Source organism: Helianthus annuus, chromosome 17 (assembly GCF_002127325.2).
Source record: "Helianthus annuus cultivar XRQ/B chromosome 17, HanXRQr2.0-SUNRISE, whole genome shotgun sequence".
NCBI lineage: Eukaryota > Viridiplantae > Streptophyta > Magnoliopsida > Asterales > Asteraceae > Helianthus > Helianthus annuus.
Window position 1 is genome coordinate 175,722,358 of NC_035449.2, and position 72,089 is coordinate 175,794,446.

Sequence of the window (72,089 nt, forward strand, 5' to 3'; positions counted from 1 at the left end):
TAGGTCATGTAATATCGGAAAGGGGTATGGAGGTGGATAAGGTAAAAATAAGGGTAATATCATCTTTGCTACCACCAAAAAATGTTAAGGGTGTAAGGTCATTTTTGGGACACGCGGGTTTTTATAGATGTTTCATTAAAGGCTTTAGTGTTATCACTAAACCTTTATGTAATTTGTTGTTAAAAGATGTTCCATTTGACTTTACTGACTAATGTTTTCAAGCATTTACTGTTTTGAAGGAACATTTGTGTTGGACCGTCGTGTGACCCTAAACAGTCAGTATGAGTAGTTCATCATCATGTACAAAGGCGGAATCAATGTAAAAGATGTCAACACAGCTTGTTCCTTTCTAATCTTTATCTATTAGTGATTTCCTGAGCTTTTACAGATCTGGTTACAATTCGGTAGCACCTCGGCTCTCAAACACACACTGCTAATTCCGCTCCAAATGACACCTAACATCAGGTATTTATAGAATACCTGATTCCGCTTGAAACATATTCAAGCGAAACCTGATTTCGCTCCAAATGAGTTCAAGCGAAATCATCATGTAAGCTTCAAGCGGAATTAAAACATTTGATTTCGCTTGAAATGACCTAGTGGCATTTCAAGCGGAATTACCTCTAATTCACACTTTCTTGATTTCCGAACCATGATCTATCTAGTTCTAGGCATAAGACTCGATAAAGACGAAGTTAACAGACACTAGATGCACCAACAGACTCCGCCTTGGATGTTGACGAAGTCTTCGGCGTCGAGTCTTTAGTCTTTGTCTCTCTCCAATTTGATTTGGCATTGTAAAAGCTTCCTTCAATCTTCTAATTTCAATCTCCCCTTTGACTATTGATCCAGAATTCTGACTCCCCCTTTTGCAGACTCCCCCTCTCGATATGCTGGGACTCGAATTTCTGGTTCAAGCTTTAACATTTTGTTGCCATGAGGATGTTGAATCCTGTTTCCTGTTTCTCAAACATATAACATTAAAATCTATACAAACTTGAAAAATTTTCAACTGTTCATCATTTTTAGAAATCCACATAAGTATTCAGCTCCAAATTAATGACACTAATTACTTAATTTATCTACCAAGTCCAACTTAATGACCTGGTTGATCTGTGACAAAACAAACTGATTTTTGTTCAAGTATTTTCAAACATTTTATGAAAATTACAAGCTTCAAGTTAATGAACTTGTTTTGACTTTCCAATTTCTCAAGTTTAAAATATGAAGCTCCCAACTCATCATCCAGCTAGAATCTTTCTGCATCTGCTCCGGACTGTGAATCCGTAGATCAGCTTTCCCCTTTGGTTTGTCGGAAAATAAAGCTGAAAAGAAAAATCTTTTGGATTTTTTATAAAGATTCTAAACTAGAAAGCGATAAAATCTTTTTGAGCTTTTTGACTTTAAGAAACAGAAATAAAAAAGTAGTAAAAGTAAACTATTTACAAACATATTTTTGGTGAGCGTGTTAGGAAATACTATCAGCTATCAGACAAGTTACGAGTACCGTTAAGCTTTAATTACATACTGAGATTTAAACAATTCACTTAGATTGTCGATATACTGATCCATTTTAAATTTTCACACAAATTTCAATCTATTCAGGATACGATTTAGGTGTATTAAGAACTTAAACTCATTAATTGTCACACCCCGATTTCCACGTGTTTCACCGGTGGGCCCGGTGGGGGATTACCGTGACGTAGTTGGCAACAATAAAGTCAAACCACATAATATATATAAATGCACAGCGGAAGCATAAAGATAAATATATTTCAACATTTGAATGTAATATCAAAATATCACAATTGTCGAAATATAATCCACAGAGGATCATATAAAATATAAGTATTGTTCAACAGACGTACGCATCTTAAGCTTGCGAGACTCTTTATTGATGCTAAGGAGAAATATCCAGCCAATTACGCTTAGAACCTGCATTTAATCTTTTTGGGGAAAATACGTCTGTTTACACTGGTAAATACATTCAACCGACACTTTTGTAAAATGTTTAATAAAATTGATTTGAATGCACAAGGCACAAACTCTTTATAACTTGGATAATTTATAATTAAATCTTGTAAAAGAATTACATGCTTGCTATGCGTTCGGTCGCCCGGGTCGTGCCGGGTTAAAGGTTAATAGACACGCCACAAAGCATAAAAGCCGTGCCGGGAAACCAACGGTTATACTTTTAATATTTATAGGCACAATACGGGTGTACGCCTACACCCGTGTGTCAGGGTCGTGGCCATTTCGTAAAATGATGCCAAGGATATACGGGACATGGTCATTAAGCTCCCAAAGGCGTAAAGCCAAAAAACAAGTTTTTAAACGCGTCACATTGATAATACCCAACTACTAATGAGTTGGGGTCAATTGCCCGACCAAGCGGTATTTTAAATACCGTAACCCAAGCCCGTATAACGGAAAATAAGTTAAAAGTATTTACTTGAGCAAGTATTAGCCTTAATAAATAAATGCAAGTTTCTTTTACTGGGCTCCTATTCTGGAACGAAGGTTTAAACAACCTATTAGAATCCTAATGGGTCTTTTATTTAGCTTTAGCTTAGACCGGTCAGTTTCAAAGGATAATTACGGTTTAATCGCGTGAAGGGCGAAAACCGGGAATGGAATGTGGTTTGGGCCCAACAAGTATGAAGACTTGTTCTATATGGGCAATATAACCGCACTCTGGATTTTGAGATCAAAACAACAAGGTTTGACCCGTTTCGGCTAGTTTATTTAAACTAGTTACATAAACCCAACCAAGCGCGCAAAAGGCGTAATGGGGTAACCGTAAGAGTCCTACACAGGTTTCCTAAGTCAATATGCTTTTAAGGAGGTTGTGGTATCAGCAGGATACATTCCATAATGCCCGTAACAAGTTTAAAGCCAATAAATGCCCCGTAGGGGTATTTCGGTTATTTTAAAGTTTATAAAAGAGGTTTCTGAGCTCTTCAGGAAATTTAAGTTTTCCAAACAGTTTATGAAGTTCAAAATACTCTATTTATTATTTAAAATCAGTAGCAACTGGAATCGGGTCAAAATACCTTGTAGAACTCAAGTTATGCTCGAAAAGGGTATATTAGGTATTTACGGAACCGATGCCATAACCGCAGGTTATGAGCAGGTTAAAAATAATTAAAAATCTTTAAAAATCCCAAAATATTATTTTACATCTGTGTGTAAAAGGTTTGGTGTCGAAATTTGGGTTTAGATAGGCTTTATGCTAAATGCGCCATTTAATTACTAAAGTTACCGTAGTTGCGCTATTTAGCATAACTCATATTCTAGACCTCGGATTGACGTGAAATTTTAGGGACATGCTTAGAAATTAGTAACTAAGGTTATTGTCCTTTCACATGTCCAAAATTCTCGTTTTAAAGTGAAAAGGGCGTTACGTTCAACTTTTAAGCATTTAACGGAAAGGTGTAAAAGACTCGGACAAACAACGAACCGGTCACAGAGGGTTATACCATCATGTAACCTGGTGCTAAGAGAGTCCTAAGGCATATCTAAATTATACTAAACCGGCTCAGAACTGGAGTCAAAGCGAAAGTCAAAGTTTTGCGACTTTCGGTTCCGAACCGGGTTAATATAGCAAATGGTCGGATCAAACAAGCTTAGACTAGCTAATATACTTATTATCATGTTATGTGAGTGTTAAAACAGATTACACGCCATCTACATTACTGATTATGCTTAAAATCGCAAAATAGCATTCTGTTGACTTTTTCTAAGCAAGTTTGACTCGACATTCGGACTAGTTAGAGTGGGAATCAGAGGGTGCCCTTTTAGGGGTTTAATGCCCACATGATTACCAACACATAACTACCATTGATTCGACAAACCACTGGACCATTTGTGATTTATCATAAAGTCAATCGTTAATTACGACGGATTGACTGTTAAGCTAATACTAAGCAAAAACTAAACCGCAAAGGGTTGAACATACTTACTGAAGTCCTATGCAAGATTAGGAAGGCTTAGGAATGGCACTTGTGCTCCAGAAAAGCTCCAAGGATGCAGAGGTGATGAGTGAATCACAATGTGCATTCATTGGCCTTTTATAGCAAGTTTGATCCATTGAGATCATGACAACTAGGTCTAAGAGATGATCCAGATCATTTACAAGTGTTTCCTAGTGTCTAGGAAGAGTTAGGAGTCGCCCATGTCTCCAAAAATATCTTTACCATAATGTTTTACCGTTTACAACAGCCAACAGCCAAGATGCTGTCGCTGGGCGTCCCTTACGGACCGTAAGGCATGGCCCTTGCGGTCCGTAAGCGTTTTTTAGGGAACACGTTTTACCCCTTCGCACCTTACGGTCCGTAAGGCAGGACCCTTAGGGTCCGTAAGCGCTTAACAGAGGCAAAAAAATTTAACCTTTCAAGGTTTGAACGGACAACTTACAATACATGATTTTTAGTCTGGGAAATGTCAATATGAGGCCCTTTTAACCCATACATGATCGGATGTGCTAACCCATCATGAAGATTATTAGCTTGAATAATTATGAGGCTCATGAATAATTATTTGAATTGTATTATTTTCTTAGGATCCAAATTGGTAAACTTGGGCATCCATTATTATTAGAAATTACCGGATTAAGATATATTAGATGCTTACTAATTATGCTTAGGGTCTTGGGATTTATAATGACGAAGTCGCTCAGAGGTATAAAATTAACATGTCGACATGTTCAAAAATCCTACCGTATATCTTTAATTAAATCCGGGTTTACAATACTTTTGTCGTATGCGACACGTGTCATTTATTTATTGGACACAAATTTTCGAGGTGTTACATCCTCACCCCCTTAAAGGAAATCTCGACCTCGAGATTTATTGAAATAGATAAGGGTACTTCTCTTTCATCGTGGATTCTGCCTCCCACATATATTCGGGACCTCTACGGGCATCCCATTTTACCTTCACAATTGGTATATACTTCCTGCGAAGTTTCTTCACCTGTCGATCCTCGATCGACAAAGTTTCTCAACGAACTTTAAGCTCTCGTCGATGTGTACCTCTGTATGCGGTATAAGCAGTGATTCGTCAGCGAAACACTTCTTCAGGTTACAGATGTGGAACAAATTGTGGATACCACTGAGCTCCTCTGGTAAGTTTAGTTTGTAGGCAACCGATCCGACACGTTCGATTACTTCGAATGGTCCAATATATCTCGGGCTTAGCTTGCCTTTCTTACCGAATTGCATCACCCCCTTCCAGGGCGATACCTTTAACAATACCTTGTCGCCTACCTCGAAATTGAAAGGCTTACGCTTCAAATCCGCGTAGCTCTTCTGCCTATCCCGGGCAGCTTTCAACCGATCGCAGATTTGGACAATCTTGTCCGTTGTTTCAAATATTATATCAGGTCCTGTCATCTGGACATCTCCAACTTCTGCCCAACAAACGGGCGTTCTACACTTTCTACCATACAGAGCTTCAAAAGGTGCAGCCTTAATGCTCGTATGGTAGCTGTTGTTATAGGAGAATTCGACCAATGGTAGGTGGCTATCCCAACTGCCACCCAAGTCGATCGTACATGCACGAAGCATGTCTTCTAATGTCTGAATTATACGCTCACTCTGCCCATCTGTTTGTGGGTGGTAAGCCGTACTGAAGTTTAGCTGAGTGCCTAAAGATTGCTGGAAACTTTTCCAAAAGTGCGACGTGTACCTGGTATCTCTATCAGAGATAATAGACACTTGCACGCCATGAAGGGCTACAATCTTGTCTACAAACAACTGGGCTAGTACATCGGAGCTATAAGTCTCCTTTATGGGTAGGAAATGTGCTGACTTAGTCAGTCTATCAACTATTACCCATATTGTATCGTTTCCCTTCTTTGTTTTTGGCAACTTGGTGATAAAATCCATCATTACCATCTCCCACTTCCACTCAGGAAATTTAGGCTGTTGTAGCAAGCCTGACGGCTTTTGATGTTCAGTTTTCACTTGCGCCCAAGTCAAGCACTTTGCTACATAGGTGGCTATAAACTTCTTCAAGCCTATCCACCAGAAATTTGCCTTCAAGTCTTGGTACATTTTATCAGCACCAGGATGAACGGAATATCGGGAACTGTGGGCTTCCCGAAGGATAACGTCTTGTAGACCTCCATAAATAGGAACCCATATCCTTCCATTCAATCTCAGAATTTCGTCTTTGCCACAAGATAACTGCTCCTCAGTTACCCCCAACCTTTTCATTTGGATAGTTAGCTTCTAACACAGCTTCTTTCTGTGCATCTAACAATCGCTCATTCAGACTGTTCTTAATTTCAATGCTCTTGGCATTGATTCTTATCGGTTTTACTCTCTCATTTCTGCTCATGGCATCTGCGACTACATTGGCCTTGCCTGGATGGTATCTTATTTCACAGTCATAATCGTTTAGAGTTTCCATCCAACGTTGCTGCCTCATATTCAGATCTTTCTGATTGAACAGATGCTGAAGGCTTTTGTGATCTATTTAGATCACAAATTTAATGCCATAAAGGTAATGCCTCCAAAGTTTTAGTGCAAATACAACGACACCCAACTCCAAGTCATGGGTGGGGTAGTTCTTTTCATGCACTTTCAATTGTCGCGAAGCATAGGCAATCACCTTGCCCCTCTGCATAAGCACACAACCTATACCGGTGTGTGATGCATCACAATACACGACAAATTCTTCTATTCCGTCTTGCAATGTCAACACTGGAGCATTGCTCAGCTTTTGTTTGAGGATATCAAAAGCTTCTTGCTGTTTAGGTCCCCAGTCGAACTTAATCTTCTTCCTAGTTAGGGAAGTTAGGGGTGCAGCAATTCTTGAAAAATTTTCATTGAAGCGTCTGTAATATCCTGCTAGACCTAGGAAACTGCGAATCTCCGTAGGTGTCTTCGGTTCCTGCCAATTCATGACGGCTTCAACCTTGGCGGGATCCACCTGGATACCACGCTCACTGACTACATGTCCAAGGACCTGGATCTCTCGTAGCCAAAAGTCATATTTAGAGAACTTGGCATAAAGCTTTTCTTGATGAAGTAGCTTGAGGATACATCAGAGATGCTTCTCATGGTCAGCTTGACTTTTGGAGTAAATGAGGATGTCATCGATGAAGACAATGACAAATTTATCCAAGTAAGGTTTGCAAACGCGATTCATGAGATCCATGAATGCGGCAGGTGCATTTGTGAGCCCGAAAGGCATCACTAGGAACTCGAAGTGACCATATCGAGTCCTAAATGCAGTTTTATGCACGTCTTCGTCCTTGACCTTCAATTGATGGTACCCTGACCTTAGGTCAATTTTGGAGAAATAGCTCACTCCTTGCAATTGATCGAACAAATCGTCGATCCTGGGCAAAGGATACCTATTCTTGATTGTAACCTTATTCAGCTCTCGGTAATCGATGCATAGACGCATCGAACCATCTTTCTTCTTGACGAACAAGATTGGTGCTCCCCAAGGAGATGAACTTGGTCTAATAAAACCCTTGGCCAGCAGATCATCTAGTTGCGTCCTTAATTCTTTCATTTCCGTGGGTGCCAATCTGTAAGGCGCTCTCGCGATAGGTGCGGCTCCTGGAATGATATCAATACTGAACTCCACTTGCCTATTTGGTGGCAAACCAGGCAGTTCTTCTGGAAAAACTTCAGGATAGTCGGAGATGACTGGAATGTCTTCAATTCTGGGTTTCTCTTCACCAATAGTCACCTGTGCCATATAAATGACACATCCTTTCTTCAAACACCTGGATGCCTTTAGCATAGATACATGTACAAGCAATCCATGTTGAGTATCTCCTTGGATGATAAGTGGTTTTTCAGACGGAATTTTAATCACCACTTGTTTCTGGTTGCACACGATTTGGGCTTGGTTATGCGATAACCAATCCATACCCAATACTACGTCGAAACCAGCGAGTTGAAAGGGTAACAGGGACAAAGGAAATGAGTGATTCCTAATGGATATAACACATCCATCTAAAACAGTTGAAACTGTTCCCATAGTCCCATCAGCTAGTTCTACTTCGTATTTTACATTCAAGGTTTTAACAGGCAATTTTAATAATTCGCAGAACTTATCATCCACAAAGAATTTATCTGCTCCAGAATCAAATAAGACTCTTGCAAAAACATCATTGATAAGGAACGTACCGGTTATGACATTGTCGTCTTGGATAGCCTCTTTAACGTCCATCTTAGAGACCCTCACATTGGTCATCTTCCCATCTTCAGCCCTTTTTTACATTCTTCGGGCAGTTCGTCTTGATATGCCCCTTCTCATTGCAACTGTAACAAGTTGCATCCTTGATTTTCTTGCACTCAAGGGTCCTATGCTCCGAGGACTTGCATATCCCACACGGCTTCGGTGGGGATTTCTTCTCAAACCTGCACCTTCCAAAGTGGTGCTTCTGACAAACTTTACACAAGGGTTTGTCGCCTGATTGTCGGTCATTTCTCTTGTTCTCTGACCCCCTCTCGTGGTCACGATTGCCTCGATGCTTCTTGTTGGATTTACGCGAATCATCATCTTCGCGCTTCCTCTTCTCACTGTCCGCATTCCTCAACGATCTCTGCCTCACCGCATCCAAGGTGAGAGACAGAGATATGTCTGCCACGGATCTGAAGGTAGCAGGCCTAGAAGCCTTTACGCTAGCTTTTTTTCCAGGGCCAAACCCCCAATGAAGCGCGCAATCCGTTTGGGTTCCGGTGTTACTAGATACGGAACCAATCTTGACAGAGTATTGAAAGTTGTGAGGTATGCCTGGCAGTCCAGGTTCTTCATGACTAACGACAAGAAGTCAGACTCAATTTTCACAACCTCGTGCTGAGGGCAGTAGTTCTCTTTGATGAGAGCCACAAATTCCTCCCACGACATGCTATACAAAACAGCCTTCCCAGAGGCTTGAACTAGAGATCTCCACCATGCCAAGGCTTCACCCTTGAACGACTGTGAAACAAACTTCACCACATCTTTTTCAGCACAACCACTGATGTCCACTACGGTATCCATCTCGTCTAACCAGGTCATACAATCCACCGCGCCCTTCTCTCCAGTAAAATCTCTGGGTTTGCAGGAGACAAAGTATTTATACGTACAACCCCTGGCGCGATGTGTATCATCGACTACATTCTTCTTAGGGTGGACGCTATTCTCATTGGATGAGTGTTCATTGTCGTCCTTCCTAGGCTTAGACGGAGTCGAGGGTGGTTTGCTATGAGATTTAGTGTGGGTTTTTGGCTTTGAGTGTGGGTGTAGATAAGGTTCTTCTTCGAGACTCGTTGTATTCTTCGTATTGATGATCTAAGGCCGTCTTTACAGCGTTGTCTACCAAGGCTTTCAATTCAGCGCCCGTTATATGAATCTGGGCATTATCATTGTCATCCTCCTTCGAATGACTATTCACTCCACTTGGTTCAACCATTGTAACTTGAATCTGTTACAAATGATAATGACAAAGTTTACAATAGGAGTTTTATTATGGAATTGTCTTTTATGGCAATTCATTAGCCATTGTAAACATAGACCATATCTGGTTAATTTGTTACTCACTCTTATTTAGGATTTGAACATAACTTATCCTTATTACAAATAATATTGTTAGTGGCACAAAAGCCTAGACACATGGACGTTTTATAATATAAGCCGAGATTACAGAGAATCAAGGCATCTAGGTTTAAACCGTAGTTCTTTTACCTTTCCTGACAGGGAGTCATAGACTACAACTGTCTTTTGTCTTATTTGACAATAGGTATGGCCCGTAGGCACTTCATCACAAATGGATGTTTGATAATTGGTCATCTTTATTGATGACTTAACCCTTGATTTACTAATCATTAATTTAGGCTTTGAAATCCTTAGAAGGATCCTTATTTAAGAATGACGCGTGCGATTTTAACGAATCACACCTGTCAACAGCGTTAACATGTTTACAGAGCTTAACAGGAATCTGAAACTTTTAATCAGGTCTTACCATCTTGGTCGGGTCTTATAATGACACCAGGCTAGGTTTCACCATTAAGATTCTTTATTCAGTAGGCAGATCAACTTTAAAAGGAATAATTTCTGATTTACTTCATATCATAAGGTATATAATGACAATAACGAAATTTATAACTAACATTTCATTAATCATAATAATGGTTACATACTGCCCTAAACGGGACTTTTTAAAAAACAAATACTTGCGCTGAGGTTTACAGAAAGCAAGTCCACGCAGGGATCAAGTACAAGGATAGATGTCCGCGCAGGGACAAAAGATAAGTCCACGCAGGGACTGAAATGAAATTGTCCACGCAGGGACTAAACATAATAAATGTCCACACAGGGACTTGATTTAAAAATGGAAATTACATTAGAACATATAAAGACTAATGATCCCGTTTCTTCTTCTTGCCCTTCAACAGGTTCGTCAAACGTTTGAGGAATCCTCAGTTGTTCTTACGTTCCTCCCCGAAATCTCGTTCCACACGATTCAAACGGTGGAGGATTTCTTCCTGCTCGGGTGGGGAAAAACGTGGCTGATGCGATGGTTATTGAACCAGAGGTCTAGGAGGTGATGGATACCCATGAGCTGAGTAATCTGGTCTCCAAAGGTTTCCATAAGCTCCATCGGGATGGAGGGCATTGTATCTAGCCGCTACCACGTATGGGTCAGCTTCATAATTATAGTTGTAGTGCGTGTGAGATGGCTTCTCAAACGGGTTGTACGCCGAGGGACCGGTGTACGGAGGTATTGGGTTATCATACTCAAATGGTGGCGAAGATGGTGCAACTGGTGCAGAATTCGCCTCTTGAACTGGACTTGAAGGTCCTTCTTCTTGCAGTGACGGATAGTGACTGCCACTAGAGTGTCGAGGATTGCTGAAATGGAATTCCCCTCTTCGAGTGGACATACGTGCACCGGATCTTCTACGCCTTGGCGGATCAGGAGGTGCTGGCTGAACTGGTGGCGGAGGAGGCAGTGGCGTAACTGCCACGAAAAGCGGGTCCTCGGAGGGATCCTGCTGCTGTTGCTGCTGATGAGGCGTCTGATGGGAGGGCGTAAAATACCACTCATGCTGGTTGAACAACGCTTGAAAACTATCTGGACCCTGGTAAGGTGTACCATGAAAAGAAGATCCGCCAGAGATCTCGATAGGGTGCGTGGGAGTACCGCGCGCAAGTTCTATGGGATCTGTGTCCTCGTCCATATCTTCCGCATTATCCTCAGAGAAGTGATCTTCTGGTCCCAACGGGTTAAAGCCCGCTGGTTCTTGAATGTAGTCTGCTGAGTTGAACTGACTTTGGAAGTAAGGAGTAGGGTCGCCAAAGGCACGATGCAAAACAGAACGTTGAAGGGGTATATAGGAAGGTTGAGGGTTACTGGGATCGTTCTCGGAATTTAGCCCAAACGAGTGACGGTATGAAGGTGTTGAGCTATGTGAGGTAGAATGTCTCGCAGGCTCAAAGAGGTTTCTTCTATGCCTCTGAGGCTCTTCGCTCCTTGTGTTGGAAGGAGCTCGCATGTTCGAAGGTCCGGCCTCGTGATCATTTCGAGTAGTGATCGGCCCTTTGCCTCTTCCTCTTCTAATTGCTGGCGGCATATTTCCTGCTTAACAAATCTTTAAATGACAATGAATGATAAAAGACAAACTGGAATAACAACTCAAATTTGTCCTATGTTCTTGTCTAGACTCAAGTATGTGCAATTGTGTCATTGAGATTAAACACATAGTGATAGTGTTTAATTCACTCAACGTTGGCTCTGATACCAACCTGTCACACCCTGATTTCCACGTGTTTCACCGGTGGGCCCGGTGGGGGATTACCGTGACGTAGTTGGCAACAATATAGTCAAACCACACAATATATATAAATGCACAGCGGAAGCATAAAGATAAATATATTTCAACCTTTGAATGTAATATCAAAATATCGCAATTGTCGAAATATAATCCACAGAGGATTATATAAAATATAAGTATTGTTTAACAGTCGTAGGCATCTTAAGCTTGCGAGACTCTTTATTGATGCTAAGGAGAAATATCCAGCCAATTACGCTTAGAACCTGCATTTAATCTTTTTGGGGAAAATGCGTCAGTTTACACTGGTAAATACATTCAACCGACACTTTTGTAAAATGTTTAATAAAATTCATTTGAATGCACAAGGCACAAACTCTTTATAACTTGGATAATTTATAATTAAATCTTGTAAAAGAATTACATGCTTGCTATGCGTTCGGTCGCCCGGGTCGTGCCGGGTTAAAGGTTAATAGACACGCCACAAAGCGTAAAAGTCGTGGCAAGAAAACCAACGGTTATACTTTTAATATTATAGGCACAATACCGGTGTACGCCAACACCCGTGTGTCAGGGTCGTGGCCATTTCGTAAAATGATGCCAAGGATATCCGGGACATGGTCATTAAGATCCCAAAGGCGTAAAGCCAAAAAAACAAGTTTTTAAACGAGTCACATTGATAATACCCAACTACTAATGAGTTGGGGTTAATTGCCCGACCAAGCGGTATTTTAAATACCGTAACCCAAGCCCGTATAACGGAAAATAAGTTAAAAATATTAACTTGAGCAAGTATTATCCTTAATAATTAAATGCAAGTTTCTTTTACTGGGCTCCTATTCTGGAATGAAGGTTTAAACAACCTATTAGAATCCTAACGGGTCTTTTATTTAACTTTAGCTTAGACCGGTCAGATTCAAAGGATAATTACGGTTTAATCGCGTGAAGGGCGAAAACTGGGAATGGAATGTGGTTTGGGCCCAACAAGTATGAAGACTTGTTCTATATGGGCAATATAACCACACTCTGGATTTTGAGGTCAGAACAACAAGGTTTGACCCGTTTCGGCTAGTTTATGTAAACTAGTTACATAGACCGAACCATGCACGCAAAAGGCGTAACGGGGTAACAGCAAGAGTCCTACACAGGTTTCCTAAGTCAATATGCTTTTAAGGAGGTTGTGGTATCAATAGGATACCTTCCATAATGCCCGTAACAAGTTTAAAGCCAATAAATGCCCCGTAGGGGTATTTCGGTTATTTTAAAGTTTATAAAAGAGGTTTCTGAGCTCTTCAGGAAATCGACATTCGGACTAGTTAGAGTGGGAATCAGAGGGTGCCCTTTTAGGGGTTTAATGCGCACATGATTACAAACACATAACTACCTTTCTTTCGACAAACCACTGGACCATTTGTGACTTATCGTAAAGTCAATCGTTAATTACGACAGATTGACTTTTAAGATAATACTAAGCAAAAACTAAACCACAAAGGGTTGAACATACTTAATGAAGTCCTATGCAAGATTAGGAAAGCTTAGGAATGGCACTTGTGCTCCAGAAAAGCTCCAAGGATGCAATGGTGATGAGTGGATCACAGTGTGCATTCATTGGCCTTTTATAGCAAGTTTGATCCATTGAGATCATGACAACAAGGTCTAAGAGATGATCCAGATCATTTACAAGTGTTTCCTAGTGTCTAGGAAGAGTTAGGAGTCGCCCATGTCTCCAAAAATATCTTTACCATAATGTTTTACCGTTTACAACAGCCAACAGCCATGCTGCTGTCGCTGGGCGTCCCTTACGGACCGTAAGGCATGGCCCTTGTGGTCCGTAAGCCTTTTTCAGGGAACACGTTTTACCCCTTCACACCTTACGGTCCGTAAGGCAGGACCCTTACGGTCTGTAAGCGCTAAACAGAGGCAAAAAAATTTAACCTTTCAAGGTTTGAACAGACAACTTGCAATACATGATTTTTAGTCTGGGAAATGTCAGTATGAGGCCCTTTTAACCCATACTTGATCAGGTGTGCCGACCCATCATGAAGATTATTAGCTTGAACAATTATGAGGCTCATGAATAATTATTTGAATTGTATTATTTTCTTAGGATCCAATTAAGTAAATTTGGGCATCCATTATTATTAGAAATTACCGGATTAAGATATATTAGATGCTTACTAATTATGCTTAGGGTCTTGGGATTTATAATGACGAAGTCGCTCAGAGGTATAAAATTAACATGTCGACTTGTTCAAAAATCCTACCGTATATCTTTAATTAAATCCGGGTTTACAATACTTTTGTCGTATGCGACACGTGTCATTTATTTATTGGACACAAATTTTCGAGGTGTTACATTAATGTGTCCCAGCTCTTGAATATACTCTTGTATCCAGATCCCAATATTCAGTCTTACAGGTGAGTATACCACAGATGATATCTGTAAGGGGTTAAATGCGAAACTGTGAGAGCTCAGGTCAGAACTTTCGATGACGGTTCGACTTTAGGTGTGTCCCCTTGAGAGGATCTTTTGTTTCAACAGCACATGATTAGCATTTTTCAATGTTTCATCATTTTTTATGCTGAGGGTGAGCTATGTTTCAAGCAATGCGGAAATTATTATTCGGGGACTAGGCCATTGCTTCCGGAATAATACCCCAGATATCACTGAGTATAAAGACCTAGTATTTCAGAAAGAGGGACCTTTCAAACGAGATTTCAGGGGTTACATATATATCCAAGTAGTGTTCCGCACGAAATAAGCAAGTTTGAATTTTATGTTTATATCCCGAACAAACCTACTAAATGTGTAAAAACCTATCGGCACATCATCAGCGAGACTGTTTAACGCTTTAAAACTTTACAAATCTTTAGCGTACTGTAATTGTCTAGCCGCTGTACTATCATATTCCCTTTTTACACAAGCTCTTTTTCAGTTATCTGTTGTTTTTGAATTTTAAAATTTTATCATGTTTTTGGATTTTTGAATTTTTGAATTTCTTACTGTTTTTGTATTTTCTGAAATTATACTAACTTCCCCTAAATACCAAAACAAGTAAAAAATCGACAAACCATTGTAGATTGCTTTTCAGAATCTTCAACAGTATCTCCCTCATCAACGCCAAGAATTTCCTCCAACACCGATAAAAGCTTGATACCGTTTAATTTTAAAAGATATTTAAAACGTGTTCTATCAAAAGCTTTGGTATGTAAATCAGCTTTCTGTTCGTCAGTGTGGATTTTCTCGATTTGTATCAACTTCTTCTCAATGCAATCTCGGATGAAGTGATGGCGAATTTCTATGTGTTTCGTTTTAGCGTGATGAACAGGATTTTTCGTAATATTTATAGCTGCCTCATTATCAACAAAAATTGGAGTAGTAAGAAATTGCAAACCGTAGTCGCGCATCTGTTGCTGGATCCGCAAGATCTGAGAACAGCAGCTGCTAGCACATACATATTCCGCTTCACAGGTGGATGGAGCCACAGAGGTTTGCTTCTTACACTGCCAAGTGACCAGACGAGGTCCAAAGAATTGGCATCCCGCTATTGTTGATTTTGCATTGACTTTGCAGCATCTGAAATCCGAATCGGAATACCCTTCAAGCGTAAAGCCGCCATCATGTGGATACCACAACCCCAACGATGGAGTTCCTCTCAGGTATTGTAATATCCTTTTCATGATTATCATATGCGAAGCTCTAGGGTTAGATTGAAATCTTGCTGCGAGGCACGTTGGATATATGATATCGGGTCTTGAAGCTGTCAAGTACATTAGTAAACCGATCATGGAACGATAAATTGTTTCATCTACCTTCTTTCCGGTGAGATCAGGGTTTATCCCATGGTTCGTTGCTAATGGGGTGGAAGCTGGAGTAGAACCTGACATCCTAAATTTCTCTAGAATATCATGAACGTACTTCGTCTGATGTGTGAAAATTCCTTTAGGTAGTTGTTCAACCTGAAGACCTAAAAAGAATTTCATCTCACCCATCGATGACATTTCGAATTTCTGCTTCATAACTTGTTCAAAGTCATTGCACAATTCTTCATTTGTAGACTCAAATATGATGTCTTCCACGTATATCTGAACAATCAGAAGATAACCATTGACTATCTTGGTGAAGAGAGTGGCACCCACTTTTCCACGAATGAAGCTGTTGGCTAGTAGTTGTTGAGACAATGTCTCGTACCAAGCTCTCGGGGCCTGGTGTAAACCATACAACGTTTTGTCCAGCAAATAAACCTTCTCTTTGTGGATTGGGTCGGTGAAGCCCGTTGGCTGTCCGACATATACCTCCTCTTTTATCTTCCCATATAGAAAAGCCGATTTGACACTAACTGAAAGACTTTAAAATATTTCCACGACGCAAAAGCTAAGAAGATCCTAATAGCCTCAAGTCTAGCAACAGGAGCATACATTTCAGTAAAATCTATCCCCTCCAGCTGACTAAAGCCCTGGACAACGAGTCGAGCTTTGTTTCGAACAACAACCCCTCTATCGTCTCTCTTGCATTTAAAAACCCATTTTGTGTTAATCTTCATGTGACCATCAGGCAAGTCTACTAACTTCCACACACCCAGCTTTTCAAATTGACTTAACTCTTCTTGCATATCATTGACCTAAGAATCTTCAGTTAGCGCCTATTTATAAGTTCGCGGTTCAATCTGCGAAATAAAACAACTTAGTGAAAACTCACTTTGTAAAGGTGCTACTGTAGAATAAAAACAAGTTAGCCCTTGGTCAATTTGACGTCTAGTGCGAACGCCTGATTGTAACTCTCCAATGATCAACTCCTCTGGATGGTATGAAAGAGTTCTTGGCATCACTTCGCCTGGAACATCTACTTCACCTTCCAAGATGAAAACCTTTTATATGAACACCAGTAACTAAGTCGTTATGCACCAGGTGATTCATTTTTCGTAGGTGAATGTGGCCCATCTTTCGATGCCACAATTTTGATTCTTTCTCAGTTGCTGTTGACATAAAACAGTGAGCCTGACCTGTGGTTGTAGAAGCTACGCTCATGTCTAACACGTACAGATCATTGACTCTTGGTGCTCTCATGATAATCCATTCTTCGGGAACGATAAATCCTGGTTTCAAGATCAAACATTCTTTCTCTGTAAAATGTGTTGTGTACATTCTGTCACAAATTTGAGATAAGCTCAGAAGATTATTCTCCAGCTCAGCGATGTAATTAACTCTTTCAAACGTAACAATCCCATTGGATAACATTCCTTCTCCAGTAATCCTACCACCTTGATTGCCTGCGAACCCAACATAACCTCCATTGAAATTCCTAACATCGTACAGCAAAGTTGTTTTCCCTGTCATGTGCCGAGAAACTCCACTATCCATAATCCATCTTGAAACGGATCTCGGAAGCTCCTGCACATACCACAAAAACATAGTTAGATTTGGATGCTACCCAAGCCTCTTTTGACTCAGGTAGTTCAATTCTGATGTGAGATTTTGTAGTGTAAAGTGGCGGAAAATTTTTTTCATACATTTTTAGGCTTTCTTCAGACCCACCCTCAAGCTTTTTATATAAGAAAAACTCATCTTTTTGAGGTTGACCAGATGGTTGGTCTTTCTTTTAAACATCTTTCTTTTCAGAATTTTTCATTTCTTTCTCAAGTTTCACATAGTAATCCAAAGGAACATTCATCTTTACCGGCGTGGTAGAAGATGATTGTTTTTCCATCTCAGAAATCTTTGGTTTTGGAGAAATTGTTTTCTTTTCAACAACTTTCGACTTCCATGTTTGTTGAGGTGATGCAACCCGCTTATAAAATTTGTCATTTTTAGTTACCACTTTTTTAGCATGTTTAGTTTTTACTTTGATGTTTTCATTCTTCAAAATCTTTTTCTCAATAATCAATGGAGCGTTTCCTTTCCCATCAACTTTCCTTTTCAGAATCTCAACAACTTCAGTCTTAGGCTTCAAGTTGGTACACTTTAGTGCAATATGTCCAACTTGATTGCATTTAAAGCATGTTCGGGTGTCAACTACCCGACTTGTGCCCTCAGACTGATGTTGTGAGGCTTTTTTCTCAAAGAACTCTTAGTTTGATTTTGAAAAGATATTAGACTCTTCATCAGACAATGAACTCGAACTGTTCACAAATACTTTCTTCTCAGCAAACTTTCAGTTTTGAATATTCTTTTTCTGATAAGTCTTACCACCCTGATATCCACCCGACCATTTGTTTCGATTGTTGTTATAAAAACGTGGTGGAACAACAGGCTTCTTGTAGTAATATTTATCTTTTTCAAAATTCATTTGTCTTTTTGTGTGATTTAAACTGTTCACTTCTGACAGATCAACTTCAATCAATTTGAACACGTTTGTCAGTTTAGCAACATTTACATTCTCCAGTGGAAAGTCAGAATCCGAAAACAACTTATTCGATCCCGACATCTTGTACATGATAAGAGTAGGACCTTCATTTAAGTTGTTTTTGGACTGTGGTTTCGGAATGTATTTGTCCAAGAAACATTCATCTTCCTCAGTAGTTTCACTTTCAGATTTAAAAACATTCTCAACTACACTTTTCACAACTTCAGTCTGGACACTATCCTCATCGGAAGATGAAGTGAACGTGACATCAATCGTGTCCGGAAGTTTCACTTCATTATCATCTTCAACATTAACCAGCCCTGATTGTTTCTATAAATAATTGTTTAAAACTGGTGGTGGAACTTGATGATTCCCCACCCATGTTCCATCAGAGAATACATCTTCGCCTGCTTTGTTTTTCCCTATAGGTTTGGGAAGAATGTGTTGCAAAACAAAGCTTCCGGAGTTGTAACTAGTCGATTTCAGATTGATGCGCTCATTTTCAATCTTAGCTTCTTCAAACTGAAGCTTCAACTTAGCAATCTCATCCAGTTGCTTGTTGATTTGTTCTTCTTTGTGTCTAAGAACTCCAGTTAAATGCTCATTTTCTTTTCTTGTTTTACTGTTTCGTTCATCAGAATCTTGAATCGTTTGTTTTAACTTGTTAAAATTTTCTGAGAGTCGACGATTTTCATGAATTAGTTTCTCGCTTTGTTTCCTAATTCTTTCTTCTTCAATTTTATCATTGTCAATTTTCTCAGTTAATTTTTTAACTTGATCATTTGAAAATTTGAGCATTTTATCACGATCAAGAACCTGATCTTCAACCTTTCTGACTCTTTTTATCAGATCATCAACCTTCGTACCATTGAGATAAGCGAGTGTACTACAAACTTTGCAGTTTTTCATGCAATTTTTGCAATCACTTTCATCTTTGACTTTCTTACCTGACTCACTCGTTGATGCAATTGAATTGACCTGGGTTCTAGACTCAGATTCAGACTTAGAGTCTACCTCAAGTTCCTTAGCAGCCAGCACCTTGTCAGCCATCTTCATCAAGTTTTCAGCGTTCAACTCTTGTGACTTATCAATAATCCCTCCACCGTTCTTCTTTGGCTTCAGCTCCTACTCCTTTTCTTTCTCTTTCTCATTCTCTTCACCACCTCCCCACCATTTTCTCTATTGAGACTCTTCTAGTTTAGCAAATTCCTCAACGAAAGGTTCAAGACTAAGAGTCTTTGGATCAACCAATAGACTTTCTTCCTGTAATCTCCATGAAATGCGGTGCCCGTCGAACTGCACTGGCCATACACAACCTGATATCGATCAGTTCCATCTCTTCAAGATCTATCTGATCATAGTCCTCTTTTGTCAGGTTGGTGTTTCCAATCTTGCCTGCCACGAGACTCTCGTACGATTCAAGCACAGACGCTAAGAATACCATTTTTTGTTTTGCTGACTCTTCACTGAAGTTTTGAGCGTTTTTCAGATCCACAACAATGTTACACCAAAATAAATTCTTTGACGCAGTTGGATTGAAGTTGTTGAAGAAGATCCACTATGAAAACCATTGTGAGGAGTTTCATGATTCACAGTATTTGAACTATCTGCAGAAAATGCTGTTCTTGGAGACCCAGTCTTTGGAAGATTTCCTCTGTAATACAGCTCCACATTCTGCTGATAAGCTGAGTTGTTGACTTTAGATTTCTTGATCTCCAACTCATGGCTTTCTAGTCTTTCGATTAGAAAATCCACTGTCAACTCTTCAGACTTGATTGTGTTCTTCAACATCAGGGCAAAGTATTGCCAATCTTGCTCATTTGGCAACGAATCAAACAATTTGTCGACCAACTCCTCTTGAGTGTATGTGATTTTGTGTCTTGCTAGCTCCATCTTCAGATGCAAATCTCTCAATAATTTTACAAACAGATTCATTCTTCATACAACCAAATAAATCCAACTCTTTATGCATCAGTTTCTTTTTGTTTTTCACTATTTCGGCACTTCCTACACATTTAACTTTCAATTTTTCCCAAAGATCTGTCGAATTTGTATACTCGATCAATGAAATTATATCATCTCGGACTGACTGATGAATCAACGCTATGCATTTTTGTTAAGCAACATATCTTTAAATATCATCAGTATCTGTCAAACATTCACCAACACGATCTCCCGAACTGTAACCATTCTTTAAACTTTTCCAGCTTAGGTATGCGAATGCTTTAAGCCACTCCTCAAATCTGGTAGCCCACCGGTTGTAATCTTAAATCGCCAATAGTTTAGGAGGGTTGTTATATGTACCGTAAGCACTTTCTACACTCATCGCATTGGAAAGAATCTTCTTTGGATTTGATGTTGATGTGGTGTCTTTCGTATTTGTTGTTGTATTATCTTCCAAACCACTGGTATAAGCAAACACATCATAAAATGGATTCATGAACGGATCATCCATTTCTAAGTACCTGAAACGATCAACAAACACTTAGAAAAACTTTTGAAATTTTGAAGACAGCAACTTCAAGCGGAATCAGTTGAAGCAAAATAACTTCAAGCGAAATCAGCTTTTTAAGCGAGATAGCTTTTCAAGCGGAATAAGATTTTTCAAGCGGAAACAGATTTTGAAGCGAAATCACTTATTTCACTTGAACTTGAACTTTCAAGTGGAATCTGAATTCAAGCGAAATCAGACACTATTTTCAGGCGAAATTAAACAAATATGTAATTCTGCTTGGGATTACACTGATTCTTTCAAGCGGAATAACTATGACGTCAGCATGTTCAAACTAATTTTCAAGCGGAATTAATCAATTTTGTCCGAATTAGTTTGAATTAAGGTCCAATTCTTTCAAGGATTAGTTAGAACTATGTTTCGCTTGATATGTGAGAGTTTTAAGCCATTTTGTCCGTTAAATTTTGCTCAAATCAGAAAAGAAAGGGTAGAAGTGAGAGAATCCGGTAAAATCAAGCTGAATTGGTATGAACTCCTTGTCCTGAGCTCTGATACCACTTTTTGGACCGTCATGTGACCCCAAATAGTCAGTATGAGTAGTTCATCATCAAGTACAAATGCGGAATCCATGTAAAAGATGTCAACACAGCTTGTTCCTTTCTAATCTTTATCTATTAATGATTTCCTGAGCTTTTACAGATCTGATTACAATTCGCCAGCACCTCGGCTCTCAAACACACACTGCTAACTCCGCTCCAAATGACACCTGACATCAGGTATTTATAGAATACCTGATTCCACTTGAAACATCTTCAAGCAAAACCTGATTTCACTCAAAGCGAGTTCAAGCGAAATCATCATGTAAGCTTCAAGCGTAATTAAAACATTTGATTTCGCTTGAAATGACCAAGTGTCATTTCAAGCGGAATTACATCTAATACACACTTTCTTGATTTTCGAACCCTGACCTATCTAGTTCTAGACATAAGACTCGATAACGACGAAGTTAATAGACACTAGATGCACCAACAATTTGGTCAAGGCTCCCATCTTGCAACCACCGGATTGCTCCAAGCATTCGAGATCATGTGTGACGCAAGCGACACTACAATTGGCGCAGTTTTGGGTCAACGAGTTGATAAAAAGCCGGTGGTGATTTACTATGCAAGTAAGACGTTATCCGAAGTGCAACTGAATTACCCCACAACCGAAAAGGATTTACTAGCGGTGGTGTATGCTTTGGATAAGTTTCGTTCGTATATTTGGGGGAGCAAAGTGGTGGTATATCCGGATCATAGTACGGTCTGGTATTTGATGGAGAAAAAAGACGCGAAGCCCAGTTTGATCCGGTGATTGTTGTTATTGCAAGAGTTTTATTTAGAGATCCGCGACAAAAAGGGGAGTGAGAACGTAGTGGCAAATCACTTGTCTCGGATCCCGATGGAAGTGATTGATGATTTGAGTGAAATAAATGAAGGTTTCCCGATGAGCAATTATTAGCCGTTTCCACTATTATTGCACCGTGGTATGCTCACTACGTAAATTACTTATCCACGCGTGCCATTCCAAATCATTGAAATAAATGAACGGATCTTTTCAAGATCGGGCCAGATCGAGTTATTCAGAGGTGTGTGCCCGAAACGGAGGTGTTGGAAATCTTGACTCACGCCCACTCATCTGCATGTGGAGGTCACTTTAGCGGGCATAAAACGGGTTACCGGGTTCTCTCATGTGGGTTTTATTGGCCCACAATTTTCAAGGATGCGTGTGAGTTTGCAAGGAATTGTGTGAATTGTCAAAGGATGGGAAGCATTTCAAAGAGGGATGAGATGCCATTACAACCAATTTGGTTGTGGAAATATTTGATGTATGGGGCATTGACTTTATGGGTCCCTTCCCAAATTCCAACGCGTTCTTATACATTTTGGTAGCAGTGGATTTCGTCTGGAAGTGGATTGAAGCTATTGCAACAAGAAAAAATGACCATTCGGGTTGTTTGTAATTTGTTCAATCCAATATTTTCCCGTTTTGGTATTCCACGAGTTATCATAAGTGATGGCGGTTCGCAATACAAGAACTTTAATTTTGGGAAATTGTTGAAGCGATATAGTGTGAATCATTTGATTGCCACACCTTACCATCCGCAAACGAGTGGACAAGTTGAAGTGTCCAACCATCAAATAAAATAAATTCTCATAAAGACGGTTCATACGGATAGGAAGGATTGTTCAAGCAAGTTGGATGATGCGTTGTGGGCATACCGAACGGCCTACAAAACTCCAATTGGCACAACACCTTACCGGATGGTGTATGCAAAGGGTTATCATTTGCCAATGGAGTTAGCTCATCGGGCACATTGGGCAATGAAGACGGTAAATGTGGATTATGATGAAGCGGGGAAGATGAGGAAGTTACAATTGAGTGAAATCGAAGAAATTAGAGATGAGGCGTATGAATGTGCATCGGCTTACAAAGACAAGCCTAAAAGGGTACATGATGCAAAATTGAGGAAGAAACCCCTTGAAGTGGGTCAAAAGGTATGGTTGTACAACTCAAGGCTCAATGTAACACCCCGTGTTTTCCCAAAAGTCAAAGTCAAAGTCAAGAGTTGACTGTTATTGGAATTAAAGATCAATAAAGATTAATTTCATTTTAGTTTCATTTTGATTTTCATATTATTTGGAGTAAGTGTTGTATAATCAAACTAATCGGCCGATAATCGAACTGTGAATCAACGACCGACTGTGAATGATAGGAAGTAACAATGCAATAAAGCTAGTCAATCAATAATCAAGCTAATCAAATCAATCATTGAACTCAAGTGTGGATAATTTTAATGCTTTTATACGTGTGTGTGTGCCTTACGTGTTACTTGTGCATGTTACTTTTATGTTAAAAGGTGTGGTGAATCAATCAAAATCAATCAAGAATCGAAGGATAATCAAACTCAATCGAAACCGACTTTGAAAATAGGTTGTAAGGATGCTTGTATGTTAGATATAGTAGTTGGGACTGAAAGTAATTTGAATAGAAACTCTATCCTACTCTACTCCTCAATCTATCGAAATCGAAATATCAAAAATCGTCGCGAAACACTCAAAACCAGGCAAGCCGATCGAACAGGGCAACCTGATCGAACAGGCTAGCCGATCGAACAGGCTGTTCGATCGGGCAGCCGCTCGATCAGGGATGCTGTTCGATCAGCCAACCCTTTCCACTTTTGGAAGCCTATAAATAGGGCTGTCCTTGTCAAGCTTTCCACTTTTGGAAAAGCTCTGACCGACCAGCCTTCTATTCTCGCCATTTCTCAGATTTCTCTCAAACCTGTAAGTATTTTACTCCAATCTTTGTACGTTTTTGATCCTTAATCGATTCTCCATCTTTCTATCTTTCAAAATCTGAATTCCAACCGTGAAATCACCAAGATCTAGGTGTTCTTGGGTGATGTCATCATGGTGTTCTTCAAGAACACTAAGTTTGGCATCATTCCACCATGAATAACTTAGATCTAACCGATTTCCACATGAACAACCTAAAATCTTCCAAAGATCTTAACATTTCACGGTGGAAAAGGATTGAAAGACGGTTTTCACCAATCTTTCAACTCTTTTACACTCAAACCGGTGAAAACGAAGCTTGAACCGACCTATAAATCATTCTAAACAAACACATGGTTCAAGATTCGGACTTCACCACGAGATTACCGATTACGAGTTAAACATTAAACTTAGGTCCTTGAACGCTCCCTGACCGAGCTTGGGTGATTCCAGCCGAGTCAGTGAGTAAAGTAAAGGCTGAGGTTTTTATGTTTCAACTTGTGGTCCAACTATCTCTAAAACGTTAATAGAATAACGGGAAATAACCAAGTGCTAGGTGACGGACTAACCAGGTCAGAAGCTGGCCGAACGGTTAGGCTATTCGAACGAACAGCCCAACCGAACAACTAAGCCAGCCGATCGACTAGGCTAATCGATCGACTAGCATCTGTGCCCACAAACTCACAAGGTGTAGTATTGAGTGAGTTCTGTTCGATCGATCGAGCCACTCGATTGTAAACATTACTCATCGAATCATGAGATACTACACTTCAACGCTGAACCTTTTCGAAACATTGGAATGTCACCCGATCGAGCATGCCACTCGATCGAGTGACAACTTACCAAGTGTGCAATGCTAACCGATCGGTTGGACCAACCGATCGAACGGACTGTTCGATCGGCCAACTTGAAAGGTAATGCTGCAAAAACTTCAAAAGTACAAACCATCATACACAAACACATCCTTCACATCAAAGGAAGAAACAATCCACTTGAAGGAACCAGCCGATCGAGCCAGCCGGCCGATCGAACGGGACGTTCGAACGGACTTTAACCCAATCGAACAGCCCACTCGATCGGACAGCCGTCCGATCGAATGGTCTATCCGATCCAGTTTCCACTGTTCACTTTTTCCGCATTACTCATTGTATTGTTATCGAACTATTCAGGCTAACCTATTCTCAGTGCTCCTTTCCAATCCACAACCAACCACTGTGAGTATACTCGACCCCTTTTTGCTTTCAGCACTTTTGGGTGTTACATACGTAATCTATCAAATTCACAAACAACACAAACTATTTGAACGCTAACCTACTTGCATGTATTACTTGTCTAAATGATTGCTGTTTATTATGTTTACACGTGGAGTGCTATCTGCCTGCTTTAGCAACGTAGTACTATAGTTTGGACTCAGCACCCGTTCACACGGGGGTTGCTAAGGACAATTACTTGCATGGATTACGGTGGTAATCATGTATTGCGAACTGTCTCGGACAGTCAACTCGAAGTCGTTGGTATCGATGGTCCCATGTTGATAATTTACATGCATCGTTTGCCCTTGTGTACGTGCTTGGTTATGCGTAAACTTTTCGAACTTTATATGCAATATCAAACTTGTGTACTCACCTTTACATTATATGTATTGACTTTTATTTTAACGTATGTGACAGGTGTTTAAGCTACTAGCGTGCTAGGGAAGCGAGGCAATAATAAGCTTCTAGGAGCCTGTGACCTTAGGACAGTGTCCACATACCTGCTCCAGGGCCATAATTATCTGTAGATCTTGTACTGGCACCTGTAGTCAGTAAGATCTACAGTTAGCCGTCTAGAATCTTAAAACAATATTTAAATTCGGTCTGTAATAATTAAGAACTTGAGTTGTCGGAACAGTTCCCATATTGTTTAGTTGATTTCTATGATAACTGGTTATTATTTGGGACACGGTATGGGACGTGTTATATAACTGAATTGTATGATAGTTGTTGTGGAAACTTCTGAACAATCTGTTTCGCTCAGTGCCGCGCCCCGATGATTCCGCCATCGGTTGGGGTGTGACAGATTGGTATCAGAGCCATAACTATAGAGAATTAGGTTAGACACGATCTAGTCCGGATCGCTGTCTTAGAGACCTAGACTATAGCTAGGAACCAAGAGACCAAGTTTGTGTGCTTATTTTATGTTGTTTCCTTCTATTCTATCATTACATCCAAACTCCGAGCCAAATTTTTTAATTTGGACGGGATTAGGAGTGAAACCCGCGAATTCCTGCCTAAATTACAAATTTTGCCAATTACTTTGTGCAAATTTCTATCAACAAACGGGGGAGAATTATACCAAATCAGGGCTGAAACCCGTAATTTGATGAAAATTTTCCTCTAAAACTTTCTTAAAACAAGGAAGAAATTGCTGAGCTAGGGGTGAAACCCTAACCTTGGCAGTTATTCCGACTTTATTTTATCTCGCCAAGGCAATTGACGGACTCCAACGACCTGAACTCACGAGTATGGCCTAGAATGCGCATGCATAACGCCCAAGAATCGAGGCAGAAACATGTCCCCTAGAGTCGAAAGTGACGACAAGTCAACTGTGAATAGTTAAATTGCCATGGTTAGTCAAAGTCTAGTAGCCGCAGACAGTCCATTTTCCGATTTTGAGTGTTGCTTCATTGATTTTATATGATTTACCTGTTTGCGTGTTTTAAGATTTGTTGATTGCTCCAATTGTTATCAATCTGCGTAACCTTTGTTGCTATCCTATCTCGATTCAAATCCCTGTTGATGTGATCTAAACGAAACCAGTGTGCTATGCTACGCTATACGACTAAGTTAGACGATACCATGTGATGCTATCCGATATGCAGAACGAACGACACTCGACTTGTGGTTATAGGTTTCTGTTTTCTGACAGCCTCTGTGATAAAATTGCGTACGTGATTAGGAAATTAAGTGCTCTATTTGCTTAATTGCTTATGTGCTCTAATTGCTTCTGTGCTTATGTGCCTCTATGATTGTGAGCTTATGTGTTTATATGTGTTACGTGACGTGAGATACGACGTGATTCTAAGCTTTAGTAAACTAAGACGTGCGAGATTCGAATTCGTTGTGTTGAGCCCTATGGCGATGTCTATTGCAGACCATGTCGTCATCATCAAGAACTCGCCAAAACCTTTCCCGTCAGGAAAAGAGAGACCGACGTCTCGCCAAGCTCATCTCAAGGTCTGTAGCGAAAGCTGTCAGTGAGGTGTACGAAAACACCAGCAAGTCGTCGGAAGAATCCCGAACCCTCACTGAATCCAGCAAAGCTCCGTTCAGTTTCAAGCAATTTAAGGCATGTGGACCGAAGGAGTTCACCGGTGAAGAGGGCCCTACAGGCTTATTTCACTGGTTTGACTCTGTGGAAGTTACCCTTCGTCAAAGCGGATGCCCGGATCATCTTCGAACTCTCAATGCTACCGGTGTCTTCCAGTCGCGGGCATTGGACTGGTGGACAGCCGAAAGGAATAAGCGCGGGAACGACGCTGCCTACGAGCTGACGTGGGAGGAACTGAAGGCTACCATGCTGGACGAGTTCTGTCCTCCCCACGAACGCCAAAAGTTGGAGGATGAGTTCTGGACCATCAAGCAGAAGGAGGGCGACAACGCTGGTCTCACCGCCCGTTTGAAACAACTGAGCATTATCTGTCCAGACCAGGTCAAGACTCCCGAGATGACCATCAAGAAATACATCCGTGCTCTTCCGGATTGTGTTGCAGATTTTGTGTTCGCCGCCAAACCCGCATCAATCGAGGAAACCTACCTACTCGCTGCCGAGATTAACGACAAGCGAGTTAAGGCTGGTGTCTGGGATAAGCCATCCAAGTCGTTGCATCAAGTTACTGCCGCATCAACCGACAACCCTGCTACTCAAGCCTCCAAGTCCTCGAGAAGAAGAAAGAAGAACAAGAGTTGCGCCGCCGCAACCAATGCTGCTCCTCTTCAGTCAGTACCGCCACAACAGCAACAACCACAGCGCACTGCGCCAGTGATCAATGCGCCGCCGGCTAAGCGTGCGTACACCGGCCCCCACCCACTCTGTGCTACATGTTCTTATCATCACCCGGTGGGTGTGGCCTGCCGTTACTGTGCCCACTGCAACGTTTACGGGCATTTCACTGCGAATTGCCGCTATGGTCCTCGTCAAACGCAAGCTCAAGCCGCTGTTAACCAAGCCCTGCTACCTGCTCCTCAAGCTCCTCAAGCTCCTCAAGCTGCACAGGCCCCGGCAAACAATGTTCGGACCTGCTTTGTATGTGGTGACCCTAACCACTTCGCAAACCGGTGCCCGAACAGAGTGGTGAAACAAGAAGCTCAACAACCCCAGCAACAACAGCAGCAGCCTCAACAACAAGCCGCTCACGCCAGAACTTTCAACATCAACGCACGCCAGGCTCAAGCTGACAACAACGTGGTCAATGGTACGTTCCTCGTGAATGGTATATATGCATCATGTTTGTTTGATACTGGAGCCGATAACTGCTTTGTGTCATTTGAATTTGAGAAGCTTCTTAGACGTAAGCGCTCTTATCTTTCGTCACCCTTCGAAGTAGAAGTCGCTACCGGAAGAACCATTGCTGTCAATTCTGTGCTCCGTGATTGTACTCTCGAGCTCAACAATCATATATTTCCGATTAATCTCATTCCAATGCAGCTCGGAAGTTTCGATGTCATAGTAGGCATGGACTTTCTTCGTGAAAACCATGCTGAAGTTGTGTGTTCCGATAAGATGATTCATTTTGTGCTAGCTAGTGGTGATATTCTATGTGTTTATGGCGAAACAACTGCAAAAGATCTCAAGCTCATGTCATGTCTTCAAGCTCGCAAATATCTCCGCAAGGAATATCGAGCCTTCTTGGCCAACATTGTTGTAGCAGAGACGGACAAGAAAAGGAAAGTTGAAGTCAAGGATGTTCCCGTTGTCCGAGAATTTCCTCAGGTGTTCCCTGATGATCTTCCTGGATTACCTCCAAGTCGTGATATCGACTTTCGAATCGACCTTATTCCAGGAGCCAACCCAGTGGCCAAAGCTCCGTATCGACTCGCTCCATCTGAGATGCGAGAACTCTCAAACCAACTCCAAGAGTTACTTGAAAAAGGCTTCATTCGCCCGAGCACTTCTCCATGGGGCGCACCAGTCCTTTTCGTCAAAAAGAAGGACGGGTCGTTCCGAATGTGCATCGATTACCGGGAATTGAACAAGCTGACCATCAAGAACCGATACCCCTTACCAAGAATCGATGATCTGTTTGACCAATTACAAGGTGCTCAGTGTTTCTCCAAGATTGATCTACGTTCAGGCTACCATCAGTTGCGGATTCAAGAGGAAGACATACCCAAAACCGCTTTTCGAACCCGATACGGCCACTACGAATTTGTTGTCATGCCTTTTGGTTTGACCAACGCACCCGCGGTCTTTATGGATCTGATGAATCGCGTGTGTAAACCGTTCTTAGACCGTTTCGTCATTGTATTTATCGACGATGTCCTGATCTATTCCAGATCGAGGGCCGAACATGCGCAGCATTTGCGATTGGTTCTCGAGTTGCTTCAGGGAAACCAACTCTACGCCAAGTTCTCCAAGTGTGAGTTCTGGTTGGAGGAGGTTCAATTTCTGGGTCACATTGTGAATAGTCGGGGTATACACGTTGATCCTGCAAAGATTGAGGCAGTCAAGGGATGGGTTACGCCAAAGAATCCGTCAGAAGTTCGCTCTTTTCTCGGATTAGCTGGTTACTACCGGCGATTCATCGAAGGGTTCTCAAAGATTGCTGTACCGCTTACTTCCCTTACTCATAAAGACAAGCCTTTTGTGTGGGGAACCGCGCAGGAGACTGCCTTCCAAACCCTCAAACACATGCTGTGCCATGCACCAGTTCTTACACTGCCGGACGGAAGCGATGACTTCGTTGTCTATTGTGATGCTTCAAACCTTGGACTTGGCTGTGTTCTCATGCAACGAGACAAGGTTATAGCTTACGCATCTCGACAGCTCAAAATCCACGAGAAGAACTATACAACCCATGACCTTGAGCTAGGCGCAGTTGTCTTTGCCTTAAAGATTTGGCGACACTACCTGTATGGTACAAGGTGTACGATCTTCACCGATCACAAGAGCCTACAACATATCCTTAACCAGAGAGAACTCAATATGCGTCAACGCCGATGGGTAGAACTTCTCAACGATTACGACTGTGAGATCCGTTATCACCCAGGCAAGGCGAATGTAGTTGCAGACGCCCTCAGCAGAAAGAATTACGTGATAGGTGTTCGAAACATCCAGGCTCAGTATAACCTCGAAGCTCTCATCCGCGAAGCACAACACGCTTGCCTTAACGAGCGTACGTTGAAGAAAGAACGAATCTATCACGATGGAACTCAGCTCGTGAGCAAAGCCAACGGGATATTCTATTATCTGGACCGAATCTGGGTTCCGAGGAGGACAGATTTGCGAAAGATCATCATGAACGAAGCCCACAAATCCCGATATTCCATTCATCCCGGTGCGGACAAAATGTATCAGGACCTTCGCTACAAGTACTGGTGGCCTGGGATGAAAAGGGATATTGCTCTATATGTTGGTAGCTGTTTAACTTGTGCAAGAGTCAAGGCTGAACACCAAAGACCTTCAGGCTTACTCGAACAACCGCCGATACCCGTATGGAAGTGGGAAAGCATAGCTATGGATTTCATAACTAAGCTTCCGACCACGCCATCAGGTCACGACAGTATTTGGGTTATAGTCGACCGTCTAACCAAATCAGCCCACTTTCTGCCAATACGAGAAGACTATAAGGTGGCCAAGTTAGCCCAAATCTACACCGACGAGATCATTAAGAATCATGGTATGCCTCGAGACATCATTTCTGATCGCGATGCTCGGTTTACATCGAGATTGTGGGAAACTTTTCAAGCAGCTCTTGGTACGACGCTGAATTTGAGTACCGCATTCCACCCGCAAACCGACGGGCAGACTGAAAGAACGATTCGTACTATTGAAGACATGCTCCGTGCGTGTGTTATCGATTTTGGTGGTAGTTGGAGCAAACACCTACCGTTGGTCGAATTTTCGTACAATAATAGCTATCACTCCAGCATCGAAATGGCACCCTTCGAAGCCTTGTATGGTAGGAGATGTCGCTCGCCTATTGTATGGCACGAGGTCGGTCATTCACAATTGACTGGGCCCGAGATTCTGCAAGAAACGACTGACAAGATCCACCAGATAAGGGAAAACTTGGTGAAGGCCCGGGACAGACAAAAGATGTACGCCGATAAACGACGCAAGCCCCGCGAATTTGCAGTTGGCGACTACGTACTCCTAAAGGTATCACCTTGGAAGGGAGTAGTCCGATTCGGCAAAAGAGGGAAACTTGCGCCTCGATTTGTTGGACCTTTTAAGATTCTGGAAAGGATCGGTAAAGTTGTCTACAAACTCGAATTACCGGAGGAACTCAGCAATGTCCACCCGACTTTCCATATTTCAAACCTTCGAAAATGCGTAGCCGACCACGACGCAATAATACCACTCGACGATCTTCAGGTCAATGAGACGCTACACTTCGTGGAAAAGCCTGTCGAAATCATGGACCGACAGACCAAGCAACTCAGACGCTCTCGCATTCCTATTGTAAAAGTACGATGGGAAGGCAAACGAGGCGCGGAGTTCACTTGGGAACTCGAAAGTGACATGAAGGCCAAGTACCCGCAGTTGTTCAGATAGATCTGAAGCATCAAATTGGTAAAATCACACGGCGATGTACGGTTCTCGGCCTAATTTCGGGACGAAATTCCCTAAAGGAGGGGAGACTGTAACACCCCGTGTTTTCCCAAAAGTCAAAGTCAAAGTCAAGAGTTGACTGTTATTGGAATTAAAGATCAATAAAGATTAATTTCATTTTAGTTTCATTTTGATTTTCATATTATTTGGAGTAAGTGTTGTATAATCAAACTAATCGGCCGATAATCGAACTGTGAATCAACGACCGACTGTGAATGATAGGAAGTAACAATGCAATAAAGCTAGTCAATCAATAATCAAGCTAATCAAATCAATCATTGAACTCAAGTGTGGATAATTTTAATGCTTTTATACGTGTGTGTGTGCCTTACGTGTTACTTGTGCATGTTACTTTTATGTTAAAAGGTGTGGTGAATCAATCAAAATCAATCAAGAATCGAAGGATAATCAAACTCAATCGAAACCGACTTTGAAAATAGGTTGTAAGGATGCTTGTATGTTAGATATAGTAGTTGGGACTGAAAGTAATTTGAATAGAAACTCTATCCTACTCTACTCCTCAATCTATCGAAATCGAAATATCAAAAATCGTCGCGAAACACTCAAAACCAGGCAAGCCGATCGAACAGGGCAACCTGATCGAACAGGCTAGCCGATCGAACAGGCTGTTCGATCGGGCAGCCGCTCGATCAGGGATGCTGTTCGATCAGCCAACCCTTTCCACTTTTGGAAGCCTATAAATAGGGCTGTCCTTGTCAAGCTTTCCACTTTTGGAAAAGCTCTGACCGACCAGCCTTCTATTCTCGCCATTTCTCAGATTTCTCTCAAACCTGTAAGTATTTTACTCCAATCTTTGTACGTTTTTGATCCTTAATCGATTCTCCATCTTTCTATCTTTCAAAATCTGAATTCCAACCGTGAAATCACCAAGATCTAGGTGTTCTTGGGTGATGTCATCATGGTGTTCTTCAAGAACACTAAGTTTGGCATCATTCCACCATGAATAACTTAGATCTAACCGATTTCCACATGAACAACCTAAAATCTTCCAAAGATCTTAACATTTCACGGTGGAAAAGGATTGAAAGACGGTTTTCACCAATCTTTCAACTCTTTTACACTCAAACCGGCGAAAACGAAGCTTGAACCGACCTATAAATCATTCTAAACAAACACATGGTTCAAGATTCGGACTTCACCACGAGATTACCGATTACGAGTTAAACATTAAACTTAGGTCCTTGAACGCTCCCTGACCGAGCTTGGGTGATTCCAGCCGAGTCAGTGAGTAAAGTAAAGGCTGAGGTTTTTATGTTTCAACTTGTGGTCCAACTATCTCTAAAACGTTAATAGAATAACGGGAAATAACCAAGTGCTAGGTGACGGACTAACCAGGTCAGAAGCTGGCCGAACGGTTAGGCTATTCGAACGAACAGCCCAACCGAACAACTAAGCCAGCCGATCGACTAGGCTAATCGATCGACTAGCATCTGTGCCCACAAACTCACAAGGTGTAGTATTGAGTGAGTTCTGTTCGATCGATCGAGCCACTCGATTGTAAACATTACTCATCGAATCATGAGATACTACACTTCAACGCTGAACCTTTTCGAAACATTGGAATGTCACCCGATCGAGCATGCCACTCGATCGAGTGACAACTTACCAAGTGTGCAATGCTAACCGATCGGTTGGACCAACCGATCGAACGGACTGTTCGATCGGCCAACTTGAAAGGTAATGCTGCAAAAACTTCAAAAGTACAAACCATCATACACAAACACATCCTTCACATCAAAGGAAGAAACAATCCACTTGAAGGAACCAGCCGATCGAGCCAGCCGGCCGATCGAACGGGACGTTCGAACGGACTTTAACCCAATCGAACAGCCCACTCGATCGAACAGCCGTCCGATCGAATGGTCTATCCGATCCAGTTTCCACTGTTCACTTTTTCCGCATTACTCATTGTATTGTTATCGAACTATTCAGGCTAACCTATTCTCAGTGCTCCTTTCCAATCCACAACCAACCACTGTGAGTATACTCGACCCCTTTTTGCTTTCAGCACTTTTGGGTGTTACATACGTAATCTATCAAATTCACAAACAACACAAACTATTTGAACGCTAACCTACTTGCATGTATTACTTGTCTAAATGATTGTTGTTTATTATGTTTACACGTGGAGTGCTATCTGCCTGCTTTTGCAACGTAGTACTATAGTTTGGACTCAGCACCCGTTCACACGGGGGTTGCTAAGGACAATTACTTGCATGGATTACGGTGGTAATCATGTATTGCGAACTGTCTCGGACAGTCAACTCGAAGTCGTTGGTATCGATGGTCCCATGTTGATAATTTACATGCATCGTTTGCCCTTGTGTACGTGCTTGGTTATGCGTAAACTTTTCGAACTTTATATGCAATATCAAACTTGTGTACTCACCTTTACATTATATGTATTGACTTTTATTTTAACGTATGTGACAGGTGTTTAAGCTACTAGCGTGCTAGGGAAGCGAGGCAATAATAAGCTTCTAGGAGCCTGTGACCTTAGGACAGTGTCCACATACCTGCTCCAGGGCCATAATTATCTGTAGATCTTGTACTGGCACCTGTAGTCAGTAAGATCTACAGTTAGCCGTCTAGAATCTTAAAACAATATTTAAATTCGGTCTGTAATAATTAAGAACTTGAGTTGTCGGAACAGTTCCCATATTGTTTAGTTGATTTCTATGATAACTGGTTATTATTTGGGACACGGTATGGGACGTGTTATATAACTGAATTGTATGATAGTTGTTGTGGAAACTTCTGAACAATCTGTTTCGCTCAGTGCCGCGCCCCGATGATTCCGCCATCGGTTGGGGTGTGACACTCAAGATGTTTGCGAGCAAGCTTTAAAGCAAATGGATGGGCCCATATATCGTTCGGTGAGTCGGGAGGTTTGGTGATGTAGATATCCAAGATGAGCAAACCAACAAACAACAAAAGGTGAATGGCCATCGGTTGAAGCCGTACTTGGAAGGGAACGACATCAACAACTTGGAGCTTGACAAAGCGGGCTACATTCTACGCCCGGTAGATGATGAATAACCATGAGAGGCCCAGGTTTGGTAGTGTACATAGTTAGTATTTTATTTTGTTTGTGTTGTTTAGTTTGCACGTTACCGTATTCGGTTGAAGTCCGTGTTTGAAACAAGTGTGGGGACATTCGGTGAAAACCTGCTGAGTTACGGTAAAAGTTGTTTGCCAGGGTCCACCTTAATTTACGGTGGGTACCGTAAATTACGGTAGCCCTGGCGATTCAATAATTCGTTCCGTGAACAGCAGTTAAAAAAAATAATAATAAAGGAATCACGTGACCTATCCCTGGTCATTCATTCTCTCCTCTTTCCCTAACCACGAACATTCTACCTGTCTCTTTCACCTTCAAATCTTCATATCTCTTTCAATTCTTGGTCAAATCAAGTGAAATTTAGGTCTACCTTGACCAATTTTTCACGTACTTGCTGATTTTGCGAAGAGAATTGTGAGAAAATGACGTTTTCTAGTCCGATTCACAAGCCCTAGGTTCGAAAAATTTGGGGGTTTTTGAAGTTCTTGTTTCACTTGTGTTCTAGCATCTTTAAACAAAGGTATGGAAGTTTATTTGTTATGTTTTGATGATGCATTGTGAAGATTAAGGTTGTTTTTAATATTTGTTCATACACACTTGCTTGTCCTTAGATATTATCATGAAAAATTGTTACTTGAACATTGTTATGGTTGTAGATTTAGGATTGATGACAAAGTTGTGAAGTTTTGGGAACCTCTACATTGTAGAGGCACAATGCCCAGTTTTTGACAAAATAATTTTTAAAATTTTTGTTCATTAACATCTACAACCATAGTAACAAGCAAGTGTGGGGATTGTTGATAAAAAGGGGCTGACTTTTTGTGTTTGGTTGTGTTGTTTGCTTTGCAATGTGTGTAGGAGAATGGTAAGAATTGTGACAACTCGAATTTCCAAGAATTCTATTTCGCATTTATTGCACGTTCATTTATTGTTAGTTGTTTATTTGCACAAATAACTGGCTATGGAACTGTAACGTTTTAATACAATGAAGTGTATTGTGCGATTATGCATGGTTATGTGTTAATTGTGATAGACTTGTCAAATGCATAAAACTTGGTGGTGAAACTGTGAAACTGTGTGAGATGGTGTACTATTGTAAGATATAGTAATTCAGGGTGTAGAGAGCAATTAGTGAAATCTAAATCATACTTAACCCTAATCTTTTTCCTAATCATTCACTAATCATCACAAGAATCAAAACACGTACCCTCATATTCTCTAATCCTCTACATAACCATCTTCTCATCATTCTTGGAGTCACAAGTTCTTTTGCATCAATTTTGATTTCCAATCCATCTAGAATCAAATCAAGGTAATTGTTTAATCATTCTTTGTGATTAATGGTTGGTTGTGTGATTCTTGTAAACCCTAGTTCTTCATATGTTAGTTCTGTAATTATTGATTTGATCCTGATTATTGTGATAATGTTATTGCATAGTGTAGAATCGATGGCCTGATTATTTAGATTCATGGTATATTAGAAATATTGATGGTTGTTTTGATCTGTGCAATGGAAGGTATGAATTAGGGTTTCTGGTCGTGCAAATGCTAGAACGTAACTGTTGTTGTAGAAACGTAACTGTGAACTTGAATATACGTATGTTTGATTGAATGTCAGAGTTTTTGTAACCCTAAAAACTTGTCTGAGTTTTAACAAAAACATACTAGGTCTGAACTTTATGTGTGAAATGGAGTCCGAATTTTGATTAAGTCTATAAATGAATCCGACTTTTACATACAATCTAGTGTCCGAGTTTCATGACTTATATAATGGTCCGAACTATATGTAAATCACACTCTTGTCCGATCTTTATGCACCATACATAATATCCGAACTTTTATGATAGGAGATAAGCTTGTCCGAGTTTTGTTTCATGGATAACTTGTCCGACCTTTAAATCAAAACAAAGGGGGTCCGAGTTAAGTGAGATTGGTCCGAGTTTTGGCTTGTTATCAAGGGTCCGAGCTTTAAACCCCACCCCTTGGTCCGACCTTTAACCCTCCCACACCCCATGTCCGAGTTTTAAACCCCCTCTCCCCCTTGTTTCCGTCCGAGCTTGTGCCTAGGGACTCTTGTCCGACTTTTGAACAGGGGAACACCCCCCCCCCACACTTGTCCGAGTTTTTAAGAAGGGCATGACCTTGTGAACGATTAATATGAAGCCTTGAGTTGTATGTTAGGTGTTGTTGAAGCTGTTAAGGGTTGAATGATGTATAAGTGTCCAAATTTCATATGTATGATGTGTTGTCCGAACTTTGAATATATGCCCACATGATTCACTGTTGTTAATGTTTGAAAAGACTGAGTTTAGGTTGATGCCAAGTTCAGAACTTCGTGTGAACAACATACTACTGCATGCTACTGTTTACTACTGTATACGATCATGTGATACTGTCTGATATGATGTAACGTGTTATTAAATGATATTGCATGTTATTGTGCGATACGTTACCGTATGTTACTGTTTGAACACCAAAGAAGTGCAAGCATAATTGAAAGTAAAATACTCACATCGGATTTATGTGCAATGTACCTTAGATTGTGAGCAGCGGACTTAAACACTAATTAACCCTAGAAGCAATAACATACCGAGCAAACCAAGGTGAGTTCACACTCTTACTAAAGCATTGGATTCCCAGGGCTTGGGAATGGGATTGAAGGAATAAAGGTTGAATAGATTCGTATTGACACTAATACTAGACTACCATACCACTGTCCTCGGTTGTGCAGGACACATACTTATGCTACTCACTGTCCTCGGTTGTGCAGGACACATACTTATGCTACTCACTGTCCTTGGTTGTGCAGGACACATACTTACAATATACGTATACATATACTTACTACTATCCTCGGTTGTGAAGGATACTTACGTAATACCAACGTAAAACTTGTACGTACTACTGTTCTCGGTTGTGAAGAACACTTATGGTTACGAATAGTCTAGTGGAGCCACATGTTACAAATGAACTTACTGTTACGCATTTACTTTCTGTGAACTCGCTCAACTAGTTGTTGATCCTCTGTTACATGCCTTGCAGGTCGTTAGATACATGGAGCTTACACATGGAGGAATTGGTCGTTGTGGGCTTGGATCGTGATTGTCTTGATTAAACACTTATGACATTTCATACTTATTTAAGTTGGATTTTATTTATACGCTTCCGCTAAACAGTGATAACAAACTTATGTTTGAACACCTTTCATATTGGTGGTTGAATGGCATTTATTTTTATATATTAACTACATGTTCAATATGATTGGTGGCTTGATCCTGGTCAGTCACGCTCCCAAGCGGTGATACTCCGCAGGTGGATTTTGGGGGTGTGACAGATTGGTATCAGAGCCATTGGTTATAGAGAACTTGGTTTTAATATGGGAAAACGTTTTTTTATTAAAACCGGACTATAACCAGAACAGTGCTCTCAACGATCCACAACGACGCTTCGCTCCACGTGCAAGACTCAACATCCTAGGTAATAAGGTTTATGTTTATTGCCTACTTGCTAGAATTGCATAGAACTTTGCTCGTAGTATGCTTGCATTACTTTGCTCACTACTTGTTATTGCTTGAGAACACCTGCGTGCTTACACTCTTCTGTCATCGCACTATTCGCGAACCTCTCTCACTTACGTTACATTTGCTATGAAGATCATGGCCGGACATATCAACATGACACAAGCCCAGTTGACGGCTCTCATTAACGAACGAATTGCTGCGGCACTTGCAGCCATACAAGCAGGAGGACAACACGCTCAGTCACCTGCTTGCACCTTCAAAAATCTCAAGGATTGCCAACCTAGTACCTTCAGTGGAACTGAGGGGGTTGAAGGCCTCCTCCATTGGTTCGAGAGGCTCAAAACTGACTTCGAGGTGCATGATTGCCCTGAGTCACGTAGGGTAAAGTTTGCTTCTGGAACACTCGAAGGTGCTGCATTAACCTGGTGGGAAGCACAGGTTCAGATGTTAGGGCTGGCAGCTGCTAATGCCACCCCCTGGAACGAGTTCAAGGATTTAATTAAGGAAGAGTTTTGCAGACGAGAAGACATTCACAAACTAGAGGTAGAGTTCCCCAACCTACAGATGGTGGGGTCTGAAATTGAAGTTTATACGAGGAGATCAATCGAGTTAGCCACATTTTGTCCTACTATGGTAGACCCTCCCACCAAACGCATCGAACTGTATCTCAAGGGTCTGGTGCCCGAAATTCAGAGTCATATGACCACAGCTAACCTTGGCACTATCCAGCAAGTCACTCGACTTGCTCATCGTCTCACAGTCCAGGCTGTAGAACAGAACAAACTACCGAAACGTGCTAAGACTGATACTACATGTGCTTCTAGAGATAACAATCGCAAGTGCGATGAAACCTGAGCACGGGATTAAATTTGGTCCAGCCTCCGACGCAGCAGCAAGAGATAGATGACTACCAGAGCCCCAGACAGCAGTTTTCTAGTAGTCATGGGCAGAAAAGATATCGAGGAATTCACCCATGGTGCAGCAATTGTAACAGACACCACGGTGGCCAGTGCAACAAGGGTCGTTGCCAGCGGTGTCTCAAAATTGGTCATGAAGTTAAGGACTGTCGAAACTCACGTCCTGTAACTCAAGAACAACAACGACCGCTTCAATCTTCACAGAACCAGCAACTGCAACTACCAGCTCCACCGAACACACAGCAGCAGCCACAGCGTGGAAACCGGGGATGTTTCCAGTGTGGGGCTGAAGGTCATTTTAAACGCGATTGCCCTCAATTAAACCAGGACCAGACTTAGAACCACGACCATGGAAACAAAGACGACAACGGGGATAGCGTGGGAGAAGCAATGGAGACAACAACGCCGGGGCAGAGTGTACATGATTGGTCAGGGTGACGCAAGGAACGATCTTATCGTAATAATGGGTACGTTTCTTCTCGAAGACTTTTATGTTACTGTTTTGTTTGATTCGGGTGCGGATACGAGATATATGTCTTTGAAAATGAGTAAAATGTTAATACGTGCACCAACTCCCTTGAACACCAAACCTGTCGTAGTATTAGCTAATGGCAAAAGTCTACAGGCCACACATAGTTCAGGCTTATAATATTATCCTCGCCAGTCAGACATTCCCTATCGACCTCATTCCCGTAGTTCTGGACAGCACCTATAGCTCACGCACCGTATCGTTTAGCTCCAACTGAACTGGGAGAAATGTCAAAGCAACTACAAGAACTTTTGGATAAGGGATTTATCCGACCTACCCCTTCGCCTTGGGGAGCTCCAGTATTATTTGTGAAAAAGAAGGATGGCACTTTCAGGATGTGCATCGATTACCGCGAACTGAACAAGGTCACAGTGAAGAACCGCTATCCTCTTCCACGTATTGACGACTTATTCGACCAGTTGCAAGGGTCGAGTTACTACTCCAAGATAGACCTAAGGTCAGGTTACCATCAGCTGAGAGTCCGGGATGAGGACGTCTCCAAAACCACATTCAGAACTCGCTACGGTCACTACGAGTTCCTAGTCATGCCATTTGGGTTAACGAACGCGCCTGACGTATTTATGGATCTAATGAACAGGGTATGCAAGCCCTACCTGGGTAAATTTGTGATAGTTTTCATCGATGACTTCCTGATCTACTTCAAGAGTCAGGAGGAGCACGAGCAGCACTTACATCTTATCTTGGAACTTCTTCGAAAGGAACAACTGTACGCCAAGTTTTCAAAATGCGACTTCTGGCTTCGTGAAGTCCACTTCTTAGGCCATGTGGTGAACAGGGATGGGATCCATGTCGATCCATCTAAGGTAGATTCGATCAGGAACTGGCCTGCACCGCGTACACCAATGGAAATACGCCAATGCTTGGCTTTGGCGGAGTATTACAGACGATTTATTAAAGACTTCTCCAAGATCGCACAGCCGCTTGCTAAGTTGACACAGAACGATGTCACCTACCGTTGGGGAGATTCCCAGGAAACCGCTTTCTAGTACCTAAAGGATAGGCTTTGCAGCGCACCTATTCTCTCACTGCCAGAGGGCACGGATGATTTTGTGGTCTATTGTGACGCATTGATACAGGGGCTTGGTTGTGTATTGATGCAGCGGAATAAAGTTATTGCCTACGCTTCTCGTCAACCTCAAAGTTCATGAACGGAACTACACGACGTACGATTTAGAGCTAGGAGCTGTTGTTTTCGCGCTTAAGATATGGCGACACTACTTGTACGGTACCAAGTGCACTATTTACACCGTTCACAAGGGTCTCAAGCATATCTTCAAGAAGAAGGAATTGAACATGTGCCAACGACGATGGGTCGAGCTACTTAATGATTACGAATGCGCCATCAAGTACCATCCAGGCAAAGCCAATGTTGTGGCTGACGCTCTCAGTCGAAAGGATACTTTAACTAGGCGTGTACGAGCTTTGCAGCTCACTATTCAGTCTGATCTTCCTGCACAGATACGAGATGCTCAGGTGGAAGCATTGAAACCGGAAAACGTAAAGGCTGAAGCTTTACACGGCTCAAGGCAACGATTAGAACAAAGGGAAGACGGCGCCTACTATGTAACAGGACGTATTTGGGTTTCACTACATGGCGGTTTACCAGAACTTGTGATGGATGAAGCTCATAAGTCTCGCTACTCGGTACATCCAGGTTCGGATAAAATGTACCACGACATCAGAACTACATATTGGTGGCCTAGCATGAAGGCCCACATTGCAGCTTACGTCGGCAAATGTTTGACTTGTGCGAGAGTCAAGACAGAGTACCAGAAGCCCTCAGGCCTACCGCAACAACCCAGGATACCACAATGGAAATGGGAAGGAATCCCCATGGATTTTTGCTACTGGCCTGCCTAGATCTCAGCGTGGGAATGATACTATATGGGTGATCGTTGATTCGACTCACAAAGTCTGCTCATTTCTTGGCTATCAAAGAAACGGATAAGTTTTCTACCTTAGCAGACGTCTACTTGAAGGAAGTTGTTTCAAGGCACGGAGTGCTTACCCTTATTATTTCGGATCGGGATGCACGATTCACTTCAGAACTGTGGCAGGCAGTGCATAGAGCTTTTGGCTCTCGATTAGATATGAGCACAGCTTATCACCCTCAGACGGATGGGCAGTTTGAGCGCACGATTCAAACCCTAGAAGACATGCTTCGGGCATGTGTTATCGATTTCGGCAACAGCTGGGAAAAACACCTCCCTTTAGTGGAGTTTTCGTACAATAACAGTTACCACACCAGCATACAAGCCGCTCCATTCGAGGCATTGTACGGACGTAAATGCCGGTCACCTCTCTGTTGGGTGTGACACCTGTGTCACCGCGACCATCAAACAAAAACCAAGCCGATGAAATATTGTATTTCATACTTGGGATCTTGTATAAATATGTGTATCTTTTACACATATGAATTCTTGTTCAATTTCAAACTCTACAACGCTTTCTAGAGAATTATACGCAAACTAGTGCGTAAACGTACTCAGTTTAATGCGACAAATACTCCGGAACATCAACATATACTTAACATACCTTAAATAGCCTTTACATAACTTAGAAATAAGTTTTGAAGGCTTTGGTATGATAAAAACAAGTTAATTCGCTTACAGGGACTAAACTTGACAAACTACGAAAGTATGCCAATTTGAACTGTAACGAACATTCCGGAACATGTCCATAAGTTAAACATACCATAAATATCCTTTACATAGCTTAGAAATAGGCTTTGAGGGGTTTGGTATGCTAAAATAAACTTTTGGGTCATTCAGGGGCTAAAAGTGTCAAAAAGTGCACAAGTTTGCACTTTCGCGCATAACTTACGTTCTGAATACATCCGGACATCCAAAAATTTATGTAAGCATCCTTATATTATGCCTTAGTGTATGGAATGAGAAAAATCCATTCGTCGCGCAATTTGGATGGTCTTTCGCGCTTATGCGCAAACCGTCGTAATTAACCGAACATCGCGACCGTACGGCCAAACGAACCAACATCCGACATATTTTTTTAGCACATTTTCAGTTCCCTATACTTTAACATCATTTTAGAGCTTTGAAATGAGGTTAACGGAGCTTAAACGTGCCAAAAAACGCATCAAATACCAATTTGTAGCGCTGCAGGGACCAAAACTGCAATTCTGCCAAACTAGGGTCTTACGGACCATAAGCCATAAGCCATACGGTCCGTAAAGGGTCCCCAGATCAGCAGAATCAATATTTAATGCTGATTGGCTCTTTAGTTGCGAAAGGTTCAAATGCCTTTTCACCCAATGAAAGGCCAAGGGCCATATTCAGTGAATCTAGCCATGTAACACATGTATGCACAAGATCGTGGCACGATATTCGATAAAACGATCCTAACGGCTCCACTTTTCCTATAAATACCCCCCCCCCTTTTGTGTAAAAACCCACAAGAATCAGATCTAAAACTCTAAGTTGGAGCCATTGCTTCATACCTGAGTTCTTTGATCTAGATTAGCACTCGGGTGTGACAACCCTCACCAAACCAGGTATCCGTACGACTTAATTAACTATTAACTGCTGCTTAATTATTGTGCTTAAACTGAGATTACTGATGAACTGCTACTTGACTGTTGATATTTGTACATGTCTGCATCATACTTTGATTTCCGTCACTACATTACGTATTTACTGAACCCTAGTGACAACCATGATGCACAAAAGCACAGTAGCATTTGAACGGATAACCTATTGAACATGCTGATATAGCCAGCATCAGGCAAACACTGCCTCTAAAGGCCTGAACGAGCCAGAAATATTTTACTACACCCATAGTGTGTGTAGGGATACAAGGGTTGTTGAACTGCGTCTCTAGGAATAAGAAACAGAGATTGGATGTGCCTAAAACGTACTCTAAGCACAAGACACAGCACTTTTATTTACATACTAGCTTCTAGCTAACTAATAAAGTGCCAAAACATGAGGAAATATTCCTGACACTTTGCAGAATAAATTGTGTCGCTAAAAATATTATTTACGACGCTTAAAAGATTACTTAAGCACTTTAACGGATTACTATCCAACCGAACAACCGGACTACACCCGGAACATAAAAATATTGCCAGAAATATTGTTAGCCTTTTTCTGAGCCAGTTAGGGTCCCTGATTACCCTAACACCCGCTTTATAACGCATCATACAACTAACGGGGTTAACCTCTAAAGTTAACCTACTTAACTAAACTGAACTCTAACTGAACAATTAAAAACCAACCGGATACCCTTTCCCCCTAAAGAAATAGGCCAAACCAAGGGGAAAAGAGAGTACAAAAGTTGATTATTTAAATGGTTAAATTTAATATCTAGGTGACATAGAAACCGTTGGACGATAATCCTATATTTTTCTATAAATACCAAAGCCTAAACCAAGAGATTAAACACCACACAAATCACCAACACTCAACTCTCTCTCTTGCCTCCCCACTCTCGGCCGAGAATCCACACACACATCCATTGTCGGCTCTTGATCAATACATTCCAAGCACATACAAGGCATACGGGACACGTATTAGGGAGCCTGAAGCAAGCGGAAGTTGAAGGACCTCGTTTCTTTGCTTTTATCCACGCCATTTTCGACTAGATTCTTCCCTAGCCCCGAGCTAGAGGTATAATGTTTAAAACTCACTCTCGAACGTATCTAAAGTGGTTAATATGAGTTATGATGATTAAAAGTCGGAAATATGCGTTTTGAATCTCTAAAGTCTACTAAAATATGAATTTTGTTGGATAAAAGGTCATGTCTTGTGTAAAAGTTGTAGTAATTGAATATGTTGGTTATTGAGGCCCGATCTACGTTGTGGTGGCTCTTATCATCGTTTAATCCGACTTTGTTAAGATCATAAATCTTGACATAAGCTTATTTCTGTCGATACGAGGGTTAAAAGGTGAAACTCCACCACACGAGAAACATGAACTTGTGTAAAGGTATTTTGACTTGTAAAATAGTATTTAAAACGAGCCGATCTACGTATGTGCAAGTGGTATATTCGTAGAACCAAGTGTCGAGAAAACCATGTTTTATAAAAGTTGTGTGACATGTTAACAAATATGATTTTTACAAACTACAAGTGTATAAACACTTGTGAAACGATAGATCCGACAAAGTACCAATTTTTATAAAAGTTGTCGGGAAGTTGTAAGGGATGATTTGTTCTAAAAACGGGGTTTTTACAAGACTAAGCTATTTTATACAAGGATCCACCAAATATGACGAGATCTACACAATAGTTTTTAGAAAAACTACAAGTTCATGAAATAATGCGATTTTACATACTTGTCGACTTGTTGAAGTGTTGGAAATTGATTGGTTGATTTAAAGAAGTGTTGAAGTGATTTTGAAAAAGAAAATGATACGCTTGAAAGCGTGGCCACCTCCAGTTACAGGGGAAACTCTGGCGAAATTTTTCTAAAATCTGACACTTAGAATTATTTACAAGTGTTAGACTACTTTTGACATATTTTCAAAAATAATTCGCCATGACTTTATTTACAAATATTCGGAGGTGGGATTTTCATAAAACTAAACGTGATGAATATATGTTTAGTAAATATATTGTCACCTCACTGTTTATGATTATTTTGTGAAAATATATAAATATTATTTTTAGAGTAAAAATAATATTTACGAACGTTGACGAACCCAAAATAATACAAACGCTTACACGACAAACATATAAGTTACAACGGTAATTACTATTACCACATAATCGTTAAAATGTAACTTACGCTTTATGCGGGAATATTCATAAACGCGTATTTGTCAACGTATTATTTTGGAAATATTATGTGAAGAAAAAATATAATATTTTTGAGAAAAATATTTATATTTTGGAATAAGAAGTAAAAATATATTAAGTGGGACTTAATAAGATGATACAAATACACATGTATTAAATCCCCCATCCTTGGGAAGGAAATTAAACTACCAAGTATATACAAGGAACGGTTGTCTAACTGTTTCCCCAAAAATGTAAACTATAAAGCTAAGGCACGGCCATCCGTCTAATAGAATTAGCACATGTAGGTCGTTGCACAGCTGTTGGACTTTTGGATTACTTGGTATTGTGACGCACTCACTGTGAGTTCATGTCCCCCTTTTCTCTTAACTCTTTTCAGTTTTATAAACTGCGGGGGTGAAATACATGTTACTATGATTATGATTACTTTATACATGGTATGGCTAGCGTAAGGAGGGTTACTTTTAGATCATGTGAATGGGTAGGCGGAAACTTGAGGTCATTAATCCTCAGGGTAGGACCGAGGGGCAGGAGCGGTAGATCTATTTGGGTGTAGCGAGCCCAGTCCCAGGTCCAACATAACGGACCTTGGGATGACTTTGTACCCGACGCATAAATTTGCTAGGTTTGAGCCTTCCTGCTTGCATTTCACACATATCAATGGCCTTGCAAACCATTGGTGATCTCTTTTTTTCCTTATTTGCTACATACAAGGGTTTTGATAAATACAAAGGTTTATTTACTCACTTTCGCATGAACTCGCTCAACATTATTGTTGATTTTTCAACTTACATGTATTTCAGGGAATTAAGGATCTGGCACGGTATGGCATGTTTTCCGCTGCATAAATCACCAGGGTCATCCAGGGTTCGGGGAATGTGACTCTTTCCTGGACAAGTCACAGTCCTTGAATCGTGTTTATGTTACGTTTGTGGTTGTAATGTTTAGACAAGTTTATGGTTGTTGGGTGTTAACCCGTTAAGACAATGTTTTAATATTTTTATTTAAATGGATGATCTTGCATATTTTTAATTCATATAGCTTGTTATGATTAAGCTATGGTATTAAGAAGTCACACCAAATTAACCACACTTCCGCAAAGCCAGGGTGTGACATCGGGGACCCTCCGTAAGTCTTCTTTCGCTCTTTTATTCGCTTTTCGAGTCCGAAAGTCGACGTTTAGTTGACTTTCTGCGTTGACCAGCTTATGGTCGATGCGAAGTTCATGGAACTTCATAACGTGAGCATGATCACGATGGTAATAGTCCGTAGTGACTATACCTACCGATCACCACGTTATCTAGGCTCAGTGACGAGTCGTAGATTCGGTCAAAATGTGCATTCTTGCATATTTTGTAACCAAACTACTCATGGGCAACAAAGCCGTTTGTTTTGATGTCAAACCTGTTTTCAAACTTACTTAAGCATGTTCTAACATGCTTAGCTCGTCCCATATAGGGTCGTAAGGTAAGCGATCTAAACCATCGCTTATACTTTCGAACCCGACCCATTTGGTCGAACATTAGGATCCGACCAAACACATTAGGTGACCATAGCTATAACCTTCCGAGGTTATACCTTGCGGTCGCAATGTTAGGCGTTCCGAACGCGTTCTATGCGAACGACGCGTTAGGGTAGCATAAGCTACCTAAACGGGTCGTGATGGGCCGTAAGCACTTAGTTTAGGTTTCATTTTAGTATGTAGGCTTTGTTAAACCATATTACACGAGTCTAGATACTCGTTTGGTTTACGAACCCGCATACTATCCGATCCTTCCGATTTGGTCCGGTATATTAACATAGCTACCTGTTAGGTGTCGTTTGATATCCCGTGATCTTTAGCATTATTTGGTTATTATACAAGAACTCAAAGCAATCTCAGGTGAGTACATTGAACCCCTCTTTTACCGTTTTCCAAACTGTTTTGGGGTGAAACGCATGTGCCTACTTGTTACTTTCATGCTTTCCGGTTTTCACATCATAGACTTGCTATGTTCGTTAGTACATATATAGTACATGATTTCATTGTGTTCATGCTATGTATGCCCATTGTGTGCGTACTTAGTACATTGCTTTACATTACATTTCATGCTATGTATGCCCATTGTGTGCGTACTTAGTACATTGCATTACATTTCATGCTATGTATGCCCATTGTGTGCGTACTTAGTACATTGCTTTACATTGCATTTCTGTTGCATATGCTCATCCAGCATATGAACACATTATGCTACATTTTGAACCGTTGTGACCATTTGACTATGCGAACCGTCTAAACCCGTTTGATTATATGAACCGTTTGTAACCATTGAACCGTGTGAACCAGTTGTATCCGTTGATATGATTTACATTTGACAATAGACATTTGACTATACATAAACATTTCTACCGTTGTTAAACATTTCATCTTGATGGTTTGGTATGAGCAAGTGATTAAGTAACGAGGCATGTGTAATATAATACAAACATGGTGGATACGCCGCTGGTACTTCCTATATATAAGTGTTTTTATGGTATTACATATCGTAGCGTTACTTGAAACATTTCAATTTGAGACATATGACATTTTATACAAATAACACACTTTTCACGAGACATTGTTTTACAAACGACTTATCTTATACAAGCTCATTTTACATGGTTACCCGTTAAAACCATACAGTGTTCTCTTGTTTATACATATCATTTGATCTTACCGTTTTTCAAATGATTTACAAGACAAAGCAAAATACGAGGTTCATGACTAAACATTTTCTTAAACATAAGTCATGAATTCTGTTTTCACAAAACCAATGTATCTCACAGGCATTTTTATGCTGACGTACCTATTTTCACATGTGTTTTCAGGAGACGATGCGTAGTACTTATCAAGACATACTTAGGCGGACCTATGCCTTAGTGACTTAAAATGAGACAAGAACTAGTTAATTTATGTTATGTACTCTTTGGTTCTTGTTTAAACAATGTAAACATTCATGTTTGATTAATAAAACAAAACTTCAATTGCCATGGATTTGAAACAATTGATTCTGTTACAACACTCCCCGATGTTTCCACCACGTTTTGTATGTTCTACGTGGTCGGGGTGTGACAGAAAAGTTGGTATCAGAGCCAATGGTTATAGGGAATTAGGTTATTAATAATGCTTTGACCTAGTCTATAACCTTCCTAGGACCCTAACGCGAGTTTACTTGCGTTTAGTCATAAAACAACATTGTCGCCTATCCTTAGGCGACGACCACAACAACAACATAAATTTCAAAACCGCTTTGAAAACTAATCATCTGTTCTAGGATGATTGATTACTAGGTTTTGAACCCTCTATTATAAGGTTTTGAACCCTCTGTTATATGGTTTTGAACCCCTTTAAGTTTTCTAAACTCTCATCAAAGTTTTGGGTCCTATATAGTGTGAACACTAGCAAACTGGAAGAGTGGATGCCTGTACCCTGGGTTTTCTGTCTAAGGTTAGAGTGTTCGTACAAATCCACATAATCGGACCAGTCACTTGTCACACCCCCAAAATCCACCTGCGGAGTATCACCGCTTGGGAGCGTGACTGACCAGGATCAAGCCACCAATCATATTGAACATGCATATAGTATTAAGTAAGATAAAAGAAAACCATCCGTTCAATACAAAAGGTGTTCAAAACATGTTATTGTTTTAAAGTGTAGCGGAAGCATAGTAATAATCCAACAATAGTAAATAGTTCAAATGTTATAATAGTTCAGCATAGAAACCACGAATCCTTGTCCACAACGACCCGCTTCTCCAGTGCAAGCTCCAAGTACCTAACGATCTGCAAGGCATGTAACAGAATGGTCAACAAACTAGTTGAGCGAGTTCACAGTAGGTAAATGTGTAACAGTAAGTAACAGGTGGCTCTACAGGGCCGATAGTAAGTTATGCTGGTGGGGGCTTCCCATGTTAAGTTACCACTAGACTATTCGTATTATTATCCCTGTTCTTCGTCCGAGAACAGAAGTGTGTATAAAGTGTGCGTAGGTTTTACGCACGTATCCTTCGTAACCTGAAGATAGGAGTAAGTAATGCGTACACGTAGGTTTTACGTGCGTATCCTTCGTAACCGAGGATAGAATGGCATGTGAACCCGTAGGTGTTATCCCAACCTACGTAACCGTCCTGACATCCGAGGACATGATAGGTGATAGTCTAGTAAAGCATTAGTACGTTCCTTTCAATAATAACCTTTAACCCATTCCCACGACCCGGGAATCCCATGCCTTAGTAGGAGTGTGAACTCACCTTGGTTTGCTCGGTATGCTAAGTTATGCACTCACAAGTAATTAATCACGTCCTAGTGTATGCACGTATAACAAATCAGTTCATGTTCACAATTGTACGCATGCAGTTAATGTTCACATAACAGTCAGTTGCATAACAACACACACGTATTATTTCACCTTGCACGAATACAGATGCTAACATTCATCTCTAGCATGGCATGTCAAATAATCCAGCATATAATCAATCAGTCAAAGTATGTTCATAATCCCTAACATCCTTCGAATCCAGTCACTATCTTTCGACAACAGTAATCACAATTATCCTTCGGACCAATGTTATGTTCCGAATCCTATGTCATCTTTCGGCCAACCTATCTTTCGGTCCAACTATCTTTCGGTCCAATAATGGTTCGGTCAAACTAGTATCTTTCGGTCAAATTTATGGTTCGACTAACAAGCATCCTTCGACAACAACTATGTTTCGGGTAGCAACATCTTTCGACAATTAACAGTTACGTTTGATCACCATCAGTTACGGATATCATGCAGCCAAATACAGAAACAGAAACCCTAATCATCTACAGCCGTCATCATCATAACAATCATCATCTATCATGCATGTCCAAACAAATCACAACAAGTACCAATTCTTAACAGTACATCTACATAACGAGTATCATACAAGCACGATTCCTCACTACAATCGATCTGTAATATTGATTAATAATCCGAACAGAATACCAAAGATCCTAATTGATAGCAGGTTTAGATCTTTGCGTTTAAACTAACCAAGCCGTGTTCACTTGTTTCGTTTTCGTTTACCATAATCAATATCATCACAATATATCCGATTAGCATCTATATCCGATTAACATTCATATTCGATTAACATACGTGTCTGTTTAACATACAAACATATTGCAAGACAACTGGAAAAATCACGAGATCATATACACATAAAGCATCACATACTAACCGGAAATCTGGATTACGTAATGAAATCCTTTGAACAGAGTGTAGGTCTGCTATATGCCGTCACACACACAAGGGAACCGAAAGCTCTAGGGTTTCGCCGATCAAAAATGTTATTACGTAAAGTTTCTAATCCAACTTATATTAAATCGGCAGTGGGCCAAGGCCCAAATTGAAAGACTGGGCCGAAACATATCGAAGGATATGTTTCGAGTGCGAAGGATATGTTTCGAGCGCGAAGGATATGTTTCGAGCGCGAAGGATATGTTTCGAGTCCTTCATATGTTTCGACATCCTTCGATTCATGCATCATGTTTCGTGGAACATCCTTCGTAGGTTGGGCCATGATTCACACTAACTAGCTAACATACAGTACAAGTTTCACAATATGGAACCCATTATACACGATCAAACAATTATGCACAATCAAGCAATCAACATATATATATACTTTCATATCAATCCAATGTGCAATTAAGTAATTAGTCAAACACATGCTCGTGTAATACGTATGAAATCAATCTTAGAAATTCGAGTTGTCACATTATCCCCAACTTGAAAGAAATTTCGTCCCGAAATTTGGTACGCACTTACTGAGGTAGCTAGGCAAGTTACATAGTTCACCGGTTTTCCTGGGGTGTCACATCATCCCCCCGTTGATTTGGAATTTCGTCCCGAAATTCAGTAGTAGTAGCTTCAGCCTCAGAAGTGGATGCATTGGGTTCGAATAGCTGGGGGTACTTTTCTTTCATCTGGTCTTCGCGTTCCCATGTATACTCCGGGCCACGCTGGGAGTTCCAACGAACTCGAACAAGAGGGATTCTCTTGTGTTTGAGGACCTTAACATCCCGGTCCGTGATTTCAACTGGTTCCTCGACGAACTGCAACCGCTCGTCGATAGTGAGTTCCTTAAAAGGAACTATAAGGGTCTCATCTGATAGGCATTTCTTCAGATTCGACACGTGAAATACATTGTGAACTGCACCGAGTTCAGGAGGTAGGTTTAATCTGTAGGCTACTTTGCCAATCTTTTCTAAGATTTCGAATGGTCCGACGTACCGCGGATTCAATTTGCCTCTTTTACCAAAACGAACCACACCCTTCCAGGGTGAAACTTTCAATAAAACCCGGTCCCCGACCTCAAATTCCAATGGCTTTCTACGCTTGTCCGCGTAGGCTTTCTGACGGTCGCGTGCTGCCGCCATGCGTTGTCGTATCTGTGCTATCTTTTCTGTGGCGTCCACAACAATATCTGGACCCGTAATTTGACTATCCCCCACCTCTGCCCAACAGAGAGGTGACCGGCATTTACGTCCGTACAATGCCTCAAATGGAGCGGCTTGAATGCTGGTATGGTAACTGTTATTGTACGAGAACTCCACCAAAGGGAGGTGCTTTTCCCAGCCGTTGCCGAAATCGATAACACACGCTCGAAGCATGTCTTCTAGAGTTTGAATAGTTCGCTCAGACTGTCCATCCGTCTGAGGATGATATGCTGTGCTCATGTCTAATCGTGAGCCGAAGGATTTGTGCATTGCTTGCCAAAGCTCTGACGTGAATCGTGCATCGCGATCCGAAATAATAGAGGTGGGCACTCCGTGCCTCGAAACAACTTCCTTCAAGTAAATGTCTGCTAAAGTAGAAAACTTATCCGTTTCTTTGATAGCCAAAAAGTGAGCAGACTTTGTGAGTCGATCAACGATTACCCAAATAGTGTCATTCCCACGCTGGGATCTAGGTAAGCCCGTAACGAAATCCATGGAAATTTCTTCCCATTTCCACTGCGGTATCTTGGGCTGCTGAAGTAGACCGGCTGGTTTCTGGTATTCAACCTTGACTCTCGCACAGGTTAAGCATTTTCCAACGTACGTAGCGATGTGAGCCTTCATACTAGGCCACCAATAAGTAGTGCTGATGTCGTGGTACATTTTATCCGACCCTGGATGTACCGAATAGCGAGACTTGTGAGCTTCATCCATTACCAGTTGACGTAATCCGCCATAGAGTGGGACCCAAATACGCCCCGTTACATAGTAAGCACCGTCTTCCTTTTGTTCCATGCGTTGCCTTGAACCGCGTAAGGCTTCAGCTTTGACGTTTTCGGGTTTCAGTGCTTCTAACTGAGCAGCTCGTATCTGTGCAGGAAGACTGGACTGAATGGTAAGCTGTAGCGCTCGCACGCGCTTAGGTAGAGAGTCTTTCCGACTGAGGGCATCAGCCACAACATTGGCCTTGCCTGGATGATACTTGATGGCGCATTCGTAGTCGTTCAGTAGTTCAACCCATCTTCGTTGACGCATATTCAAATCCTTTTGCTTAAGGATATGCTCGAGACTCCTGTGATCGGTGTAAATCGTGCACCTGGTACCGTACAGGTAGTGTCGCCATATCTTAAGCGCGAAAACAACAGCTCCCAGCTCTAAATCGTGCGTCGTATAATTCCGTTCATGAACCTTGAGTTGCCGAGAGGCGTATGCGATAACTTTATCCCGTTGCATCAATACACAACCAAGCCCTTGTATTGATGCGTCACAATAAACCACGAAGTCATCCGTGCCCTCGGGCAGTGAGAGAATAGGCGCGCTGCAAAGCCTATCCTTTAAGTACTGGAAAGCGGTCTCCTGTGTATTACCCCATCTGTAAACGACACCTTTCTGTGTAAGCATAGTGAGTGGTTGCGCGATCTTGGAGAAGTCTTTAATAAATCGCCTGTAGTAACCTGCCAAACCCAAGAATTGGCGTATTTCTGTCGGTGTACGTGGTGCTGGCCAGTTTCTGATCGAATCAACCTTGGATGGATCGACATGAATCCCATCCTTGTTTACCACATGGCCTAAGAAGTGGACTTCACGAAGCCAGAAGTCGCATTTTGAAAACTTTGCGTACAGTTGCTCTTTTCGAAGAAGTTCCAAGATAATACGTAGATGCTGCTCATGCTCCTCCTGACTCTTGGAGTAAATCAAAATGTCGTCGATGAAAACGATGACGAACTTGTCGAGATACGGTTTGCACACCCTGTTCATGAGATCCATGAAGACTGCAGGTGCGTTTGTAAGCCCGAATGGCATGACCAGAAACTCGTAGTGACCATAACGAGTTCTGAAAGCAGTTTTGGAGACGTCCTCATCCCGGACTCTCAGCTGATGATACCCTGACCTCAAATCGATCTTGGAATAGTAACACGACCCTTGCAACTGGTCGAATAAGTCATCTATGCGTGGAAGAGGATAACGGTTCTTCACCGTCACCTTGTTGAGTTCACGGTAGTCGATACACATCCTGAACGTACCGTCTTTCTTCTTCACAAATAACACTGGAGCTCCCCAAGGCGAAGAGCTTGGACGAATAAAGCCCTTTTCCAAGAGCTCTTGCAGCTGTTTCGACAGTTCTTCCAGTTCGGTTGGAGCTAAACGATATGGTGCGCGGGCTATTGGTGCTGCTCCAGGTGCCAATTCGATCTGAAACTCGACTTGGCGATGAGGCGGTAAGCCTGGTAAACCTTCAGGAAACACCTGAGGGAAGTCACGTACAACTGGGATATCCTCCAGCTTCTTTTCCTTTGCTGATGCATCAGTAACGAGAGCCAGAATGGCAGTATGCCCCTTTCGTAAACATTTCTGCGCCTTCAAGTAAGAGATGATGCCAACCACAGCACCACTTTTGTCACCTTGTACTTCGAGAGGTTCTTGACTGGAGCGAGGAATACGAATAACTTTTTCCTTGCATAAGATCTCTGCGTGATGTTGAGATAACCAATCCATGCCGATGACGACGTCGAAGCTACCCAAGACTATGGGTATAAGATCTATCGTGAAAGTCTGACCCGCCAGAACAATGCTACAACCCTTGACTACATGAGCGGCTTCTACACTTTTGCCATTTGCTAGTTCTACGACGTGTTTAGTGTCTAGGGGTGTTGGTGTACGTTTTAATAAGTTACTCATTTTCATGGACATATAACTTGTATCAGCACCTGAATCAAATAAGACAGTAACGTAAATATCGTCGAGAAGGAACTTACCCATAACTACGTTAGGATCATTCACTGCATCTCCTCGACCCAACACAAAAGCACGACCTCGAGCTTCATTGCCGTTGTTGTTGTTACCATTACCCTGATTGTTGTTATTCCCGTTGCCCTGGTTGTTGTTGTTACGGTTCTGGTTCAACTGTGGGCAATCGCGTTTGAAGTGACCTTCAGCCCCACACTTATAACACCCCCTGTTGCCCTGTTGCTGATTCTGCTGATTCTGTGGAGCTGGTTGCTGAGACTGCTGATTCTGATTTGCAGGACGAGCGCTTCTACAATCTTTGGCCTCGTGACCCATCTTTAAACACCTTTGACAACGGCCCTTATTGCACTGGCCGCTGTGATGCCTGTTGTAGTTGTTACACTTTGGAAGGTTTCCTCGATACCCTCCCTGTCTGTGGCTGCTCGATGAGTGCTGACTGGGACTTTGGTAACTATCCGTCTTTCGCTGCTGAGACTGTGATTGTACCGATGCTGATCCCTTGCTAGAATCCCCCTCCCATTTTCTCTTACTTTCGCTGGGAGTAGCAAGTGTAGTAGTAGCAGTAGCGGTAGCGGTAGCACTGATACGCTTTGGCAGTTTGCCCTGGTCTACTGCCTGATCTGTGATGCGATGAGCGAGACGCTGGATTTCCTGGATGTTGTTGAGGTTAGCCGACGTTACGTGGCTCTGAATCTCTGACGCGAGCCCCTTGAGATACAACTCAATTCGCTTGTATGGAGGATCTACCATAGTTGGGCACAGCACAGCCAACTCATTCGATCTCTTGGTGTAAGCTTCAATTTCCGAACCAACCATTTTCAAGTTATACAACTCGTCCTCCAACTTGTGAATGTCTTCTCTAGTGCAGTATTCCCTCTTGATCAGTTCTTTGAATTCATTCCAGGGTGTGGCGTTAGCAGCTGCCAACCCTAAGATCTGCACTTGTGCGTTCCACCAAGTGAGCGCAATCCCTTCAAGTGTGCCAGTGGCGAACTTCACCCTGCGAGCCTCAGGGCATTCACACATTTCGAAAACCGACTCGAGTTTTTCAAACCAGTGGAGGAGTCCGACTGCCCCCTCCGTGCCACTGAACGAGCTAGGACGACAGTCCATGAAAGTCTTGAAGGTACACGCAGGTTGTTGCTGAGCGGGTTGACCTATTGTGTACGAATAGGACAAGGTTAAATACGAGAATTATTGTAGGATCTAAAGATCCTTGTATGAATCTATACCGCAGGATATACTACCTGCTTGGGCGGCTGCAACTGCCGCAGCAACGAGAGCCTCTAGCTGGGCTTGAGTCATGGTAATTCGTGCGGCCATTGATCTTCACATCAAAGGCAACATAAGTGAGAAAGGTTCGCGAATAGTGCGATGACAGAAGAGTGTAAGCACATAAGTATTCTCATGCAATGACAAGTTGTGAGCAAGTAATGTAAGCATACTATGAGCAAAGTTCTATGCAAATTCTAGCATGTAGGCAATAAACATAAACCTTATTACCTAGGAAGTTGAGTCTTGCACGTGGAGCGAAGCGTCGTTGTGGATCGTTGAGAGCACTGTTCGGGTTATAGTCTGGTTTTAATAAAAACGTTTTCCCATATTAAAACCAAGTTCTCTATAACCAATGGCTCTGATACCAATCTGTCACACCCCCAAAATCCACCTGCGGAGTATCACCGCTTGGGAGCGTGACTGACCAGGATCAAGCCACCAATCATATTGAACATGCATATAGTATTAAGTAAGATAAAAGAAAACCATCCGTTCAATACAAAAGGTGTTCAAAACATGTTATTGTTTTAAAGTGTAGCGGAAGCATAGTAATAATCCAACAATAGTAAATAGTTCAAATGTTATAATAGTTCAGCATAGAAACCACGAATCCTTGTCCACAACGACCCGCTTCTCCAGTGCAAGCTCCAAGTACCTAACGATCTGCAAGGCATGTAACAGAATGGTCAACAAACTAGTTGAGCGAGTTCACAGTAGGTAAATGTGTAACAGTAAGTAACAGGTGGCTCTACAGGGCCGATAGTAAGTTATGCTGGTGGGGGCTTCCCATGTTAAGTTACCACTAGACTATTCGTATTATTATCCCTGTTCTTCGTCCGAGAACAGAAGTGTGTATAAAGTGTGCGTAGGTTTTACGCACGTATCCTTCGTAACCTGAAGATAGGAGTAAGTAATGCGTACACGTAGGTTTTACGTGCGTATCCTTCGTAACCGAGGATAGAATGGCATGTGAACCCGTAGGTGTTATCCCAACCTACGTAACCGTCCTGACATCCGAGGACATGATAGGTGATAGTCTAGTAAAGCATTAGTACGTTCCTTTCAATAATAACCTTTAACCCATTCCCACGACCCGGGAATCCCATGCCTTAGTAGGAGTGTGAACTCACCTTGGTTTGCTCGGTATGCTAAGTTATGCACTCACAAGTAATTAATCACGTCCTAGTGTATGCACGTATAACAAATCAGTTCATGTTCACAATTGTACGCATGCAGTTAATGTTCACATAACAGTCAGTTGCATAACAACACACACGTATTATTTCACCTTGCACGAATACAGATGCTAACATTCATCTCTAGCATGGCATGTCAAATAATCCAGCATATAATCAATCAGTCAAAGTATGTTCATAATCCCTAACATCCTTCGAATCCAGTCACTATCTTTCGACAACAGTAATCACAATTATCCTTCGGACCAATGTTATGTTCCGAATCCTATGTCATCTTTCGGCCAACCTATCTTTCGGTCCAACTATCTTTCGGTCCAATAATGGTTCGGTCAAACTAGTATCTTTCGGTCAAATTTATGGTTCGACTAACAAGCATCCTTCGACAACAACTATGTTTCGGGTAGCAACATCTTTCGACAATTAACAGTTACGTTTGATCACCATCAGTTACGGATATCATGCAGCCAAATACAGAAACAGAAACCCTAATCATCTACAGCCGTCATCATCATAACAATCATCATCTATCATGCATGTCCAAACAAATCACAACAAGTACCAATTCTTAACAGTACATCTACATAACGAGTATCATACAAGCACGATTCCTCACTACAATCGATCTGTAATATTGATTAATAATCCGAACAGAATACCAAAGATCCTAATTGATAGCAGGTTTAGATCTTTGCGTTTAAACTAACCAAGCCGTGTTCACTTGTTTCGTTTTCGTTTACCATAATCAATATCATCACAATATATCCGATTAGCATCTATATCCGATTAACATTCATATTCGATTAACATACGTGTCTGTTTAACATACAAACATATTGCAAGACAACTGGAAAAATCACGAGATCATATACACATAAAGCATCACATACTAACCGGAAATCTGGATTACGTAATGAAATCCTTTGAACAGAGTGTAGGTCTGCTATATGCCGTCACACACACAAGGGAACCGAAAGCTCTAGGGTTTCGCCGATCAAAAATGTTATTACGTAAAGTTTCTAATCCAACTTATATTAAATCGGCAGTGGGCCAAGGCCCAAATTGAAAGACTGGGCCGAAACATATCGAAGGATATGTTTCGAGTGCGAAGGATATGTTTCGAGCGCGAAGGATATGTTTCGAGCGCGAAGGATATGTTTCGAGTCCTTCATATGTTTCGACATCCTTCGATTCATGCATCATGTTTCGTGGAACATCCTTCGTAGGTTGGGCCATGATTCACACTAACTAGCTAACATACAGTACAAGTTTCACAATATGGAACCCATTATACACGATCAAACAATTATGCACAATCAAGCAATCAACATATATATATACTTTCATATCAATCCAATGTGCAATTAAGTAATTAGTCAAACACATGCTCGTGTAATACGTATGAAATCAATCTTAGAAATTCGAGTTGTCACATCACTCTTACCTAGGAACTCTTGGGGTGAGTATCCACTTATAGGCGAGCATGTCATCGCGATACACTATGAGGATCTAATTGCTTTGATTCAGCCTTGATGTTCTTTGTTTGCTTCATGATTCAAAAAAGTGACTATCAACCGTGATTATGCTCAGCGATTGTTGTCACACCCCCAAAATCCCACACGCGGAGTACCACCGCTTGGAGGCGTGACTGACCAGGATCAAGCCACCAATTATATCAAACATAGCATTTAATAATAATCAAAGACATAATTGGTGCTCAAAACCAAACACTGTTTAAGTAGCGGAAGCATTAAATGTAAAACCCAAATCATAAGTATCAATGTGTGAATGTAAAAGTGTTCAACAAGCATTCACGAGTTCTTGTCCACAACGACCCGCCTCTCCTCTGGTGCAAGCTCCAAGTATACCTAAGGTCCTGCAAGGCATGCAGCAAATAATCAACAAACTAGTTGAGCGAGTTCACAGAAAGTAGGTTCATAACATGCATAAGTATAGCTAGTGGGGGCTTCCCATACTAGTGTGTACTAAAGGTGGGGGCTTCCCATGTTCATCCTGGTTAATGAGGGCTTCTCATTAACGGTACTTACTAGACTAACTTCCGACCATGTGTTCTTCTTTACCGAGAACAGGAATACGTACAGGGTCACGTAGGCTTTACGTGACGTGCCCTTCCCCGAGGACAGTGGTACGTGTGGGGGCTACGTAGGCTTTACGCAGCGTGGCCTTCCGACCTGGAAGCCAGTGGATGGTATTGGGTTACGTAGGCTTTACGTAACGTGTCCTCCCGACCCGGGAGACATATGGCAAGTATACTGGGTTACGTAGGCTTTACGTAACGTGTCCTGACTAACCTGAGGACGATGGTCTATAGTCTAGTATATGCGTAAGTACGAATAATCATTCCATATTCAATATATCCAACCCAATTCCCAACCCGGGAATCCCATGCCTTGGCTGTGTGAACTCACCTTGGTTTGCTCGGCAGATACACAAGAGTAGCAAGGAATTGATCAATCACGTCCTATTATGTATTTATTCAAGTCAGGTTCGATTCACGTATAGCACGTAGGGTTACACAGAGTAAACAAGTTGCAAGCATACAAATCATGGCCCAAACAAAACTAATCAAATCGTGCGAGTGGTAACCCATCCGTCCGGATGGGCATTCCGTGCGGGTGGCATTTCGTGCGGATGGCCACTGGTCCATCCGGATGGAAATCCGTACGAGTGACACTCATCCGGGTGACAGTCCGTGCGATTTAGCAGTCCGTCCGGATGGTCAATCCGTGCGGGTGACCATCCGTCCGATTCATTTGGTTCGTCAGTCCGTGCGGACAGTCAGTTCGTGCGGACTGTTGGTTCGTGCGGTTGAACAGTTTAGCTCGTGCGGATCGTTGATTCGTCCGGATTAACAGTTCGTGCGATTGCCAATCCGTCCGGATTAGCAGTTCCTGCTCGTGCGGTCCAGCTAGCTTGTGCTATCAGATTAGTGTGTGCGAATAGTTAACATATCCGGATCATATGCACATCGGTTACAATCATACCAAAGTTTCCATATTTACAATAACACTAATCCGTTTCAACACATGATGGGTTTAGATCAAACAGGCAATTTATCCTTAAATCCCTATGAACCCTAATCCAAAATCATGAGCTATTTGTACGAACATGTATCATAATATTCAATCCGACCAAGCATAATAATATAATCGAACCGGCCCTATATCATTATCATGCAATTCTATCAAAACATCGAATACAATCAATCAATTATACAAACCGAATCGTTCACACACATAACACGGCCGACCGACTTATCAAATCCCATTGATCCATCCGAACATATATCAATTCATAACGGCCGATTAACATCTATGTCCGGCCGATTAGCAAATCTGTTCGGCCGGTTATCATTACACGAATCGTTCAACAACAATCAAATCAAACAATCATACTAACTGAATCGATCAATCATATTAACATCATGACATCATCCGGCCGATTAACAACTATCCAATTATCATACAAGCAATATCCGGCCGGTTAACAAACGATCCGATCAACACACATTCGATTAAATCACAAAATCACAATTACACTAACCGATTAAGAAGAGGTGATCCGATTAAGAATGATGTCCGATCGGGAATATGCTTGTCGTCTTGGGTTCGCGAACGAGAGGGAGAGAGAGAGTTTAGCTAGGGTTTTGTGTGTTTTTTGATATTGTGTTGTAACAATTGAGAAATAACCAAATCCCTATAGTTGTTTGCGCATAGAGGGAGTGGGCCGAGCCCATTCGGTTATCTCTAAGGGTCCAACTGCAAGGTGTAACCCAAAAGGGCTTGTGCGGTCGAGTGGTGTTATATGGTTTGTTTTGTTTGTAATTATTCATACATATACGTAACACATGTAGCACATAACATTTATATCATGCATTCATATAAACAATATAGTTCACGTAAGCATACGACGTCATACAAGGTAAGTCTAAAGTACGAGTTGTCACATTATCCCCAACTAATTGGAAATTTCGTCCCGAAATTTTGGTATGCACTCACTGAGGAAGCTAGGTAAACTGTACTGTTCACTGATTTTCCTGGGGTGTCACATCCTCCCCCCGTTGATCTGGAATTTCGTCCCGAAATTCCGAAGTAGTAGCTTCAGCCTCAGTAGTGGTTGCCTGGTTCCCGAATAAATGGGGGTACTTTTCTGTCATCCTGTCTTCGCGTTCCCAGGTGTACTCTGGGCCACGTTTGGAGTTCCAACGAACTCGGACAAGAGGGATTCTCTTGTGTTTGAGGACCTTCACATCCCGGTCCGTGATTTCAACTGGTTCCTCGACGAACTGCAACCGCTCGTCGATAGTGAGTTCCTTAAAAGGAATGATGAGGTTTTCATCTGATAGGCACTTCTTTAAGTTCGATACATGAAAGACATTGTGAACTGCCCCGAGTTCAGCTGGTAGGTTCAACTTGTAGGCTACCTTGCCAATCTTTTCTATGACTTCGAATGGTCCGACGTATCGCGGATTCAGTTTACCCCGTTTGCCAAAACGAACCACACCCTTCCAGGGTGAAACTTTCAATAAAACCCGGTCCCCGACCTCAAATTCCAAGGGCTTTCTACGCTTGTCCGCGTAGGCTTTCTGACGGTCGCGTGCTGCCGCCATGCGTTGTCTTATTTGTGCAATCTTTTCTGTGGCGTCCACTACTATCTCTGGACCCGTGATTTGACTATCCCCCACCTCTGCCCAACAGAGAGGTGACCGGCATTTACGCCCGTACAATGCCTCGAATGGAGCGGCTTGAATGCTGGTGTGGTAACTATTATTGTACGAGAACTCCACCAAAGGGAGGTGTTTTTCCCAGCCGTTGCCGAAGTCTATGACACACGCTCGAAGCATGTCTTCTAGAGTTTGGATAGTTCGCTCAGACTGCCCATCCGTCTGAGGATGATATGCTGTGCTCATGTCTAATCGTGAGCCGAAGGATTTGTGCATTGCTTGCCAAAGCTCTGACGTGAATCGTGCATCGCGATCCGAAATGATAGATGTGGGCACCCCGTGCCTCGAAACAACTTCTTTGAGATATACGTCTGCTAGAGCGGAGAACTTATCCGTTTCCTTTATAGGCAGGAAGTGTGCAGACTTGGTGAGTCGATCCACGATCACCCATATCGTATCGTTCCCACGCTGGGATCTAGGTAAGCCCGTAACAAAATCCATGGAAATTTCTTCCCATTTCCATTGAGGTATCTTAGGCTGCTGAAGTAGACCAGCTGGCTTCTGATATTCGACCTTGACTCTCGCACAAGTCAAGCACTTTCCAACGTACGTAGCGATATGGGCCTTCATACTAGGCCACCAATAAGTAGTGCTGATGTCGTGGTACATTTTATCCGACCCTGGATGTACCGAGTAGCGAGACTTGTGTGCTTCATCCATTACAAGTTCGCGTAAACAGCCATAAAGTTGAACCCAAATACGCCCCGTTACATAGTAGGCGCCGTCTGCCTTCTGTTCCATCTGTTGTCGTGAGCCGCGTAAGGCTTCAGCCTTGACATTTTCGGGCTTCAATGCTTCTATCTGAGCATCTCGTATCTGTGCAGGGAGGCTAGACTGGATCGTAAGCTGTAGCGCTCGCACGCGCCGTGGTAAAGTGTCTTTCCGACTGAGGGCATCAGCCACAACATTGGCTTTGCCTGGATGATACTTGATAGCGCATTCATAATCGTTAAGTAATTCAACCCATCGTCGTTGACGCATGTTCAAATCCTTCTGCTTAAGAATATGCTCGAGACTCCTGTGATCGGTGTAAATCGTGCACCTGGTACCGTACAGGTAGTGTCGCCATATCTTAAGCGCGAAAACAACAGCTCCCAGCTCTAAATCGTGCGTCGTGTAGTGGCGTTCGTGAACTTTGAGTTGACGAGAGGCGTAAGCGATAACCTTGTCGCGCTGCATTAACACACATCCCAGTCCCCGAATGGATGCATCACAATAAACCACGAAGTCGTCTGTGCCTTCTGGCAATGAGAGGATAGGTGCGCTGCAAAGTCTATCCTTTAAGTGCTGAAAAGCAGTCTCCTGGGGCTCTCCCCAGCGATAGGTAACACCCTTCTGTGTCAGTAGCGTAAGCGGCTGAGCAATCTTCGAAAAGTCCTTGATAAACCGTCTGTAGTAACCTGCCAGACCCAAGAATTGGCGTATTTCTGTCGGTGTACGCGGTGCAGGCCAGTTCCTGATCGAATCTACTTTGGATGGATCGACATGGATCCCATCCTTGTTCACTACATGACCTAAGAAGTGGACTTCACGAAGCCAGAAGTCGCATTTAGAAAACTTAGCGTACAGCTGCTCCTTCCGAAGGAGTTCCAAAATAAGGCGAAGATGCTGCTCGTGTTCCTCCTGACTCTTGGAGTAAATCAGGATGTCGTCGATAAATACAATGACGAACTTGTCAAGATAGGGTTTGCATACCCTGTTCATAAGATCCATGAACACCGCGGGCGCGTTCGTTAACCCAAACGGCATGACAAGAAACTCGTAGTGACCGTAACGAGTTCTGAAGGCTGTCTTGGAGACGTCCTCATCCCGGACTCTCAACTGATGGTACCCCGACCTCAAATCTATCTTCGAATAGTAGCACGACCCTTGCAACTGGTCGAATAAGTCGTCGATGCGTGGGAGAGGATAACGGTTCTTCACCGTCACCTTGTTCAGTTCATGGTAGTCGATGCACATCCTGAACGTACCGTCTTTCTTTTTCACAAAAAGTACTGGAGCTCCCCAAGGCGAAGAGCTTGGTCGTATGAAACCCTTTTCCAAGAGTTCTTGCAGTTGCTTTGACAATTCCTCCAATTCTGATGGAGCTAGACGGTATGGTGCGCGAGCTATGGGCGCTGCTCCTGGAGCGAGCTCGATCTGAAATTCGACCTGACGATGAGGCGGTAAGCCAGGTAAGTCTTCAGGAAACACCTGAGGATAGTCACGTACAATTGGGATATCCTCTAATTTCTTCTCCTTTGCTGATGTGTCCGTAACGAGTGCCAGAATGGCAGTGTGCCCCTTTCGTAAACATTTCTGCGCTTTCAAGAAAGAGATGATGCCAACCACAGCACCACTCTTGTCGCCTTGAACTTCTAGAGGTTCCTGACCAGAGCGAGGAATGCGAATAACCTTCTCGCTGCATAAGATTTCTGCCTGGTGTTGGGATAACCAGTCCATCCCAATCACGACGTCGAAACTACCCAAAACTATGGGAATGAGATCTATAGAGAAGGCTTGGCCAGCTAGGATAAGATTACAACCCTGAACTACGTGCGTGGCTTCTAGACTTTTACCGTTAGCTAACTCTACTACATGTTTGGTGGGTAAAAGTGTTGGTGCACGTTTTAGCAGTTGACACATTTTCACAGACATATAGCTTGTATCCGCACCCGAATCAAATAAAACAGTAACGTAAATATTGTCGAGGAGAAACTTACCCATAACAACGTTGGGATCGTTCACTGCGTCTCCTCTTCCCAAAACGAAAGCTCGACCTCTTGCCTCGTTGCCATTATTGTTGTTGTTCCCGCCGTTGTTGTTGCCGTTGCCCTGGTTGTTATTATTGTTGCGATTCTGGTTTAACTGAGGGCAATCGCGTTTGAAGTGACCTTCAGCCCCACACTGGAAACATCCCCGGTTTCCACGCTGTGGCTGCTGCTGCTGCTGCTGGTTCTGTGGAGCTGATTGCTGAGGCTGCTGATTCTGATTCGCAGGACGAGGGCTCCTGCAGTCTTTGGCCTCGTGCCCCATCTTAAGACACCTTTGACAACGTCCCTTGTTACATGGGCCGTGGTGATGCCTGTTGCAGTTGTGGCACCTTGGTTGATTACCCTGATATCTCCTCTGTCTGTGACTACCAGAGGATTGCTGACTGGGACTCTGATACTGGTCAGTCTTCTGCTGCTGAGCTTGAGACTGAACGGATGCTGAACCTTTACTCGAATCTCCATCCCATTTCCTTTTACTGTCACCAGATGTAGCAGGAGTAACTGAGGTGGTGACATTAGCAGTAGCATTAACACGCTTGGGCAGTTTATTCTGATCCACTGCCTGATCAGTGATGCGATGAGCGAGGCGCTGGATTTCCTGGATGTTTTCGAGGTTAGCCGACGTCACGTGGCTCTGAATTTCTGGCGCCAATCCCTTGAGGTACAACTCAATGCGCTTGTATGGAGGGTCCACCATAGTGGGACACAGAACGGCCAGCTCATTTGACCGTTTAGTATACGCTTCAATTTCTGATCCAACCATTTTCAGATTATACAGCTCGTCCTCCAGCTTGTGGATATCTTCACGCGTGCAATACTCACGCTTGATGAGTTCCTTGAAATCGTTCCATGGGGTGGCGTTAGCTGCTGCCAACCCTAAGATCTGAACTTGGGCGTTCCACCAAGTCAGTGCTATCCCTTCCAAAGTGCCAGTTGCAAACTTGACCTTGCGAGCCTCAGGGCACTCGCACATTTCAAAGACCGATTCTAGCTTCTCGAACCAGTGGAGTAGTCCCACTGCCCCTTCCGTGCCGCTGAAGGTGTTTGGACGACAGTCCATGAAATTCTTAAATGTGCAGACAGGCTGCTGAGCGTGTTGACCTATTGTGTACGAGTAGGGCAAAGTTTAAATACAAAAGCTAGTTTAGGAGTGTAGGATCTAAAGATCCTAGCGTAAGTTATGACTACAGGTTATCCTACCTGCTTGAGCAGCAGCAAGTGCCGCTGTGACTTGGGCTTGAACGAGAGCCTCTAGCTGGGCTTGTGTCATGTTGATTCTTCCAGACATGATCTTCATTGTAACAAGTAGCATAGGTAAGAATGGTTCGCGATTAGGGCGATGACAGAAAAGTATAGGCATATAGGTGTTCTCATATAACATAGGCATGTGTATCTAAGCGTAATGCGAGCGAAATTCTAAGCAGTTCTAGCAAACAGGCAATAAACGTAAACCTTATTACCTAGGATGTCGAGTCTTGCACGTGGAGCGAAGCGTCGTTGTGGATCGTTGAGAGCACTGTTCTGGTTATAGTCCGGTTTTAATAAAAACGTTTTCCCACATTAAAACCAAGTTCTCTATAACCAATGGCTCTGATACCAATCTGTCACACCCCCAAAATCCCACACGCGGAGTACCACCGCTTGGAGGCGTGACTGACCAGGATCAAGCCACCAATTATATCAAACATAGCATTTAATAATAATCAAAGACATAATTGGTGCTCAAAACCAAACACTGTTTAAGTAGCGGAAGCATTAAATGTAAAACCCAAATCATAAGTATCAATGTGTGAATGTAAAAGTGTTCAACAAGCATTCACGAGTTCTTGTCCACAACGACCCGCCTCTCCTCTGGTGCAAGCTCCAAGTATACCTAAGGTCCTGCAAGGCATGCAGCAAATAATCAACAAACTAGTTGAGCGAGTTCACAGAAAGTAGGTTCATAACATGCATAAGTATAGCTAGTGGGGGCTTCCCATACTAGTGTGTACTAAAGGTGGGGGCTTCCCATGTTCATCCTGGTTAATGAGGGCTTCTCATTAACGGTACTTACTAGACTAACTTCCGACCATGTGTTCTTCTTTACCGAGAACAGGAATACGTACAGGGTCACGTAGGCTTTACGTGACGTGCCCTTCCCCGAGGACAGTGGTACGTGTGGGGGCTACGTAGGCTTTACGCAGCGTGGCCTTCCGACCTGGAAGCCAGTGGATGGTATTGGGTTACGTAGGCTTTACGTAACGTGTCCTCCCGACCCGGGAGACATATGGCAAGTATACTGGGTTACGTAGGCTTTACGTAACGTGTCCTGACTAACCTGAGGACGATGGTCTATAGTCTAGTATATGCGTAAGTACGAATAATCATTCCATATTCAATATATCCAACCCAATTCCCAACCCGGGAATCCCATGCCTTGGCTGTGTGAACTCACCTTGGTTTGCTCGGCAGATACACAAGAGTAGCAAGGAATTGATCAATCACGTCCTATTATGTATTTATTCAAGTCAGGTTCGATTCACGTATAGCACGTAGGGTTACACAGAGTAAACAAGTTGCAAGCATACAAATCATGGCCCAAACAAAACTAATCAAATCGTGCGAGTGGTAACCCATCCGTCCGGATGGGCATTCCGTGCGGGTGGCATTTCGTGCGGATGGCCACTGGTCCATCCGGATGGAAATCCGTACGAGTGACACTCATCCGGGTGACAGTCCGTGCGATTTAGCAGTCCGTCCGGATGGTCAATCCGTGCGGGTGACCATCCGTCCGATTCATTTGGTTCGTCAGTCCGTGCGGACAGTCAGTTCGTGCGGACTGTTGGTTCGTGCGGTTGAACAGTTTAGCTCGTGCGGATCGTTGATTCGTCCGGATTAACAGTTCGTGCGATTGCCAATCCGTCCGGATTAGCAGTTCCTGCTCGTGCGGTCCAGCTAGCTTGTGCTATCAGATTAGTGTGTGCGAATAGTTAACATATCCGGATCATATGCACATCGGTTACAATCATACCAAAGTTTCCATATTTACAATAACACTAATCCGTTTCAACACATGATGGGTTTAGATCAAACAGGCAATTTATCCTTAAATCCCTATGAACCCTAATCCAAAATCATGAGCTATTTGTACGAACATGTATCATAATATTCAATCCGACCAAGCATAATAATATAATCGAACCGGCCCTATATCATTATCATGCAATTCTATCAAAACATCGAATACAATCAATCAATTATACAAACCGAATCGTTCACACACATAACACGGCCGACCGACTTATCAAATCCCATTGATCCATCCGAACATATATCAATTCATAACGGCCGATTAACATCTATGTCCGGCCGATTAGCAAATCTGTTCGGCCGGTTATCATTACACGAATCGTTCAACAACAATCAAATCAAACAATCATACTAACTGAATCGATCAATCATATTAACATCATGACATCATCCGGCCGATTAACAACTATCCAATTATCATACAAGCAATATCCGGCCGGTTAACAAACGATCCGATCAACACACATTCGATTAAATCACAAAATCACAATTACACTAACCGATTAAGAAGAGGTGATCCGATTAAGAATGATGTCCGATCGGGAATATGCTTGTCGTCTTGGGTTCGCGAACGAGAGGGAGAGAGAGAGTTTAGCTAGGGTTTTGTGTGTTTTTTGATGTTGTGTTGTAACAATTGAGAAATAACCAAATCCCTATAGTTGTTTGCGCATAGAGGGAGTGGGCCGAGCCCATTCGGTTATCTCTAAGGGTCCAACTGCAAGGTGTAACCCAAAAGGGCTTGTGCGGTCGAGTGGTGTTATATGGTTTGTTTTGTTTGTAATTATTCATACATATACGTAACACATGTAGCACATAACATTTATATCATGCATTCATATAAACAATATAGTTCACGTAAGCATACGACGTCATACAAGGTAAGTCTAAAGTACGAGTTGTCACAATTGTAACATCCTATTCTTACCCAATACCATTTTATTTGTTTCCTTTCATGTTTTCCTCTTTTAGAATGCCTCCTCGACGCGAACACCAGATAGCAACTGCCGAGCTGGCAGAAATTATTGCGCAGTAGATGGCTGCTCAATTTCCAAACCTCTTTTCTCAATGGAACCAAGCCAACAACAACCATAATGCCCCCTGCAACTTCAAGACGTTCAACTCGGCTAAGCCATCAAAGTTTTCTGGGTCTCAAGGAGCGACTGCACTTCTGCAATGGTTCGAGAGTTTAGAGAACACCTTCAGACATGTTCAATGTCCAAGCGAGTTAAAGGTAGAATTCACATCTAGCGTCTTTGAGAAACGAGCCTTGACAGGTGGAATGGTGTGATGAGAGATAGGGGTGCCGATGTGGTACTGGCTCAAACATGGCAAGAGCTTCGAGCTCTGATGATGAAGGAATTCTGTCCTCGTCACGAGATCAGGGCTTTGGAAACAGAGTTCGACAATCTTAAGCAAGTTAGCGGTGAGCATCGAGCCTACACGGACCGTTATGAGGAGTTAAGTTTGTTATGCCCGGATATGGTTACACCTTTGGATAAGGCAATCGAAAAGTACATTGATGGCCTCCCTGACTCAATATAAGACATTGTAACTGGTAGCAACCCTACTACAGTTAGACAGGCCATTGAGCTATCTGCAACCTTGACTGAATCAAAGATCAGGAAAGGTAAACTTTTCCGAAAAGGTGACAAGAAACCGGTCGGGGAATCGAACCCAATCGAGGAATCAAAGACCATGGATGAACAGACTGAATCCTCTAAGAAGTCAAAGAAGCGAAAGGCTTCTCAGAACTTCGTCGTGGTCGCTCACAATGGTCAAGCCGTCCCCAACCAACCAGCTCAACCCCCTGCTAGAAAACCATACAATGGAACTGCACCCTTGTGCAACCAATGTAGCCTCCATCATCACGCCAATGTACAGTGCCGCAAATGCCAAACTTGTGGACTTATAGGCCACACAGCAAGAGTCTGCCCAACTGCAGTTTAGCCAAACCAAGCTGGCAACAATCCTGCTCAAGGACGTTTTCTACCAGGCTCTTGCTTCAACTTTGGCGAGATGGGTCATTTCCGAAGAAATTGCCCAAGGCTTGCTAATGCAAATCCAGCACAAGGATAAGCATCTGACTGACTAGAAGACAACATCGTTTAGAAATAATCACGTCTTATGTATTATTTTCTTTTGTGGTCAAGATCCAAGAAACAGTTGTCATCGTTGTTTATAAATAAATCTTTTATTTACATTGCAATGTATTTCTATGGTTGCATGTATAAACGACATAACCCTTACAATACCGTCAACCAAAGAACCGTATTCCTTGAGGAACAAACTACCCCCAAAATTTTCCCATTCTATAATCGCTTGCGTCTTCCACGAAATTCCTAAGTACCCATTTATTCTAAGGAAACGAAGTACAAAGCGCAGGTTACAACACAAGACGAATACCCAAAGTACCACTATAAATCCTTAATAGGGTACCTAAGGATTTCCCTTAAGGCTTTAATTGTTGTATACCTTAATTCGAATGTGGTGATTCCTTATAATCAAAAATCGAATTTTGGGAGATCTTTCTATCTTCTCAGATAGATTCCAGTGAGCATTGAGACCCGTCGATTGGTTTCCATATCCATATTCAATCAATAACAAGTTAATAACAAATTATAATCAAGTTAAACAACTATGTGACTATGTGCTTATGTGTTCTCTTATGTGTTGTTGTGTGATCCGAATTATGTTATCCAAATCTTCGTAGAATCTTACATATCCTTGTACAAGAGATTCATAGTAGGATACCCAAAGGTATTTCTTAAAATCCTTAATGGACTTCTATGTTATAGTTAAGTCCCTCGGATTATAAAGTACTACTTCATAATTAGACCCCTTGAGAGGTCTAGCTAAACAGATTAATTCAAAAATCTGGCTAGGGATATCATGTGATGATATAGCTGAAAGGACTACTTGGTGGCCTAACTAAGAAGATCCCCTGTAGATCTAATTAAAGGGAACCGATGGAAGTCTATTCACCCTCATACAAGTTTGATATCCTTCCCGAAAACATTACAAAACAAACTGTGGACTGTGCAAGGGATTACGTAATTATGGATGCATACATAATTATGGAATTTAGTGCACAGAAATCACAGCAAGTTCTATCATGTGTCTAGAGTTAACCCTATTCATTTCCAACTCTAAAGAAGCAACCGTTGAAGATGACTCCGTTAGCTCATTTTCGTTTCTGACGATTTATCCGTTGGGGAAATGAATATCCATTGTGTAATCCTTCATTTCCAACTCTGATGAAGCAACCGTTGAAGATGACTCCGTTAGCTCATTTTCGTTTCTGACGATTTATCCGTTGGGGAAATGAATATCCGTTGTGTAATCCTTCATTTCCAACTCTGAGGAAGCAACCGTTGAAAGATGACTCCGTTAGTTCATTTTCGTTTCTGAAGACTTATCCGTTGAGGGAATGAATATCCGTTGTGTAATCCTTCATTTCCAACTCTGAGGAAGCAACCGTTGAAGATGACTCCGTTAGTTCATTTTCGTTTCTGAAGACTTATCCGTTGAGGAAATGAATATCCGTTGCGTAATCCTTCATTTCCAACTCTGAGGAAGCAATCGTTGAAGATGACTCCGTCAGTTCATTTTCGTTTCTGAAGATTTATCCGTTGAGGAAATGAACATCCGTCGTGTAATCCTTCATTTCCAACTCTGAGGAAGCAACCGTTGAAAATGACTCCGTCTGTTCATTTTCGTTTCTGAAGATTTATCTGTTAAGGAAATGAATATCCGTTGTGTAACCCTTCATTTCCATTTCTGATGAAGCAACCTTTGAAAATGACTCCGTCTGTTCATTTTTCGCTTCTGAAGATTTGTCTGTTGAGGAAATGAACATCCGTTTGCTTATTCCGTCATTTCCATTTCTGAAGAATACTTATTGAGGAAAATGACTCCGTCTGTTCATTTTCGTTTCCGAAGAACAACCGTCAAGGAAATAACAGGATATTGCCTTGCATATCGCTGGTGGTTATTTGGCAAAGTCACAAATAGACTCCTACGAATAAATTTCGGGACGAAATTTCCTAAAGTAGGGGAGACTGTGACACCTGTGTCACCGCGACCATCAAACAAAAACCAAGCCGATGAAATATTGTATTTCATACTTGGGATCTTGTATAAATATGTGTATCTTTTGCACATATCAATTCTAGTTCAATTTCAAACTCTACAACGCTTTCTAGAGAATTATACGCAAACTAGTGCGTAAACGTACTCAGTTTAATGCGACAGATACTCCGGAACATCAACATATACTTAACATACCTTAAATA